At 39.9% G+C, this 71664-nt stretch overlaps 2 protein-coding genes across 6 annotated transcripts; both read left to right on the top strand.

Annotated features, from left to right (window-relative positions):
- The first annotated feature begins 44480 nt into the window (after positions 1-44480).
- Positions 44481-55736, top strand: GHITM (growth hormone inducible transmembrane protein). 5 transcript variants are annotated; one of them, XM_027649446.1, is made up of 9 exons: positions 44481-44595; positions 45983-46142; positions 47626-47725; positions 48953-49064; positions 50372-50513; positions 51642-51750; positions 52794-52982; positions 53546-53717; positions 54517-55736. In XM_027649446.1, exons 2-9 carry the CDS (start codon positions 46014-46016, stop codon positions 54602-54604), a joined length of 1041 nt encoding a protein of 346 aa, XP_027505247.1. In that variant the 5' UTR covers positions 44481-44595; positions 45983-46013; the 3' UTR covers positions 54605-55736. The 5 variants fall into 5 exon arrangements, with proteins under 5 accessions (XP_027505247.1, XP_027505249.1, XP_027505251.1 ...); XM_027649448.1 differs by lacking the exon at positions 44481-44595 and adding an exon at positions 44778-44907; XM_027649450.1 differs by lacking the exon at positions 44481-44595 and adding an exon at positions 45161-45180.
- Positions 55737-65042: 9306 nt separating this feature from the next.
- Positions 65043-70231, top strand: LOC113950057 (protein GPR15L-like). Its single transcript, XM_027649348.1, has 3 exons — positions 65043-65239; positions 67429-67491; positions 69945-70231. Exons 1-3 carry the CDS (start codon positions 65170-65172, stop codon positions 70040-70042), a joined length of 231 nt encoding a protein of 76 aa, XP_027505149.1. The 5' UTR covers positions 65043-65169; the 3' UTR covers positions 70043-70231.
- Positions 70232-71664: the final 1433 nt, after the last annotated feature.

The following is a 71664-nucleotide window of genomic DNA, read 5'->3' as shown; positions in this document are numbered from 1 at the left end:
TAATTAACCTCCAAAGGCAGCTGCCAGAGAGCTGCCATTATAACACGAGCTGCACTCTTTTTCAGTTTAGACTTTCGCTGGCCTCCTCCAGCCCTCAGCGGTGTGTTGTTTATCAGCACAGTTCAGTGAAAGCAGGAAGATATATTCCTTCAGCACAACGCCTGCAAGAAGCAGGGTGACAAATTTTGGGCTTTCACGTCAGGATGCACGGCAGGGCTGTGACCTTGGTAGTCCACCTGAGCAGGTGTTGGCAACATCTAGTGATGCTGATTAATTGTGCTTGCTCAGTGCAGGGGGGTGACTCATTAATTCAAGACTGTGTAAAGGAAATGGGAGACCCTTAGGATAGGGCCCTTAGATGAGACCTGCTAATCTGTCTCAGGGAAGGACAGTTTTACAGAAGGCATGTTGACTCTGTGGGAGAGAGAGAAGAGAGAAAGAGCATCTCTCTCCCTGGCAGCTCAGGTTTGAATCCTGGTGTGAGTGTACTGTAGCACTGAGTGAGAAATATTTAGCCTGTCTACAGGCAGTTGTGCGCTAGTAAACAAGAAACATTGTTCCAAACAGAGATGATTAACAGCGACAAAAAAATTTAGGAACTGGGCAGAAAGCTTTATTCTGCCTTGATCACAGCTACCCATTATGTCAGTAGGTTCTGATTTTTTTCAGACTAATGGTAGGTGTACACTCATATGAACATGCGACTGTGCACTGATCTCACCCTCAGGGGACTGTGGATTTATCTCTAATGCTGTCAGATTTATTTACAAAAGATAGAGTACCCTTACAAATGCACCATTGTGCTCTGTTATTTGGAGCAGAGTGAAATCTTGTCCCAATGGACAATGCAAAATGGAAGGAGTTTTTTAAGGCTTTGCCCTCCCAAATCAAATGTCTTTTAATTGAAGTCATTGAAGAGTTTCTATCAGCATACATGGAAAAAGGAAAACACAGCGTTTTCAGATTTCAAACAGAATGCCCTGTAAAGGATGTACATTTTGTTGCAATGCTGGAGAAGTGCTCAACTTTGTGTGACAACGATAGCAATAGCAATTAATTTTTGGGGTCTTTTGTTGCTGCTGTTGCAATGCATGTTTTCCTATTATGACAGTTTGGGTCTCTGTCATCCTTCAGTGACCAAACTGTAGTTTAGCTTTTCCATTAAAAAAGCCAGAAAGATGATGGAGATGATCAAGAGACAAATAGGAAAGACTTTGTCATGCTTCCTGGGTGTCTAACTGACAATTAGTAAATGCCCCTGATTTTTTTTCCTAGATAATTCTGTATCCTTGACACTTTTTTGTGTTATTATATACCTAGGTTTGTACATGCAACCCCACTCTGGAGAGAATGCTCTTGCTAGTTTAGGGCAGATTTCTTAAAACTTTGAGGAGTTTTCTCCTCCTCTTACATGTCTGTTGCAGCATGTGTATCCAGATGTGGTGCCACAACTGTACATTCCTTTGCCTTCTCCATCCATAATGTCACTGGATTTTTGTACAGATGGGCATGTGAATATCTATTTGTAGAAAGAGCAAGATTTCTTTGCTTACATAAGAAGCAGGTTTTTCTCAGCAGATAGTGAGTTCTCTTTAAAGCTAGGCTCTTCAGTAAGTTATCCAAATGCCACAGTGACAGAATTAAACTCCAGTTAGTGTACAGACACTAGGAATGCATCTAAGCGTGCTTTCAGGTATGGGCAATTGCTGCTGCTTGAACGCAATTGTTTTCAAACTCTGTTAGTGATTTTTATTTTACTGTTTATATTGCATTTCAAGCATGAAATTATGCATCTCCTGAAGTGCAATGCTCATTTGGATCCATGGGTTCCAGCCTCTCACAGTTAGTGGGAGTCTCTGCACTGATCTTGGCAGGCTCTGGACAAGTGTAGGCAGAGAAGACTGGTTTTGTCCCCAAATACCGAGCAAGCTGCACCCCCTCTTCTGTTATTGAGAGCTCAACTCACACAGGCATTCTCCTCAGGTTCTTGTTCCATTCCGGGTAGCAAGCATATTTCATATGTACATCCTTACATCGCTATGCAATCCTTGAGTGGTAGTAACGCTGGACAAACAACCGTCCCGTGCCAGAGCAGTGCTTTCCTAAAGCTTTGAGAGTTTTTGCAGAGGAAGCATTTCCTCCTAACAAACACTACTGTATCTCCTGACAAATGAGTCCAGTAAAAGAATTCTGAATTTGTGTGGATTTGTTTCTCTTTGCTGCCTTTGCTGCTTGAAGTATTTTCAGGAAGGTCAACTGACCTTTATCAAGCCCTGGTCATTGGCAAGATGATATCCATAATGAATGTACTTCGAGCAGCCAGTGCTTCAGCATGAGTGTTTTAACATCTGACCCCAACAGTACAAATAGGGCAAGACACAGAAGATACTTGACCTCTTTTCCTGGAGGAGAGCAGCTTCTGACTGTTTTACCAGATAGGGTATAAAATATCATGTATGTATGATCTAGCTAGAAGAATAATGGATCCAATCCTTCATTCAGCTGAACACAAAACTTGTTGCACCTTTTTTATTTTTTTCACTATACATATGACCTGTATTGATGTCTGGGCAGATGCAAAGGTTACTAATCTCCTGGTATTGTCTAGATTTGTTACAATCTCACATTAACCTCTAAAGGAGAAGTACCTCAATTAAATCATAAATATATGGAATAGTAAAATGAAGGTAAATGGCAGGCTTGGAGCTGTAACACCTACTTTTCACTTCCTGTGAAACTGGACATACCATCATTTGCTCCACATTGACCAGTTTTTAATAACACTTACCTTGTGATTCCTCCATATCATGATAGAAATGTTTTCCCAGTTAAGTAGTGATGAAATATCTAAGGATGAGAATTGTAGCACTAAACCTGCATTATATGGGAAAACTGTTGTTTAAACATGTCTTAAAATGGCTTTTGGTGGTCCTCTTGCAAACACATGCTTCTTCTTCCCAGCACCCCCCATGTTATCTATGCAGGAATGTCCTAGGAAGGTGTCCTGAGCCCTTCCTGTGATTGGGTGTTCCCGTAAACCCCTTGAGACTTCTAATTGGTTACTCTGTGAATCCTCCTAAACCCTATAAATGTAACATCCCCCACAATAAACGCTCTCTTGCCTCCTCTCCACGCCCGGTGTCCTGTGTCCTGTCTCCCTGCCGGCCATGGGGCCACGTGCGGGGTGGGGGAGGGGGGAGCACCTCTCCCCTCCAGGCTCAGGGCCTGAAAAAACCCCTGAGAAACCCCTGGAGTCTCCCCTTCCTCATCCCTCAAAGTGTCGCAATGGTTCTTCAGATGGAAACAGAACTAGAACTGGGCCGCCCCACGCCATGGATGGGGAAAGGGATCCAGAGAGAATTGATTGAAAGATGGTAACATGCTAGTCTAGGCCTTGAGTAAATACAGTGAGGTATAGGCTAAATCAAGTGCTTCCTCACTACACTTACATATTTTAATCCACTACTTTTTTTCTTAAACTGAAGAAAATGACCCATATGAAGCCAAATATAACACAAACATGCTGCTGAAGTAACCCTTTGTCCACCTTAGGGTTGTTTTCACGTGCACTGTCAGGCCAGCCAAACACAGAGTGTGTCAAGGACAAATACTGATGGGAAATCACAGTTCTTCACTGTGTTTGAGAGAACAAAAATGGGAGATCCCCTCTGAAGGGAAAAGGCTCATGCATCAGCCTGCTGCCTTGTAATTTTTGTTTGCACATGTATTAAGCATGACACTTCACTTTCTTAGTAATAGCATGGCTTCCTGCTCATTGTGAGTGGTGTTTACTGCATGCTTCTTGAGGTTTTCATGTTTGATTGTCTCCTTGGGGAGAGAGAGCTGAAGTTTTGAGATTGAGTGGGTTTCTTGTTTAGTGCCATCTAGCATCTTTTAAAGGAATTATATCTTTGCCTTTGAACACTGAAACTGGGATTTTGTGATGTATCATTTATATATGGAGAGACCAGCCATACCCACTCAAGTATCTCTATTTTCCCATTTGTACAGTACATCCAAATGTACTTCTGTGTCATGCTATATTCATAACTGACCTAAAATTAACTTGAGCTTTTGCTGTTGCACATGGTTACTAAGTTTAATAGCAGAAAGAGTCATCTGCATTGATTGTTTGAGATTAAAACTCTCCAACTCCCCTTCCCCACTCCCCAGTTTAACCAGCTTTTTGCAGCTCTCCTTTGACACTGGGAGGCACTTGAGTTTGCTTCTCTCAGTGATCTTGAGGGCTGAATTCAAATCATTCTATATGGGATTCCACTTTCTTTGAAAACTGAAACAGTATTGCCTCCTCTGTGCAGAAGGTGTCATTAAGTGATATATTTGTTTTATAAGAAGATTAGTTCTGTAACTCCAGTCTGAGGTTTCACTTGTACCTTGTTATGCAGCTGTTACACAGCTAAATGCTGTGCCCAGAGGGTAAGGACCAAGTCAGCCCATGAGCAGATGAGGTCCCTGTGAGAAGGGAAAAGGGAAACGCACCTGAACTGGGAACTCTGAAGAAGCGAAATTCTTCTCATTTCTTCACCCAGATGGTACTTGGAGTTTACTGAAGCACTTGTCGTACAAGTAAACCAAGGCTAAATGCTGTAGGCAAGAGATAGAAATACGTAACTGAGGTTAAAACTTACTAGGACACCTACACTTCTTTGACTAAAGACTGACTTTTAAATAAAGATGTTACCAGCATCACAAATGCATGACTTTTTATACTCTTTCTGTAACGCAGTGATTTTGTCAAACACAGGAGGAAGGGTAAAGCCAGACAAATTGTGCAGTAACAGCTGTAACTAATCAAATAAATGGGAGAAAGTAGAATTTAATGAGGAAAAAGTCACAGTAAATATGTCGGGAAAGGATTTACAGTAAGTTGTCACCTACTAGGTGGTGTCCTTGCCCCAGTGATCACATGTGTATGTTATGTAACTTACCTAGTTGCTAAAGGAGGCTTCCATTTCAAAACTCTGATCAAAATCTGTGTCCTTCAGATTGGTTTGGATGCAAACCAAAAGTGCCAAGTGTTATTTCTGTTCTGATAGGCCAAGATAAGGTTTAAAATTCAAACACTGCAGATTTCAAAGGCGTGTTCATATCTGGGCCATTTGTTTCTTGTCTGCTTTAAGCTGTCCAGTCTCTGTTTCATGTGAGCACTGAGTCACTGGGCAGCCATGCTGTTGCATTAGCAGAACACCTAATTTAAAATGATACTTCCAACTGAGCCTCCACACAGTGTCTAGTGAGCTGCAAGAGCTTGCCTGTGTTCACCTGGAAAGGACTAGCTGAACATACTCTGATTTCCTTTTGAATGACAGTCATCTTTGCACTGTTGGAGACATCTCCATCTCTGTTAATGCACAAACCACAGCCTATTCTCCATCCCGGGGACAGATCTTCCGGGTCTATGGAACTTAATTCTCTACTAGATATTCTTTTCTAGATTTTCTTTGTTGTGGCTTTGGTGGGGGTGAATTTGCTCTGGAGGCCTATTAATTTTTCTTTTTTGTGCAGGAGTCAAGTGGCTCCTCATGTGAGGGCACAATAACCCTTTTGGTAGTGATTGTATACTAACATTTTATCATTACATACAAGTTAACTTATTGTTCTATACAATTTTAAGAACAGCTAGGCTTCCAGCTACTCCCTTCAATGATCAGAGAATACACAAGAAAAGTAACAGTTGAAATACTTGCTTATACTCAGAAAATTATGAGCACTTATTTCTTCTTCCTAATTCAGAGCTCAACCTGAATTAGAGATTTTTATTATACTTGTAATGTTATTACTAGTAGCTAAATTATAGAAGCCTACTTTTTCTTCTGTACCTCAGATCTAGATAAATGCAAAATCAGAAGTTACTTGAACTCATTTGAGATTAAAAAAAAGAAAAATGAGAGAGAAGCTTGAGGAGGTGGAAGTATTTCAGGGTGTTATCACATATTGCCTGAGCACTTAGATTCCAAGGTGATACATACCTAAAAATGCCAAAGACAGATGCATTTGACATTATCTCACCCTCTAAATGCTTGGTAAAATTACAAAAAAAAAAAAAAAAAATCCTGAACTGATAGAGAAAAGGAGTTTTTTCTTCTTTTTATACCTCCACCTATGACAGTTACCCTTAAGAAAGCCTGTCACATCTTTTGATAAAAGGTCCATCTTCAGTTTTAAATGGGAGCTATCTATGCTGAAGCATACATTCAGAAGCACTTTCTATAAACAGTCTCTCAGGAGCCTTTAGCTCCCTGCGAATATAGCAACAACAAAAGTCAGCTCCTGAGTCAAGCTGTCCTTGTTGGAGGTGGCAGGTAGGAAGCCTGGCAGAGGCTGCATTTGGCATGCATGGCTCTGAGCCCAGCTCTGTGCTCCTTTGGCCCCTGGCAAGTCACTTCTTTTTATCCCATGTGGGCACAAAGGGAGATTGTTTCATTTACACCCCCCGGGGGATTTCATAGCCCTTCTGCACAGGCAAAAATGATTCAAGCCTGTGAGGAGTCAGGCACCGATTCCTCTTCTCTCCTTGAAAATCTGAGGCAACACTGTGGAGGTAAATGAAGCTGCGTTCTGCTCTCACAAGCAATTTTAGTGATATGTCAGATAAATTTATGTGCCTCAGAAGAAAAAGAAGGAAGAAGTTAGGCCAGCTCCTCACCAGGCGTAGCATGGTTGAATGCCTTGCACTCTCAGGGAACTGTGTCCATTTACTCCATCTGAGGATTTGTCCCCAAGTCTGCTGTTCCCTGGCCTTTGCAGTGGTAGCTGCAGGAGTTTGGATGAAACTGAAGCCTGTAATGAGCCCAAGACTGTCATCCCCCAGCCCCTCCTTTTAGCATAGACTGTTGTCAAGTATACTTGCTTGCAGAAAATGCACTTTGTTCAGTGATGAAAACTCCCTGAAGGTGCCGAAGGACACCATTTTTCTCTACCACACATGCACTTTGTCCAGTAGAGATTGATTAACAATAAAAAAAAGAGCCATTCAGAGTGAATTTACTAAATCGTTCTGCAAGGAGGGAATGAAAAGGTCTGCATCACGCTGTTTGCTTTTCTGCGCTGAAGGATCTCACTGGGTCTGCAGCACAGGAGAAAGGCAGTGAGGGAGAGATAGAGGCGTGTATGTGAGCATGAGGGAACAAGGATCTCTGTGGGGCTGCAGCCTGCACGATATGAGGAGAAACAGTGAGTAGCAAGAACCTTTCCTTTGAGACAGAAATACTTTAAAAACATTTTTCTGACAGGGGATGTCTAGTATAGACTTGGCAGGGGAGGGGCTGGGGAACCCAAAAAAAGCCTGACAACAATAGAGCCTGCTGCAGTGGTGAACTCGAGAGTGCCACCCAGAGTACCTTTTGGCATAATATATGATGCTCTGCGTGGATCTGGAAACTGGGAAGATTAAAGCAGATGATCTTTCTGCATGTAAAGTAGCCAGAGACAGCATGATGGATCATTATTGAATACTTTTCTGGCCATGCATAATTGTGTTCTGATCTTCCTTGTTGAAGTACTACTACCATCTCTCTCCCAAACTGGGATTACTTGCATTGGAAGCATGCTACTGCCAGCTATAGCAAAATGTTAAAATGGCATCAAAGCATCCTACAGCAGAGTAGCAAGATGAATCAGATAACTGGCTATATGTAGGGTCTGGAAAACAAGTATCTGTTTGGATTTGATGGGCATGTGCTTTGTTTCTCTTTAACACTTTGTGGTTATTTCTGCATTGTCTGACGTCTGATTTGCATGCAAAGTACAAAACAACAGAGGGGGATTGTTTTGTCATTTAGTTTCCTGTCATTTCTATTTCACATTTGATCAGATAAATATTGTACTGTGTATTTACTGAATAAGGGTTAAATAATCCTTAACACATAGTGTATGGCTATGTAATACAAAGATTTTGTGAACAATACAGAAGCAGAAAAAAAATACCTCTTGCTTACAAATGAAAATCAAAATCAGAATCAAAGGGACTGTATGTGCTGGGAGTTTTAGCTGCTCTGAGATACAACTGCTGAGGGACAGACAGGTGGTCTTGGTCTGCACAGCTGAGCTGCAGGTCTCCTGGGGACAATATTTTTGGTGACATGGTTTGTACTGCTGCCCTCTGCATTGGTTAGAAGAGATTTATTGCTGACTTGTCAGTGTGGATCATTACCTGCCTTTACATCTGTGGGGTGTCAGCTACTTCAAATAGTCTATAATTTATTCCCTGCATTAAACAACTCTTAAATGTACATGAACCTATGAACACTTAGGTGCCTTTCACTTCTTAGTAAATACAAGTGAGGAATGTAGAAACTGTCAGAAAATGTATTCCTCTCTCTTCCCTTCCCCAGCTCAGTAAAGAAAAACTGGAAATTTGAGGAAAGGTTTAAATCAAACTTATGTTCAGATTTTTTTTTTTCTCAGAAATAAATAGTGAAAGACATTTTGAAGCAGGGTTTAAAATGGAGATATTACTCCTTCACTTAAATCTCAGAAGCATTTCAACAGTCTTTATTTCAACACTTATCATATTGGTAATTTCTCTTGATATATATATGTAAGTGTAGATACATCCACAAACAGTCTTCAGTTTACTGTTGGCCCTTAATATTGGGCTGTGCTAATTAAGTTGTAATGAACAAATACACATCATTTGCTTTCCGAGATTTTTCATCTAGAAATGTGAGATTTTAATCTACATTATGACATTATTTCTCTGTTTACATAGTGTTACTGAGCCCTTTGGGTATAACCTTCAAAATTATTGATGCTTTCTATTTTCAACATTTTAATTTCTGTCCTTAAAAAGAGATGTCAACAGGTGAAAATTGTACTTTAATGCCTTATTATGCTGCTCAGCTCCATCTCTAACACTATGAATATTTGTCATTTATTCAAAATTAAAGAATTCATGCCATAAGTATATGGCATGGTATTTTTTATGCAATAAATAAATGATACAAGTAATACATTTTTCACTTTCAAAGGTATAAATATGTTTTCATTTGGATCATCATATAGGTAGTATAGGTATATGATTTTTTTCAATGCTTCCATTTTTTTCTGTAGGATGTCTGGAATTGTCCAATTCCAATTTGCACAGGACTCAATAAAAAATGACATGCTAATGAAAAGCAACTGGTTGCCTCTAGACAGGAAAAGCTCATTTTTTTTCTGACCTCAAAATATTTGCTTGTCATATGAGTCACAGGGAAGAGAATCAATTGGCTCAATTCTTGTTTTGGCTCCTGTTTCTCCAAGCTGTCCAGCGAGGTACACAGAGTTCCTCTCTGTCCCACAGCTGCACTGCAATATGTTTGGAGTTGCTGGAAGTTTCACGGTATGAATTAATGCCATGCTGAGCAGTGGCCTGGTTGTGTGGCTTTGGCTTTGCTCAGCCTGAAAGCAGGGCCCTGGAGAATAACTGCAGGTAGTTTTCATGGGACAGGTTTTCCACAGTTGCTCTTCATATTTTGCCGGTGCCAGACCATGGCACGTCAGGAGAGGCCAACCTCTGGTCCTTCACTGTAGCTGCACCTTCCTAACAAGCACTAAGTTGGTACCTCCTTGCTGAGGAGAGTCAGCCTAGTAAGCCCAGCTTGTTAAAAGAAAACCTTCCAGCAGGATTAATTGTATCTGTGAAGTCAAGCACCTGTGATGGTTGTTCCTTTTGAAGCCAATTCTCATCCCTAAAAGGATTCTGAGATGCAACTATTGGCTGAGCAGTCCTGTGTTTCCATTTGCAGCCCGAACTCCAAGGCCTAACACCAGAAACAACTCCGTGTTCCATAGCCTAAAGGCTACCTGTATTGAGTCCTGTTCAAAATACATGGATGTATGCAACTTCTCTGTACTTGCAATTGTTGTCCTGCCTCTGGGTCACTAGTAGTGAAAAGAAGTTTCTCATTTAGGAGTTGTGCACTCTGCTCCTGCAGCTGAGTGAAGCTGGGAAGAGGTGGCCACGAAACATACTAGAGTTCCCATCAGGCCCCCAGAGTCATGGGGAGGCCCTGAAGTATACCAGGAGATCAGAAAGCTTGGAGAGGGATCAAGAGCCATGTCTGTGTTGAGAACCCAGGAGAGAAGCATAAGGAGAGTGTGTGTGTTTCCATTTGAGAGGACAGATGGGTGAACTTTGTGGTTCTCTTTCCATCCCCTGCTACGTGCACGTTCCCCATACATTGCTCTAGAGGAGCTGCAAGGAGGAACTTCAGACACAGAGGAAAAATGGAAATGTAAACCTGTTCCATTTAGAAATTACTGCATTTCCTTCAACCACACAGTCCTTTCTTCTGATGGCAGCATCCCACTGATGTCTCTCTGGGTCATTTAACTTTTTAAAAGCAGTCCTGGATATGTACCCTGGTGGACTGCATGTAGAGAGTATCCTAAAAAGCCACGACTTACTGATCTGTCAATGTGATGTTGTGCTTAGGCAAGTTTTTGTTCCATTTCTTAGCAATGTAGGAGGTATCTAGTGCTAGCAACTGCAAGTTGCTCTTTGATGCCCTTAAATTTTTAGGTTTAATACAATTGCTGAGGATTGCACAGGACATCTGTGAGAGCCTGCAGAGTACTGTTCTGAGCTCTTCACAGAGGAAAGTAGAAAAAATGTGCAGGACTCTAAAACAAACTCAAAGTAGTGATGAAACCCTCTGCACCCCTCAGTTTGAATTCAGAGGTTTGATCTCAGAGCATTCTCTGGGCTAGCTCATGTTCTCTGAAGTTTTCCATTAGCAACATGCATAGTTAAATTGAGATTTCTGTACACTTTGTACACTGAAGGGATTTCAGGAAGCTTACTGGTTTAATGCTGGAGAATGGTAATAGAGCTACATTAGAGTTTTCAACTATGGTGTCTGCAAGAGGACAGCATCTGCCACAGCTGTTAGAAGACTGACTGACTTCTGTGTTTAATGGAAGCCACCAATGAGACTCCTTTTGTTAAAGTGTTCACCTCTAATTATTATAGATAAGTCATAAGAAAGTATTTCTGGCAGCACATAAATCTCAGAGGGGAATAAATTGTAGTTACCTGAAAGCCAAACTCAATTTCCAGTTTTAGTGCAACTGGAAAATTCTCAGCTTCTCAACTGAGAGATTTTCATGCCCCTAAGATGTTTTCCTTTGCGACTTGTGGGGTTTTCATTGTTTTTCTTCTTTTCTGTGATCTACCTCTTAGGCATAGTCCATTTTTCCTCTAGAGAATTTTGTAAGACAATGCACTGAGGAATTAGTTCATGCAAGTCATCCCTGAGCACAACCAAAAAGCCTTGAAAGTGATGAAATGGTTTTGTGTCAACTGTGAATGCATTGATATTTGTCCCTATTATCCTTCACACTTTCAATTCAAGCAGCACATAATTTATCACCACTGTTGTCAAATGCTGCAGGTAATTGTATTTAGTAGAAAGCTTGGTGCGAGAGAGGGGAGAACAGAAGGGGGGACATAAACATTCACTTTTTCCCAGAAGTGCAGAGCAGCCCTGGCTTTGAATTTGGTGGCCATCTACTCCTTTCAAGTACTCCCATGGCATTATATTGTAAAAGTGGAGCAGCATATCAAATATAAGAATGTAGTTCAGCAAAGGCAACAGAGGTAAATGTCTTACTGGAACCATGCAGAGCATGAGACTGGAGACGTTTTGCGGGTTTGCCAAGGTGAACAGTTGCATAGCAGCCCCACTGCTCATTCCCATCACTCTGAAAATTAAGTTACTTTTATATAGGATGTCAGTGCACTTCAGTGGTCTCCTTTCAGTATCAATATTATTCTACTTTTTAAATGGTTTAGTCCTTTTAGCCTCCTTCAAGAGAACATGGATACAACACGGTTAACAGATGGCACCACGTAGATTGGGGATGTCAACTACAAAAGATGCTATTGTCACACTTTAATTTCTGTAGGAGAACATGGATTTGTCTGTGTTCCCTGGTTGTACTGTATTCAACAGCCATGGAGTCCCAGCAGATGACCTGACAATCAGATCCCTTAATGTGTACTTTGCATAGCTGCTAATAATCACATAGGGAACACACCTATAAAGGATGGCTATGAAGGTAAGAAAATGCAAAGGGGGCAACCTGCGGATAAGGGCCTCCATTTTATTCCTCAAGTTAAGGCTAGTGCAGTTGGTGTGATAGCAGGTTCTTCTGTGGCTTCTCCCTTTCTCCGTTTCTCATCATAACCTCCTGGTGTGTTGACTTCTGACAGAACAGTCCTTTGGAAAGTGTTCTTGCTTATGTCTTTGTCAAAGACACATGGGTGCATTTTCACCAAGCTGCTTTGCTTCTCTTAGGTCTAAAAAATGGATCTTCCTTCTAGCTGTTATCTCACACTCTGGGGGAGCTGCAGTGCAGGGAGCATGCTGTGAAGTGACAGACACCTAGATGGATTTCACTGCACCTGATAAACCTGGTTAGGAGACAGCCCTTCTGTAATTTTCATTTTCCTGCTCACTTAGAGCAGCACTGAAGTCCACTGCTGTTGGAAGGAACAGGCTCAGTGCCTGCAGTGTGGGGCAGCCTAAATGTAACAGAGAAAGAAACCTTTTTTTCTTTCTTTTGTCTGTCTATTCTTATGATCAGGAATGGAGATCTTCGAATTGCAGTAAAACACTGTGTCTCCCAAGGTGCTTAGCTCATGGGAAAAATGAATGTTGGGACCTGGAACCTCACAACCTTATGAACTTTCACATTAAGCCTAGTCTTTTGGTGTGACGTATTTAAAAAGAGGAGTTTTCTTTAGTCTGGTTTGTTTCCCCTTGGAATAATGCTGGTCCTTCTATATGGAGCAGTGCTGTGGTATTTTACTCCATTGTCAGAAACTTGGAGGGCTTTGCCTTTTCCCCTGTTGAATGCTGAGTCTGTACTGTGAACCTTAGCTGGCATTGCCTACTTAAATAGGATGAAAAAAGGCAAGGATCAAGCCAGTCATCAGTATAGGAAGGCTGGACCAGAGAGCCCCCTCGAGGTACATCCAGCAGTAAACACCACCTCCTACCAACTACATAACTCTCTCAACCAGCCTGGTAGGGAAAAGCTTTTCCTGCTGTGATGAAACCGTGCCCCATGCACCGACTGACTGTGAATGAGAAGTCTTGTGCTGTAGCTCCATACTTGAAAAAGAAAAAAAGGGAAACAGTACATGGTCTGCTCTGGTGTGTCTGCCCTTTGGGAACATTAACAGTGAGGAATGCCTGTCTTAAGCAGAAGAGGGAATGTGAGGGATTTGAGCAAAAATTGTCGCCAGACTGGTAGTTTGATGTGAGCCCTCACTGTGCCAGAAGAGCGGCTTGTCCCCTGCTAATAGATGAGCAGAAATGTCTGTGCCTCTCTAGGATATTAACAGCAGTTTGCCTCTGTTTTTTTTTACATAAATAGATTAAGCTTTAGCTGTGCTCCTATCAGACAAATTTTCTTTGCTTTTTTTTTTATTTTTTGACTAATCATCAGATATTCTCATCAGTCTTGTCCTACAAGCAAAGCTTTGAAAAAACCCTGAAGACCTGACTGAACAGTTGCTGTTCTTTCAGCATCTGTAGCTGTTTAATATTTTGCTTGCCTGTCTCTTCAGGTACACAGGGGAGACTGAGCTGCTCTCTCCAGTCTGTATGAAGACAAGCAGAACTTGAGCAACTGGGGAGAGAGGACAAACTGCCACAGCAATGCCAAAATTTCTGGCTCATGTTGTGGCTCTGCTGTTCGTGTGTCAAAAATTGGAAGTGTAACTGGGTGAATAATCCTCAGGCCGTAAAATTCATAAGTGCTTGGGTTTCAGCCAGCTCTTTCCTGGGGATTATGTGGGTCCAGTTTTAATTCTTCCTTCCATTTGACGTGGAAATCATGTAATTCATGCAGTCCTGGAGGCATGGAATCAGGCAGTGGGTTTTTTATTGCTATTTTATTTATTAATTCATTTAAGTGCTGTGGTAACCTGTTACTTCCCCTTATAAGAACAGAATTTTATAAATAATTGAAGCAAACTGACACTTGAAGGGGCTTCATACATAGTTCTGGAGACTTTATACCTACTGCCCTAAAGTTGAATGGACTTATATTTGTTAAAACAAAACAAAAAAAATCCCGATGCTGTCTATTGTAATATAAACACCTGCTATGGTGAGGTCAAACATCAATGACCTCAGTGACAGAGGTTTCTTTAAGCAATTTCGCAAATAGTGAATGTTTCTTTCATGGACCAATTGATTTTTGAGTCAAGTTTCTGTTTAAGAACCTCATCTAAAATCAGATTGCTACAGTGCCACTACAGATCTTGTCTCACAAGCTGAATCCTGTGTTGGACTTAGTATCTCCTATCACTTTTAGGCTAATGCTTACCTCTTGGCAAACTCTTCATGCATAGCTACCAATGGATTCAAGAGACATTTCATGCCTGAGCCAGGAACTTATTTATCTCACTTCTGTGGATTGAGCGTGGAAAGATGGAGAAGGCAGCTGTAGTACAGGGTACTGACAGCATGTCTTGCTGTTATGTGCTGAGAATTATGTTGAAACCATATACCTAACTATTTTTATACATCTGAATCCTGTGCAAGAACTTACTCTTTAGTTTGCTCAAAATATGGCTGTCCTTCTGTGGTGAAACTACATCAGGATGAAAATTAATCTCCCTTGGACAGTGGTGAGAGGAGTTAGCTGTGCTTGGAGTTTGTTTTTGGGGGTTTTTTTGACACAGACTTGCATACCTGAATTGAGATCATGGTGATTCTCTAGGCTTTTTTGTGATTTTGCAGAAATATCTTTATATTCATGATCTACCATAACATGTTATTAATGTATGTTTTGCTCTCCCTCATTCTGCTTACAGTGTGAACATGTAGAAAAGTGTCATTAGTTCTTCAGGGCCAGTAACCTGGATTAAGCCTTGCAGAAGTTGCTGCCATACATGGTCATAAAGCATCAGAATGATATCTGGTTGTGGACATCTTAAGTCTAAAAGCATTATCAGCTCTTGAAGTCTGTGCTACAAGCTATTTCCATGAGGTGGAAAATGCTGCCTACTTATATTTCTCCTTGTATAGAAAGGAGTAATAATAGGAACAAAGGTTTGAAGATAGCAGGTAAAGTTTCTTGAAAATATTTTTTACCTAAGTCAGGGACTTCTCTGCAGTAATCAGATGCTGCTTAGTTGCTTTTAGTTTGTGGTTTTGTTGTTATTATTATTATTATAAGTGTGGGTTTGGTGGGGTTTTTTTTAAATCACAGCTTTTCATCCCTAGCTCCACCAGCCTCCCCATTCCCTCAGTAGTGGGTCAGAATTTTCTACAGTGCTTGTCCTTTAAATAAGTTCTGTGGATAAACAGAGACTTTGAAAAGATGACAGAATCCAAAGAGGATGAAAAATCATCCCAGTTTTCTCTAGGGAAATAATATCCTTGATATAGAGTCTGAGGTACTTAGCTTTACTCCTGTATTATTTTTGTGCTCTTTTTTCCCCTTCTCAAAAAGATACAAGGATCTTGCCAGGCACAATATCAGCACACAAACCACAAAGGACCCTAAAATGTATCCCCCTACGTGCCAGGACAGCAGAGTAAAATACTGCAGCTTTCTGCGAGAGTCCATTTTGTGCCACTGGATTACAAGAGTGTCACATATAAAATTTACTCCTATTTTCTGACCTAGAAAGACAGATGAATAATGTAAGATTGTCATAAAAAAGAAAACCAGCTCAAGATTTATTCTTTAAAAGAACCAAATTCTATTAATTCCTTCCTCTCTAGTTCCTTCTTCTTGACCAGCTCCCTAGCAATCACTTCTAAATTTCAAGTTTGCCTTTCTGCCAACTTGGCATGCCATATAGAAACAAAGCTTTTCAATAATATATGTGCTGTGCCTGCTCTGAAAGCATATTTTGGCAAGGGCTTTTCTAACTTGAACTGGTATCCACTTTCAGAGGTTACTTTTCTATTACTATTTAATTTCAACACAGCCTGAGAGAAGCTGCCATCCAAGGTCCCGGAGAGCAGTGTTACGTGGGCAACTGCTTCCTGCAAGAATTTAGGGCCCATCAAGGAGCCAGAGAAGCAGCCCTAAAAAGCCAGATCCTGCATGCAAAGAGCAAAGCCTCTCACTGCGCTCTCAGTGAGGTTCAGTGCTGTGACTCCTCAGGGACTTCTGGGGATTCATGAAGTTGTTACATCCCAGAGCTAGCTCAGTGCTTATCATCTCTAGTGATGCTGATTACCACCGAGGGCAGGTTTTGGCACTGAGGGCTGTTAGGACCTAGACTAAAAATATTTCATTCCATGTGGAGCATATTTTTTTAAGAAACAACAGGTTCCTACTGATTTCTGCCACGTCAAAACCAGAGTGTGGGCCAAAATTATTGGTAGCTGAGACATCAGTAACTAGGGTAATCCTTGCTTCTTACAAGGATGTATTCACAGATATAAGTCCTGGTAGGGAGGTTCTTACAGTTTTCTCTAATCTGCTGAAACACAGAAGATGGACACGACACAATTTTCTTGGGTTTAAGTAATCTGAAATTATTACGCACTTACTAGTTCTAACTGGAATGAATATAAAGTGTCCCTGAATTTAGTGCACCCTTAAAAGTTTATCATACCTAACATTCTTAGGGTATTCAATAACTGTATCGCTTATGCTAACAACACAGAATCAAAGAATGGCCTGGTTTGGAAGGGACCTTAAAGCTCATCTAGTTCTAACCCCTCTGCTGTGGGTTGGGACACCTCCCACTAGGTCAGGTTGCTCAGGGCTCCATTCAACCTGGCCTTGAACACTTCCAGGGATGGGGCATCCACAGTTTCTCTGGGCAACCTGTTCCAGTGCCTCAGTATCCTCACAGTAAAAAAATTTCTTCCTAATATCTAATCTAAACCTACTCTCTTTCAGTTTGAATCCTTCTCCCCTTGTCTTGGAAATGTACATGCTTTTGTAAATAGTCTCTCTCCATCTTTCTTGTAGGCTCCCTTCAGGTACAGGAAGGCCACAATTGTTCAGGCTGAACAATCCCAATTCTCTCAGTCTTTCCTTGTAGGAGAGGTGCTCCTCTAACCATTGTGGTGGCCTCCTCCGGACTTGCTCCAACAGGTCAGTGTCCTTCCTGTGTTAAGAACCTCAGCTACAATGACCTGCAACATTGTCTGTCATGCAGGAGCAGGACTTTTAGTATTGGTCATGGGTATAAAGCTGTAATAATATATTTTAGAAAGTTATTTTAGATAATGTTTGTGACACAATCATAAAATGAAGCTCCTTGGTATATTGATATTTGTGCCCATGTAGTTCTGTGAGTAATTTTATTGAAAGCCATGTAATAGGGTGAATACTTTCTAGAAATTTGAAACTTAAGAGATGTAATAGACTACATTTTTTAAAATTAAAGCAAAAATTAAAGTCTGTTCTTCCTTCAATTCTTATGGCTTTGTTTTAGAAAGCCAGATAAAGTTAAGAATTGCTGATGCTTGAAATGCCGGCAGTTTAAATGTATATTTTTCTTCTGTTAGGGAGAAACACAAGTGAAAGAGAAACTTCAAAAGGATGAGGGGTTTTTTGGTAAAACTTACTTTAGAATGTACATCCTTTCTTATTTTGAGATTTGGCTGGGGATTTTTTCCAATTAGATTGCTTTTTCTGGTTCATGACACTAACTGTGTACTAACACAAACTGATCATGTGTCAAGTGACACGTTTCTATTTACAAAGCATTATGGATAGATGTTAGGAAAATAGTTCCCATTTTCATGATAATTTTTTTTCTTTGTACATTGGAAAAACAGCTTGATATTTCATAAGATGGAATTGTAACAATTTTTCAGTCTTTTTACATAAAATAATACAAGCTGCATTACCAAATAACTTCCCATAGAAAATTTAGAGAAAGTGGCGGAAAACAGTGCCATGTTTCAATTTCAGATTGAAACCCAGCATTTTTTTCACTAGGAAAATAAAAGTAAAAATGTACGACCACTATCAATTCTCAGTGGTAGTAATCACTGTGGGTAGTTTTTTGATGGTATGTTTCCTTACTCCATCAAATTGTTGCATCTAAATAGTTAGCTCTGATCCTTTGATCTCCTTCCTTTATTCAGCTCACGTATCTGTCTGTACTTCCTAACATTGGCACATAATGAGGAATTCTTTATTGATAATCAAATCTCTTTCAGTTTTGTAGCCACTGTAAGCCTGCTATATTGCATACATTTGTCGATAAACTACAAGAACGTGATTTATTTCAATGGACCTAAAGCCATCTTCGCAAATGGAATTTACTTACAAAATGATGTTCATCTGCTTTGCAGAATTGTTCCTCTCAGATACTGTTCTCATTTTGACAAATCTGAAGCACAAAACCAAAGCTAACAGAGTAGCTTTAGCAGCCCCTCCATGTGTGACTATCCTTGGAAAATATCAGTGGTTCATGTTTTCACAGTTGTGTTTTAGCTCTTCCACAGATGTGTTCTCTTGCTGCATACCTGCCTCAAAACTCCTCTGTTTCTCCATTTTATCACCAAATTTTTGGATGGTATTCATTATACACTTAGTGCATCTTCAGTTGCAAGAATGTGTCTATGATCTGTGGGTAATAAAATGGAATATAAGCTCATTGCACATTTGTGGAGCAACTCACTATGGCTGGAACACATACAAAGCACACATGGAAGAATGGGATGGGAAATCAAATGCAGCAAAAATTAATTTTGATCTCTTGCTTATTTTCCTAAGCACACCAACATCTCTCTTTACAATAACGTTAGCCCCACTTAGAGAGGATTCTGTTGTTAACTATAGTGTCATACAGTGAGTCTCCTGCTTATCACAGCTGCCACATTACTGAAGTTTCTTGGCATATGAAGCCGTCAGCTTGCTGTGTGGAGCCAGTCCCATGTCAAGCAGCTGCCGCCTCATTCATAACCTATCTTGAATCACTCTGAAGGCTGCTTGCCTAAAGGGACATTCAGAAAGTCCTTAAATACCCAGCTTTTCTTATCTAAAAAGGAGTTCTTGTAACTTATAGGTAGCACCTTGGTTATGTGCATTTAAGGGCTTTTTTTTTAAGGCCTTTTTTTTTCTTCTTTCCTCTTCTAACATATCTCAAGTTTGCAGCAAAATCTGTATTTCACCAGGCATGCATATACCCAGTGCACATCCAATCTTTGACCGTCTGTGTGGATGCTGTTAACATTATTTATACATTACCAGACACGGTCTGGAAGCAGCAAGATAAAAGCTGTATTTTATGAGTGCTCCCAGAAGCACTACCCTCAGTTGCATAATTACCTGTGGCATCTGCTGGGAGATGTGTGTTATGAAATGGTGTGAGCTATTAATTTGCATACAACTATTACTCTGTTTTTCCCCCTTTTGTCAACTGACCATGGCATGCTCAACAGTCTCTTCCTCACCTAGAGGAGGAGGTTAACCCTGTTTTTTTCTGAAACAGGGCACCTGATAAGTAGTACCTGTGAAAGGAAAGGAAGCAGATGGAGGTGTCCCACACTGCATGTGTGTGTGCATGAGGATACATGTGTGCAAGAGAGAGGCTGCACAGCAACACTTGGATGTGCCTGTGTGTGCAAGAGAGCAGGAGAAACAGGTTGGTCGTGTGCTGCAGGCTTCCTGTTGGCCTCATGCAGTATTAGGAAGAATTGTAGCTATTCAATCAAGCATATAACTCTAATAATGAGGAGGGCCATCCTGCCTAATTAGGGTTTCCCTGCTGACCCTGCAGGATGTTACTTCTGCACCTCATCAAATCTACATCCATTTACTCTACAAAATATCACCCGTGATTGACTTTTCTTTATGTCTGATGCTTCAGCTACCTGCCTTTCTTTTCCCTATACTGTCTTTTCTGGCCCCTCTTCATAAATGCAATGCTAGACAACACCTATTGCTTCCAGACTTCTAAAGAAAGCATTAGTTCAAACTGGATGCACTTAGTACATGCTTCCTCATTTTTGCAGTGGACAGGAGAACAAGATTTGGATTTGAGAATTGGAAATGCTTTCTGACAGTGAAGATGCTGAGATAGATTTCTCTGGGTAGGTGGTCTCACCAGGACTGAAAGACTTTAAGAACGGTTTAGATTATTTTTCACCAAAAATACTATAAAGTGTAGTTGAGTCTGTTTGGGGGCAGGAACTTAAACACGGTGATCTTTAAAGATCCTTTGCATCATCATTATTCTTCAATTCTGGCATAATAAATACTGCAGGTTCAACTCACTGCCTGCCACTGTTGCCAGTTAGGAGGTTTTTGGGGGTGGAGGGAGTAAATATAAAAGGAATTAATGTAGCTGGTGAATTTTGTTAGTGACACCTTTAGGTACCTCCAGACATCAGATGAGATACTAAGCTGTACACTACCTTGAGAACACAGTTCTGCTTCTCTGAGAGCCCTTCAGCAATCAGGGTTCTCCATGTCTGAGCTTCCATGACTCCTGTTAAGGAGCTGTTTCACTCATGGCTTTGCAGTGGTAGTGTCAGGAAGCAGACAGAGGGTACACAAGTCTTGTACCATCTCATCTATCCTTCAGGTAAAGGATTGAGGCCCCTAGTGTTCCTTCCATGCCCCTTAGATAATTAAGGATTTCAAGCATGCTAAGTTGTGTTAATTACAAACCAGTCTTCCTGCTGCAGGAATCGTTTCAGGACAGGTAGTGATTTCAGGCTGATGCACTTCAGACTGCTTGCTGTATATGCTGCATGCAGAATGCCACTCAGAGCAGATGAATGTCATCATACCATAAGAAAGTGTGATGTATTCCCCGTGTCAAATTTCAACTCTGATAATTAAATTCTTTCTACCTACATTTCCCTTACCATTTCAATGGACAGAGGTATATTTCAGTTCCTTTTCTAAAGATTTATGTAGGATTAAAGGGGAACTGCTAAATGTTTCTTGCTATCCATTCCTCAGCTGGTTACAGCTGAGCAGTAAGACTGTGAGCCATCTGTATCACTACATTTGAATGGTAAAATGCTTTGAGATCTTTGGGAGATGAAAAGCATTTCATACCAAATAACCCCTTCAAAAGTGCATCATTAACTTCTTATAAAATAATGTCTGCTCTTAATCTTAGTGAAATAACTTGGAGGTCTCTAACACACACTACAGGTCTGAAGCAAGACAAGATGCAGGTGAGCCTGAGTCATCAAACTCAGCACCTGATCAAAACATGTACAATGTCTGTGCCTCTCCAGGTTCACATTTCTGTTTTTTCTTTGTTTCTGGATAATTTCCAATTGAACTGGAGGTTTTTCCTGAGTTTCTTCCAACCTATTTCTAAAACCACTGCTGTCATGAATGAGCAGAACACACTTTCAGTGCTTACTTTTACATTTATATATTTTAAATATATATTTTTTATTTTTTTAATTTACTTTTTTTTTTTAATGAGCCCAAGTATCTACAAAGGGAAAAACAGTCAAAATTAACCTCACATCCAAAGGAATTACAAGAGAGGAAATCCACAGTATTCTAGTATAGAATAATGCCCAGTATAAGCCTATTCTAGTACAGAATGATGGTGTCTCATTTTTAAAGCTCTTTTTTATAAAGAACTAAAGCATGCAGTTAAGGGAAGTACATAAGCAAATTTGGTTTGCTGGAGAGCAGTTAGTTGGGATGACAGCAGCTTTGCCCCTGCAGACTTCATGAGCTGGCACTACAAGGGACACTGTGGTGACTGCAGGGACAGGATGTTGATCTGCCTGTGCCTGAAGCCCCTCTGTGCCACTGGTTGTGGCTCTGTACTTTGGCGTCTGCTTAAAACTCTGCTCAATGATTCAGTGTTTCCGCAACTGGTGAGTCTCATGGTCAGAGCTGAAGAGTTTCTAGATTTGAATCAACAGTTGCTATTGCTGTTTTGTGCCAAGACTTTAACCTTTTTTTAAGCAGTTGTGCACAATGTTAATGAGTCTCTGCAAATAGAAGTCTGTATTAACTTGGCACTGGAGTTTGTGCCCTGGAGTTTGTTCAGACACTAAATGCAGCTGAAGGGAACCTCTGAGTTTTATTCTAAAATGTTAAGTACTCAGAATTTCCTCTCCTCTTCAGCGGGTGCACAGCAAGTCATCCCTCCTAAATGACCCTGTTAGTTTGAGTTAGAGGCTTTAGTGTTATGACTCAGCCATTACAAGCTGTGTCTTGCTAATTCCTTCCCCAACTTCCCTTCCATTGAGGCCAGCTGATGGATGCAGAGATGGGGCTGAGTGAAATGCCGAAACCAGCTCTCAGCTTGTTGTGAGCTCTACAGGAAGTAGAGTTTTATCCGCTGGGATTGTGAGCTAAACTAACAGGCCATGTATAAATTCACTGTAGTGTACACACACTTCACACATATAAACTTACGTTTAGTATCCCAGCCTCTATGGTATTTCTGAGCATTGCTTAGGTTACTGAGCAAGATGCCTAAAATGATGCTTTCCTTTGAGCATTCTTCATGCTTCAGAAAGTTTTGTTGTTTAATAAGCACTTACACCTTAAATCTTGAATAGCATTCCAAACCTTTCCTGCCATGTCATCTGATTGTAGCTCTGTTTGCTTCACAGACAAAACATGCAAATACCCACAATATGTCTTTACAGTGAAATGAGAAATTACCAGAATTTTATTGCTGGTTTTATTCTCTGCTACCTCCTAGACAAAAGCCACCCTCAAATTGTTTCTCTCATCTGGTTGGTATCAGCTGGGCTGACAAAGTAAAACCATCCAGATCAGAAATAATTATGAAAGCTTAAGGGAAATCTGAAATGTGCATGTTCATTCGAAGAAAGACAAAGCAAATTTTCCGGATCACTGACAAAAGTAAGCATATCCCTGTAGGTTTTGTTAAAAGACATTTAAGAAAAAGAACCTTCGTCTTGTCAATTGGATGGAAGGAATCAGGATTCAAGTCTGAAAGTGGGGCATCAGACGGGGCGTGGATTATTAAATGCAAAACAATTTAAAAGACTTTGCAGGATGGAAAAACAGAATATGACAGGCCTGATCCTCTGTTACCCATCTGGCTTCTGAAGGCACTCATGGTTGTTTGGGAAGTGCCACAACAGAACACTGAGAGCACAGGCTCTGCTGGGCAAAGTGAACTGCAGTAAATGTTTCCAAGGGTAGAGCAGAGGGAGGCATGGACCTTCCCAGCCTCGAGGAAGGAGGTGGAAGGTGGATGGATCTGCTTCTGCTTCCATGGACCTATAAAACCTGTTCAGTACTGCCTCCATGAACACTGGGGTCTTTCTGGTGGGATGCTGCCAGCTTTTGACTTCTCCCACCTTCCCTAGGAAGATGAAGGGGAAGCAACACGATAATCCTGACTAGAGGTGCTGGGAGAATAGAGATTTCATTGCTCTGTGCTAGCAGAGACTAGAGCTGTAGAAGATGGAGCCAGCATGTTGGCCATCAACCTTGGGACTTCTGGGCTACATGTTTGGGACCCATCTAGCAAATGGCTTTCCTCAGTAATTGGAACATACAGCACATGTTATAGGGAAGTTATCAGGCTGGGAGGGAGAAGTCGAGAGCCAGCATGGCCTTCAGATGCCAGATTCTTGACTTCTGAGGGGACTCCCCAAATAAGCCAGATGTGTGGGATCAGCTCTGGCATCACCTGTTTGCCAGACTGGGACTGAGCTGAGTCACAGGTCTGTCCTATGTGTTTTTTCCATGTGTACCTGCATGGAGAGGGCAGCAGTGTGGCAGTGCTGCACAAACAGGTTTGAGTGTTCACTGATTGTGTCCACATCACTGGCTGGGTGAAGAGCAAGTCTTCATCTCTCCCAAGGACACAGGAGACTTTCGAGTTTGTGGAAACACAGCATTATAAAACCATCAGTGTAAAAGAGGACAATATATTATTTTTAAATACAACTAGACAGGTGGAGAGATTAAATTATCATCCATTTATTCTTTTGCCACCTAAATCCCAGTATTTTAAAAATATCTCTAGGTGACTTAAAAGTGGGTCTAGACTTTCAGTAAAATATTGAAACAATTTTTCATGTCATGATGTTTCAAGATTTCCACACCAACAAGTTGGGTTGTTCTTTGTATTGTATGCAGACTGAAGTAGATATGTTACCTAAGACTTATTCCAAGTGAAGAGAATTTGGCAGTGGTATGTGTTTGAACTTACTTGTTTTGTGAAGATTTCTTTACTTTGCACTTCCTCTGATGTTAAGCTGCCAAATAGCATCTCCTGGGCTCTTTTACAGGTTCAGAAAGGACAGTAAAAAGTTTCCTCAGAACACCATTAGAGGTTAGATTCCTTCCCTTAGATTTGATTTGCTGAATTCCACTTGTACAGAAGGTAGAAGCTTTAGTACACTTGGCAGACAACGGTATTATCATTAACAGCTCAATATAAGCAGTTATCTGATAACACTCATAAACTGCCTTCTGGGGAGAGAGTGTGTATTTGAGAGGCATTACCTGAACTGAATTGCAAGGTGGGTAAGAACACCCTTGTTTTCGTGTGAGTGGAACAGAAGGGCACACTGCATCTCAAGTTCACTGTATGGGATTTATGCTACTTCACTGTAGTGTGTTACAATAATCATAAGAATATTTTTATGCTGCTTGAAAACTGTTGAAGGGGTACACGTGGGAAGGGGAAAAAAATGGACATTAGTAATCTCTCTATCATGTATTTATCATTTTGTATACTTAGAAGTATGATTTTTTTAGAAGCTCAATAAAGGTGGCTGTTGTAAGAGAAATTGCAAACACCTGCATGTTGGTAATTTCTCAAAGCAATCAACATACCAATCCCAGGTTATGTTTTGCTTTAGTGTGATGTTGGCATAGGGTCATATCTGAGCCCAAATATAGGTTTGGAAGTTCCCTAAACTTCAGAGACAATTAGATCTGAAATTTGCTTTTCATCATTCTGCACTATTTACATTGGAGTAATACTGCTGAGAGACCATGATTAGGAGAGAGTAGGATGGACCGTTGGTCTGACTCCATGTGGCAGTTACAAGGTCTGAGTATAAAGAGCATCAACATTTAAAATCAACTCTCAGAATTTCTCCTCTTCTGCTGATAGAAGATGTTGACCAAAACTAAAATTCTAGATTGGTAAAATTCAGCTCTACATCTCAACTGTGTGATGAGACAGGCTATGCCTTCAGGTTTAGACTGCTCTCACATTTCTGGCATGTTTTAGATACATGTTTTTGATGGGATCATGACTTGGTAACCAGAGCTATCTGACAATCTATATAAGAATAAGATTGAAAGCTCTTTCATTTTTTATGTGTTTACAAAAGTAGTTGTTCTTCTTTAATAAAATAAAAGGATTCCTTTTGCTTCTGGATTCACCTGCACAGATATTGAAACCCAGCAGGTTAGTAAAATAGTCTGAGGAAAGGAGGAGTTACCTAATTTTATTTTGGTATGTTACATAGTTTTCTCTCTCTCTGAGGTGCTGAGTATGGTGTATAAAAATGGGGCCTCTTCAGGTATTTCTCCCACTCTAATGCTTCATTTGTATTGTGGGATTTTTTTCTGGCTTTGCTAAAGAGTTAGTCACCCACCTGAGAAAGTTCATTTAAAAGCTCAGACCTTCCCAGAAGAATATTCAGCTTCTCAGATGCAGAAAATCCTGTGTATATTTTGTCATTAAATACTTGGAGTATTTTCAGGCAGAGCAGGGTGATGGCATAGACAAAACACGGGTCTGACATCCAAAATTCTTCAAGGAATTCAAGCAGTTAACAGGGTTTCTTTTTGTATTTTGCTCTACAGAGAGTTTTGTTATCAGCAGAGACAAATATAATTCTTGTGCAGTGCCATTCCTTGATTCTGAGGGGGCTTACGCATATGATTAGATTTCAGTGGAGCAGCTTGTATATAAATTTAAGCAAGAATTTGTTACAGGACTGGAACTATTGTGAATAAGACGCATAGTACCTCTGGGATCTTTTGATGAAAGGTGTTGTTATCTGTATCACTCATATCAGATACATTGCTTTTACATGAGTGCTGTGGTTGTAGTCAATTCATTTTCTAATGTTTGGACTAAAAGATACAAACCCTGGGTTGCTTGAAAAGAGAATCAACATATCACAGGCACTGCATGTAGATTCTTCCCTAGCACAACTGGCTGACAGGTATTTCATGGAGTTAAAGGTCATATATTCTTTTTGTGTCAGGCTACATTTTGCAAACAGATCAGGTATCTTTGACATTTGTATTCACATACAGTGCTTAAAAATTCTTCCCTCTGACTGTTGTGGAGGTCAGAATTAGCTAACTGGCTAAAATCAAATGACCTGACTTTTCTTTTGTGCTGCTCACCCCTTCTGGCTATTGTTAGATTCAACAAAATCGTCCAAATATTTATAAGCAGCCACTGATTTGTGGCCAGAGCAGTAACACTGTGGACAGGCTTGAACAACATAATCTGAATAAAAAAGCATCTACTGCTTTCCTTGGGAGGTAGTGAAAAATAATTATTTGTTTTCTCTCCATATGTTAGAGATGGAAAGGAGAGCTGCTTGCAGCTCTTTTCTCGCTTGAGGATTCAAACTCATCATCCTTCTGAGAGCCCAAGACTCAATCTGTGATTCCTGTTATATTCTGTAGGCTGGACATCACAATCAGTAAGATCATCACGGTGGGCTTAAGCTTCTTAACACTCCTTAAAAGCACACCCCAGAGTCAGAGAGTTCTTTCCTGTGTGGTAGTTATACTGGAAATGTGCCGTTTCTTCAGAAAGAGGCTGAAGTCTGGATCCTGCTCAGGATGCATGTTTGCATTTGATTTCAGTGGAATCAGGATTTCACTCAAATCAGTCTATGCACATGGTCTCTTTGTACTCACTGATGTGCCCACCACCTGAATGATATGTGGTGTATCTCTTTTCTGGAGCATGTGTCACATTTTCTATAGATTTGTCTGGTTTCCTTCTCACTCATACTGAGATACCACCTTATTTGCCCTCATACCCATTAGTTTTATAGAACGCTAAAGAGAAGCTGTATTTAGCATGACCTACAAAGAGCAGTGGCTGGGTGCCACCGTTTTCTAAGTGATGCAGAACTCAGCCAGAGACTGAGGGTTGGATGTGTCTCTCAGAGCTAGTGGTGTACAGTCTGGCATAGTCAAGGGATGAAAGTAGCTGTTGATACAGCATAACCCATCTGTGCTCGTTCAATTTCTACCTTAGGAGGAGATAAATCTAGAAATGGTTATTTCTCTCTTTAGCTGAAACAGGAATGTAGCCAGAGAGTTCAGATACGGATACTTGTTTTGTAGACCTGTAATTTGGACAGACAAATCCCTGCTCACATGTGCCAAGCAGGATTAAAGCCCCTGTGGTGAGTAGGATATGCAGTGCAAAGCCTCATAACCCTACAAACTTGAAAAATTTTATGGAGAGAATATCTGTGTAGCTGTATTAAAAAGATACTATGATACATGTTAACGACCTGTTTTTCCTTAATTTACCCACTAGTATAACTGCATATATAAAACTGAAACAGTAAACTCTAGGACCTTTATCTGTGGTTTTTATATGGGATGTATCAGAGTTTGATGTTATGAACTTGGAGCACTTTCCATACGTCTCAATGAAAGCCAATAAAATATTTTTTGTATCTAAGGTAGAAAAAATATCTACCTTTGTAGTGCAGTGACCTCTGCCTGTAAAAGTGTGTTGGGATAGTTTTGACTGCAACAATGAGATTTTAAAAAACACTCTGAAGTAAAAGCTTCCTGCCCCCACACACTGTTTTTTAAGGGTCAGAACTGTGAGAGCAGCAGAAATCTGCCTTTGTACTGCACTGAATTGGTACATATCCCTGTTAGAAGGAAAGTGATCCACGTGAAGGAGGATGTCAACAACTTTGCTCCTTCCCACATACTCTTCTTAGAACTGAGAAAGGTTTTTTTATTGTCCAAGTCCTCAGGATCATAGTTTATGAGAAAATTCATGCTAGTTTAAAACATATTTGAGTCTTTTCTTGGTGCTGATACTTACATAAGGCTGGTTTCTTCAATTATTTAATCTCTACTTTCTACCAGCAGTGACTGGCTTAATTTTTTCTTTAGCTGTTTGGTTTTGTTGCAGGATTTTGGTTTCGGTTTGGCTTTTTTTAAATTTTTTTTTCCCTGAGGTCACACCAAGGATAGCTCAGCAATTTGAAAAGCAACATACTTATCAGCTTACCTTCCCCCTCAGACACTGAATGAATAAAAACAAATCTATAAAGTCATTTAATTCTGGCACCTAATGGCATGCCAGGACCAGACTCACACTATGTAGCCAGTAAAGCAATGGCTACAATCGGGTGAAGGGGATGGGTCTCAAGAAATGAAGGTTCTTTTAATATTCTTGTTTCAGAACATCACAAAATAATTATAGGGACCAATAAAGAGATAGTCCCACTTTTATCAGGAAGATGAAAACTGAGTTCACTGCACAGTCACGTGACTCCCATTAAGGGCTTAATAAAGACTCCCTTTATTGTTGGATCATGCTATAAATAAGCAGATGGTGGTGATTTTGGGTCCAAATTGTTGTTTTTACATACAAAATGTCTTTGAATAGCAGGAGGAAAGGTTGAATAGCTTTAAATTAAACAATAAAAGCATGCAGTATTTAAAAAAGAAAAAAAGATGGAAGCAAGAGCAACAATACTATCGGTAGGAAAAGCCTCAAAGCCTGCAGTTCTGGCAATGTTTTAAAGCCAAGTGAGATAATACATAGTTAAGGTTACTCAAATACAGTAAATTGGAAAATCAGTGGAGTCTTGCTGATTTATAGCAACACAGTTTTGCTCCTATGATTTCATTTTCAAGACTTCAAATACATTAATTTAAAAAATATTTAATAAGCTGTAACCATAAGCCTATTTTGGATGGCTCTGGCTACACAGCTTGCATCTGAAGTTTTATATTTTTAATATTTGCTTTTAGTATACTTTTCAACTGAGCTGATGAAAACCTGCTTACCTTGCTTTACACCCTCAGAAGGATTTGTGCTATAAGATCACTACTGCTTCATGTTTTAACATGATCCTCCCCCAGCCCTTCCAGCTCCTGAAAGCATGTACAACTAAAAAAATTCAGGACAGTGATGCCCACCTGACTGACTTCAGTCCTGAGCAGCAGTGTCTACCCAGGAAGGGCTTTGTGCCAAAGAAAAGACATGTTAGATTTATGCCTTTTCCTTCTCTGGATCAACTGTGTCCAGTGTAGATGACTCCTGGACGCTTTCACATCTAAATATGTTTTCAAAAAGCATTCAATATGTAATATTTGAGAGCAACATAGGTAATAACACATGGAGCATTTGCCATGGAGCTCTAGCTGGTCTCCTTGCCATGAAGGTAAACCCAAACAGCTGCACCATGACCACTGTCAGTGCCTCTCTCAAACCATTACTAGGATGACTTGGACTTCCCCCTCTCTCTGTGATGCCAAAAGCAGACCGGTTCTCCTGGCTCCTGGAAGCTCCAATCCAGAGCCTTGCCCAGGCAACTTGCCAGGCTTTCCTACAGACTCTTCAGTCGACAAAACTATTGCATATAAATGTTCTTGGTGGGAGCTGCCCAGAGCAATGCACAGCAGTGTCTGGCCCCTGGTGCTCTGGGGTCACTCAGGCAAAGGACTGCAGCTCCTGTGCTGTAGGCAAGGTCTCATGTCCATGTTCATGGGAGCTGCAGGGCCAGCTCTCTGTGTTCATGGCAGAGGTTGCTATGCACTCCTTGTTATGAGGAGCTCTTTCAGCTCCTTCCTCACTCAGGATTCCCATGGTACCAGCCCAACCTATGTGTTATGTCTGGTAGTAGCCATTCCTCTCCACCCTGCCCTTGTATCTGCGCAGAAGTCATAGGACTAAACTGCAGCATGCTGAATCTAGGTACAAATAAGACCATCAGGAAGGTCACTTTGTAAACCAAATCCAGAAATTTGCTGGCATTAGCTTCAGTTCTAGCCTCATGTACAGCCTGTTTGAATTTGTCTATTGGGAGGGTAGCCCCATGTGCATTAGCCAAACACTGAGACTGAGCAGGAGGGAGCTCATGGCCCCATTCAGTTTCCCTGGAAGGACAAACTGACCCTGTGAGAAGGATAAGGGAGAAGGCAGCCACACAGCTGAGACAGGGTAATCCTGCTCAACATTCCTGTGCAGCTCATGGCTAAATAGGACATGTTGTAGGGGAAGGTTGCTTGTAGAAGCTTATGTTCTCGAACAGAGGATAAAACTACTTTGCCTGCTGAAAAAGTCCTCCCAAGCATGAGCCTTGTGACCTCTTGAGAAGGAACAGTGTTCCCTACAGCTGCTGTTTTCATTTGGGTAGTTAAATTCCTAATGAAAGTAAACTACTGGAGGAGAGCAGAAAAGCTGGAGTTTGTCCAGGTAAATATTGGCATGTAATAATTGCAAGTGAGCTTGTGTTTGCTTCTCTGGGAACGGTTCACTAAATTCATGTGTAGGCTTTGCCTTACCTACAGCGTAAATGCAGCTGTCTCAGGGGAAATATGGAGGTTATTTAATAGTGCCCAGCAACGACATAAAACAACTTAGGGCAGGAAGAAAAGAAGAGCACCATATTGAATTAAAACTGCACAATGCAAAATTTAGGAAGACAGAATGTAATTATCCACCTTGGACTGTGACCAAAGCACTGATGCTAACACCTTTATTATTATTTTTAAAAAAAAGAAGAAAAGAAAAAAGTGCCATGAGAGCCAGGGAAATCCCAAAGCAGTGAGACCTCGCTTTCAGCATCTCTTCTGAAAGATGGCACCTCAAGCAGTACAGTGCCCATTAGCACTATGCCAGGTTATTGATTCAGTACCTACTAGGAAGCAAGAAGGCCACCCACTGAAAAACATGCATAATTAAAGCTAAAAAATGAGTTGTTTTCATTGTGAAATACCGAGTTCTCATAGCAGTGAATACAGGAATACACCATCAGAAAAAAATTAGTTTGTACTTCACCTCCAAGGAATTTTGCAAAGGTCAAGCACTAGAGCCAGTTGGATGCATTATTTAGTGACTTGACCACTTTATTACTGAATATTTCATTGGGTTTGTTTTTACAATCAAACATTGCTCTTCATGGTAAAAGAAGCTATCACTAAATCCCCATTTTTTCTGTGGTAGACAGTGAGAGAGAGGCAGCCAAAGGAAGCAAACATAACCAGTTGTCCTTGATGTTTAGCATTTAGTTCCTTTGGGTTCCTTCAGTCACTCCTACCCTCCAATAAGTTTCTCAGTGTTATTCTAGAAGGCTGCAACAGAAATCAGGATCCTTGTTGCTGCCCAAATAAAATTCAGTAGTCTTCTGCAGAATTACTCCATATTATACTATGAGGTCCTGAAGATGCATCATCAAGTACTTACAAGGTTCCTTGGGCATAGGGGAATAGGGAAAGAGAGGAAACGAGTTGAAGGCAGAGGCGCTCTGGTGGTAGCAGAGTTTTTGCATTCTCTGTGCAGACTAGAGACATGCAGACTGGAAATGACCCATATGTTTCTCACAGTTATGATTTCAGCCACAGACTCAGATTCAACCTGGATGTAGTTATCTACCTTTTACAGAATGAGTGTCTTCCTAAAGGAAAATCCAGAGATTTCACCTTGATCAGAAATTTCATAGTTGAAGAAAAAATCATTTGAGGTCTGTGTTATGCACAAGTTACAATGTGTAAGATGGTTACTCAAATATGCTTTTGACTTTCACCAATCTACTGTGCTGTTTTGCTGAAAGAGTAGATCAAGAGTTTTAGGAAAACAGAGACAGAAGCTATGGATAGCCTATGCAAAAGTTGCATGTTAGCATATACTTCATCCTTAAAAATATGGACACTGTTTATCTCAATTCTTTGTATGTTTGCTTTTTTTTTTCCTTAACTAGGATATCTCAACTTTCCTGGGTGCTTGCTAAATTATTTGTAAGATCCGAATTGAAGAGCAGAGCCTGACTTTTATGAATAAATACTATTAAGCACTTGGAAATTATCTAGTTATGTTAAGTCTTCACGGGCAGCAGCTTCTACTGCTTTTGTATATAATATGGCCTTCAGTGCCTGTGCATTTACCAATATGATTTTACGGGTATTTGTAGTAAGTTGGAATATTTTAGATTAATAAATTACATAGTACCATTATTATGTGGAGGTTGTATTTGCTGCACATTTACAGCTGAGACTTACTTTCCACTGTAAACCTAATAAACATAGATCCCTTTATATCATCATAAAAGCTCTATCCAATTCAAGTAATACGTTAAGTAAAAAGTCGTAGGACTCAGGACAGGAGAATAAGGAGCTCTGTCTTCACTGGGCCTCATCTTATATGCAGAAGTCCATATTGAGAGAATTTCAGAATATAACAAATACAGCCAGAATACACCTACAATGCTTCAGGAGAAAATTCTGCAATTAAAGGCATTTTGCACACACAGATTCCAACGGATCCTGCATAAGCAGACACCATTAAGAACTCTTGTTTTACAAAAACCTGCATGTTTTCAATAGTTATGATTTCTCATGGATGACAGGTTTTTCTCTCTGCAAGACAACGATTTTTCCACTTTTGGTTCCTCTCATTTTGATCAGTGCTGAGTCCTTACCTATGGTGTCCGCATGAAAACAAATATAAACTTTTAATCAGTCTTGCTCTACATACAGAGAGTCTTCCTTTATTAATGAGTAGAAAAGACTAGAATGCCTTTTTCTTAGTCACCTAGTAATTTCACTAATTCCAGCCTTCTTAGTGACCACACTACAAACCACAAAAAGATGTACTTTAGTTTCTTATGAGACAAAGAGCATTCTGTATGTGGTCTTCATTAAGATCCCATGTACTACCAATTACTCAAGCACCATTAAAAAATGAGCTAAGACATTTGTAACCTTCTTGGCCAATACCACATAATTACAGCATGTGTGTAAAAAGAAAAACAATGATCTGACACTGAGCATCACCATCAGTACCAGAGATATGGATGTGCACAGTGAGTCAAGATCCCTTTCAAGTGTTGTCATTGCTCCATTTTCTAGCTTGGATGTGCAGGGGTTTCCAACACCTAGTTACAAAAAGGAAGCATCATTTCCAAGCTCTAAGTCAGGATAACTTAGCTGGTTTGTCACCCACAGTGGAGACCCACCCCAGTTCTCCGTGATGCCTCTGCTATGGAGCTATTCTGCCATGCCTGAAGAGGATGCAGTAAGCTCCCCAGATATTAGCATTTTTCATCCTGTGTTAGCACATGAAGACTTGTTAGTCCTAAATGATCCTTTTCTTTGTCTTAGCAGGAAGCTGTCATACAGTAGGTTCTAGTAAAGCCATCCAGAGGGGACTGAGCTTTGAACCACTGCCATCCACTCCTGCTGATATGTGGCATGGCCTCAATATGGCCCCCGAGCTACAGAAGCAATATTTTTATAAAGTCCCTATATAGTGACAAAAAAATTATCTAAAATTCATATATTGGGATTGCTGTAGAGGCTTCTTCATATTTAAGTTTTTTGGGTTTTGTTTTGGTTTTTTTGTGGGGTTTTTTTGGGGTTTTTTGGGGTTTTTTTACAAATCAAGTTATTTCACAAAAGTATTCAATGCAAAATGCCATATTTTGTTGAAGAGGTACCATCATGGAAAATGAGATAAATGAGAGTACAGCCACATTCATACTTATGAAGAAGAAGGAGGAAGGGGGGGACATTTGGAGTGACAGTTGTTTGTCTTTCCGAGTAGCCATTGTGCATGACGTAGCCCTTCTTCCCTGGGGGTGGCTGAATATCTGCTTGCCTGTGGGAATTGTTGAATTAATTCCTTGGGTTTGCTTTGCTTGTATGTGTGGCTTTTGCTTTCCCTATTAAATTGTCTTTATTTCAACCCACAAATTTTCCAGCTTTTACCCTTCTGTCTGTGTCCCCAAACCCGCTGGTGGGGAAGTGAGCGAGCGGCTGTGTGGGCCTTGGGTCCTGGCTGGGGTTAAACCACAACACAAGGTTACTCCCTACCCAAAAAAATAACCCTGATTCAACTAAAATCCTCACTTCCATAAAGAGGAAAATACTAGCTTTTCTCTGAGTCTTGGGATTTTGTTATTACTATTGATTTAACAATCACATGTTCAGATACTGTGGTGACAGGCAAAAAATGATGAAGAGGCTCGATAATATCCAGATCAGTATTTTATCTGATTTTTTTTCAGTCTGTTGTAAGAGTGATACAGCAAGATAATAGTACTGATTTCAGCTCAACCTGCTGTAATAGGGGGGAGAATCAGAGCCAGTAACCACCTCATGATAGTTGCATCAGCTGTACTAAGTACTCCAATATTCACTAAAAGAGGAAATCCCTTCTGGTCTACTTTCTGGTATTTTGTATCTTTTTATCATCAGCAAAAATGCAAAGGGCTTTGGTTGTCTTATTTTTCTAAAATGAATGATGCTATAGAAAACATCCATTACTGCTTACTCTTTAGCTGGATGTTATTCCCAAGTGCCGTGTAATCATTAAGTGAGCTTTAATTTAACAAGTGTGCTGCTCTTAGCACATTTTTACTTATGTAGCAGTAAATTAACTATAACAGATTATAACTGTTCTCCATCATTTAGCAATAAGTAAGACTCCCCATAAATATCTTTAAAACTAAACCAAGGTGTTTTTATGGCACTTTTTCACCACTCGTTATGATCACAGTTGAAACAATATCCATTTCAAAGAAAAGACTGAGATTCAAAATTCCAGTTCATTTGCTTTCTGGTTGCTGGGGAGGAAACTGCACCACCTGAAGTATGCCTCACTTGGCCACCTCTGGTAGATGAGCAAAGCTTTGATAACAGGGATGGGAACACTTCAATGGCCTAAGTGAATTTGCTGGATCAATGAGGCATTGCTGCATTTCCAGAGTGATTTCTTTCATTGTCTCATAGTTTCACACATTTATATCACATATTTTGCTTTGCTAGCAATCAGCAGCTAGTTTCTAAAAAACTACGATGCTAAGGGCCAAATCTTAGAAATACAGTAACCAAACCCAGAGCCTTATATTTAGAGGGGCTCTGACCATTTTTACCTGCAGCCTGCTGAGTTTGTATGTTAGCTCAAGCCTCTGTGCTTGTGTCTAAAGGGAAAAAACTCCTGAAAGACTGTCCTTGTGTGACACTTCTTTTCTCTGTCTGCTGTCTAGATAGATAGGGAATGACCATGATTAATTAGAATAGCTACTAAAGTAATTTCTTGAGAACAATGAAGATATTTAACCTGAATATTGTTTTCTCCAGGGCTTTACCCTGATCCTTTAAGATTGTGCACTTCAAAGGGAAAAAGTGGATCTGGCACTTACATTTATGCTAGGCTGACATTGCTGGTTTGCTGCCAAAGAGGCTTATCACAGAGGCACCAGCTGAGGGATCTCAGCCACAGAACCTTGGTGCTAGCCTTATAAGAAATCACTTCAATGGTGACATGGAATATCTTTGTCCATTTGGTCCTTAAAGTTACAGAAATGTCATCCCATGTTAAGTTAAATTACAACTTTCTTATATAGGCACATGACCCTTCAAAATCAAATTGATGCCATCAGCTTGTTTCACATTTCACAGCCCGAAGCAAAGTCTTACAGGATGAAAAATTTGCTTATAAAAATCCCGCTCTGTCTCACCCTCTTATTGCCCCCAGCGTATCACAGATTTCTTCATCTGGAGTTTTCTATATTGTGGCTTTGTTGGCTTTTTTTTTTTTAAAGGGCAAAAATAAGCATGACATTAAAAATAGCTTTTATTCTTCTGAGCTCAGGAAGGAAAAAAATGAAACTTGTTCTTGCATTTTCAAATAGTTAAATTTGCATTTGAAAACTGTTTAACCATAATAGTCCCTTGTCAGTATTCTCAATCAGAAATGTTCTTCTGATTCCTCAAGAACTCTTTCTCTCCCAGTTAATAGGGATTTTGGTCTCTAGCAGAAACCAGTGGAGAACAAAATAACCAAAAGAGGCTAGTGGAATTTGAGTTGCCTAGGGATGTTAAATAATTATTTTTCCAGTAAGTCCATATGTTCTTCTAAATATACAGAATGATGGCATTAGATAGGTAATAATCCTTGATTCCTCTCAGTAGTCTTAGCTGAACTGTGAGATAGAATTGTTCCTCTGGAAGCAAACTGCCTATTTTAGCTTGCCAAAGGAAATATATTCATCCAGTCAGGCAACTGCAAAAGGACAGATCAGGGATTCAACCAGTATTTTCAACAGTACCATTTTTTAACATGTAAAAACTTATCTTTTCCTTTATATGCATCATCAAAACAAAGTCTCTCCTTTGGAATTTGGGAATGTTTTTGAGAGAGGGTGTTTTGGAAGTGGCCCACTGTCACTAGAAAATACAGTAAATATTGCTGTATTTAGAAGCTGGATTTTTGTCTGGTTTGTATATACAACAGTTCTGCTGTGTCCACTCTTCTTCTTGAGGATTTATTTTTTGTCAGTCCGTATTATTTAGATTTTTATTATTTCAGTTCTTATGCTATTCTGAAAACTGAGAGAAATATTTGTAGAACATCTTATTTTTTCAAGTTAATACTTTTTTCATTTGTAAATTCTACTCCTTACAGTCTGTAGCAAAAGGTATATGTGAGAGAGTCTAATACAAGTTATTATATTCCTACATTTCCGTAATTTAATCTTGTTCTCAGTTCATGTGATGCCCCTGTTTCTCTGCCTCAGTAGATTAAGGCATGGTCAGACTTTGTGTAGAGGCCTCAAGGAAAGGGGTATTGGCATATGTGGCTGTGCTTAAAATTATAAAAGGGCAAGTTCTTTAGGACAGAATGCCCATGTGTGAAGGGCAAACTTCTCTCAGTAGTGGTGCTTGTTTTACAATATTTTGAGAGCATGTGTTTCCCTCTCAGTCTTTTCATTGATAGCCGTGTGTCAGGGAGTGCTGGAAGCAGACAGCCAAGCGTCATTACAGGTATCCTGGTGATAGCCTGTGTCATGACTCTGATTGTAAAAAGACTGGAAGTTTTCATCAGATATGTAATATTAAAAGCACGCTGGATAAATGATGAAAAGAGAAATGGAAGGTAACTGAGTTGTTTAACACCTTAACTAAGAGGAGAAAAAACAGGTGGATCAAAGAAGCCTAAAAAGCAAATCTGTTTGCTCTTTTTTCATCAAATATTAACTAGATTCTGAGGGGTTTTCATTCCAGATGAAAAATATTTGGCTTATTTACCAGAGTGCAGAGGCTTACATTGAAATGATACTCTTGTATGCAATCATCATGGGATGGGATACATCAGAGACACGGACAGTGGTGAACTCATGGAAGCCTTAAGTTTGGCTGTGATCCTTAGAGGCCCTGGTATCGTGTGTTCAACTCTCACACTGCATTTCTGCAGCACTTCATTGAAGGGCCTTTAACTGCACACTTCCTTTGCCAGAGTCTTTGATTGCTTGTCTGCACCATGTGGCTGCTATCAGTTTACAAATAAAGAAAAATTAAAATTGGTTTATGAACTGTTATTATTATAACGAGTTCTGCTATTAGCTAGGTCTAAATGTTTTCATATATTCCACACCTCTGTTGCCCTTTGAGATTTTTAACTGTTGTTTTCTTGTACATTAATAATTTCCTTGTATAATTGTTCCCAAGAGAATGAGCTGAAAGAATTATGAATTAATTTGCATCTTTTAATGTACTAATAAACTATCCAAGAAGAAAATTTCACTCTATCCAGGTGGAAACCAATCACTTTAAATAAAAGCTTACTGAATTTCAAATAGGCTTTTTTTTCCAAGAAGTTGCAGAAGAACAGTGCTTTGCATGTTAAAAGTAATTAGAAAGCACAAACAGCAATTTCAGAAAAAGCCCTAGGTCATTTTTTTGCTGCAGCACAGAGTTCACAGGCATTTAGGAAAATGAGTATTTATTGTATTGAAACAAAATGAATAGCAATTTCTTGGAGGTTAAGAGGTCTTATGCTGTAAATGTAGGTTTCTCCCTTCCATTGAAAAATACTTTTAAACTGTTTTAGCTTTTTTTATCATCTGATGTAAATAAATAATTCATGCTATAGACTAAAACAGGGATCAAGAAAAAGAAATGTCCTTTTATGTACAATTTATTCAAATAGAATCTGGAGTGAACAAAATGTTCCATCTTCTGTATTCATTTATAACCACACAATGTCAGGTCCTTGTTCACCATAGCACTCATCTTCATTTATCTCTGAGCACTTGAGTAACCAAAGTACTTCTCCCAAGTAACTAAAGAAACAAGTTTTGAGCATATACTCTAGGTTAACTACATTAGAGTGCTATTCCACAGTTACTCACAAGCTTGAGCAATTTACTGAACTGAGGATTTGACATCTAAGTTTATATACTTTCATGTATTTTAACCTTGTTTAAATCTGGGAATAGAAATGAATGCTGTAGCTTCCATTTTCCAAATGAGATGCAAAATATCTAATTAATGGAAAAGGTAAGTCTTGATATCGAGCATCTGATTATGGAAGTTTATTTTAGTAGTTGATAAAGTTTAGCATTAACATTTGACAGGGCAAAAAACATTTGTTTAAATAGCCATAAACTGTCAAGGCCAGAATGAATCTCACAATTTGCTGCTGGTACAGGAGAGGGAACAGAAGAGGGAAGGGACTGATGAAGGTCAGGAAGAAAGCAAGGATAAAGCATAGCAGGTTTGGAAGCAGACAAAAGAGTGTTGGAATTGTGACCAAGTGGAAGCCTGGGGGAATGTTGCAAGTGGTGAGTAAAGTCTGGTGGGCACTTGGTGGGAAAAGGTCACGAAAAGACCCAGTGTAAGTAAGAGGAAATGGAAGTGCTAGGACAAACAAGGGGGTACTGCCAATAAGGTAAAGGTAGCCTCTTCCCTAAGGAAGCAGATCCAGATTAGAGACACAAATTCATTCATCAGGATTATTGATATGGCCACAGGGAATCAAACCTACAAAAAATGTTAATACAACCTGGATGATGTATCTTCTCAGAAAATAGAAAAACAAAGTGATTTCAAAAAATAGGGCCTAAATATGAATTATCAAAAAACTGGACGCAGGAATTTTTCAGTAGAACTGACTGTTCAGACTTTTTTCGCTTTTAGGGCTTTGAAGAGCATCAGCTTCTTTATCAACACAGTTTGATATGACGCTCCTTTCTCTACTATGCCAAAAAAGGAAAACATTGTACTGTCTGAAGAAAATCCCAACAGAATCTGTTTCTCTCATAAAGCTACTTTGTGACATGCATATTCCCATAAATTCTACCTGAAAGCCTTTTCCCATAGTAAGTTTAAAGTTTGCAAAATACTTGCAGAGTAAACTTGTATGTGTACTCAGAGCGCTGCTTGTCATGAAAAGTACTGACAACAGCAGAACACCTCCAGCAGTATGAAAACACACATTTAAAATAGTTTCTATTTTTGTTCTTTCAAGTGTATTGTTTTATTTTTCAGTCTGTTTCAGAGGTTGCAGACAGATATATTGTTTGTTTTCTATTCTTAAGTGATTTTTTTAAACAAATGTATACATAAATTAATTTTAAAAATACCTATGGTAACTATTGGCTATTTTTGCTGTGCTCAAAACACCATTTTTTACACAATTCCTTATAGCTGGTGCTTGTTATTACAGTGTATAGGGAATTTCTTCACAAACACACACAAAATTTTCCTCCAATTCCAGACTGAAGATACTTTTGCTTAATTAAATATATATGTAAGTCCTCAAAATATACAAGGTGCAGTACAAGTTTCAGTCCAATGCTTTTTAAAACTCACAAGGTGCGAAGGGGGGAAGACACTGACCTCAGAGTCAGCACAGTTCAGTACCACTGAAATGAAGCAGCTGTCTATTTGAAATGTTTTGAGATCTGGCTGAATAAACCAAGACCCTAAAAATTCCCAGACTTGTAGAAAATATGGACACTGCTTTGCTTTTGGCACATCCCAGCCTGCTCTTGTTGCACAAACTCCTGCATAGAAGGAGTTACAGCCAAATACTTTATTCTTCCACTGTAAAGTAATACTCTGTTTAATGGCATTTTTTTCTTGCCAGGGTTTGAGAAAGACATCAGCACTGCCTCCCCAAATTCCCTCTACACTGCAGTGTTTAATGATATCTAATCTAAAGTAAGAACATGATGCTTAATGAATATGCATTTGTCACATGAATAGCAGGAACAGATTAACTCCAGAAGTCCCCTGTAATCTGCTGGGAGAGATATGTGAAGTGCAAGAGTCAGCACAGCCAGAAAACCTTCAAAATATTTTTCTTCAGCTGTAACTTGAAAAGCTTCCATGGTAAAGCTTACCTAAGGAGAAATGGTACTAACCACAGATTTATTTATTTCCTGCTGATGAGCAAGGCCACGTGAACAACTGAGATTTTTTTTTAATTGCAGGAGGGTGTCAGAGCTGCCGAGTTAAAAGCTTAAGCTTCCAGATTGACACTGACCCTATTTATTAACACAATAATGGGCTTGTGGCTCCTGTGGCTTTCCAGGATTTCAGAGAGCTATATGTAAGAGTTTTTTTGCTCTCCCATTTCAGGTGGCTGGCCAGGCAGAGTGCATGGTTGAAAGTACATCATGTGGTGTCTCCTGAAAGATGACTTCATTGCTTGTGATCCTCACCTTCATGGCAAGGCAACAAAATCCCTTCAGAAACCGTTTATCCCTAAGAACAGGATGACTTTATTTTTTGAAAATACATGATGTTTCTCATACAAGACTTGAGGAGCAGAGCTTGGAGTAGTCTTTTGGGAGTCAGGCAGTCAGATCAGCTTTCCCCTTAGGCATGGTAGCTGGAGAACACCATCCCTTAAGCCCTGGCATCAGCCATTTATGGGAAGTTTCACTGCTGGGAACTAGCAGGGCTAGGAAGCAGGTGAAGGGCTGCTCCTCACCTGGCTCCTGCCTGACAGAGTGGCAGGGCTTGGAGCCTGCCCCATTGCCTGCCATGCCAACTTCACATATTCCTTCAGGATACTCAAGTTCCTTCACAATGGTATTTTCAGATCTTGCAGAATTTCTAGTTAGACATTAACCCTTTAACATCAAACTATAATTGATCCTGCCTTGAAACATGTAAGATTTCCAACAAACACAAAACATGTTGTTTAAAACATGGCCTACTGGGAAAAAAAAAAAAAAAAAAGAAATTTTTATGTTAGTACAAGTTTTCCTGTTTATATTTTTGATTACCGAAGAGGTGTTTACTGATTTTTAAAAAAACAGTATTCTTGTGGAGGGTTTTTTGTATTTTTGTTTCTTTAAAAATAACTTTTTTTTTACATATTACCTGGAGATAATGTTTGGTGTTTTCCAAACACCTCTAATTGGTGCATATCAGTCCTAAAAAAAATAAGTGCTTCAGTTCCTTCAGGAATCATCATTATAGTAATACTTCATAGACTCATAGAATAGCTGTGGTTGGCAGGGGCATCTGGAGATCATTTTGGCCAACCTTCCTGCACAAGCAGGCTGCTTAGGACTATGACTATATTCACCTTTTGAAAATCTCCACAGATGGAGACTCCACAATGCTCTGAGCAACCCATTCCACTGATCGATCACTCTTATAGTAAAAAAAAAATAAATCACTAAAAAATTCTTAAGTTTAAACAAAATGTCTTGTACTTCAGTTTATGTCCATTGTCTCTTATCCTGTCACTGGAAATCACTGAGAAGGGTCTGGCTCCTTCTCTTTTACTCCCTGCCATCAGGAATTTATACACATTGATAAGGTCCTCTAAGCTCTCTCTTCTTCAGACAAAGCAGTCCCACCTCTCTCAGCCTGTCCTTGCTACTTAATCACGTCTGTGGCCCTTTACTGGACTCTCTCCAGTATGTCCATACCTTTCTGCTTTCCAGCTGGACAGCCCCAACCTGTGCTGGTGGATGGGGCTGTTCCTCCCCAGGTGCAGGGCTTTGCACTTCCTTTTGCTGAATGGCATGACATTCCTGTTTGCCCAATTCTCATGCCAATCTACATCCCTCTGGATGGCAGCACAACCATCTGGTGTAGCACCCACCCCTCAGAGTGTTGTATCCCCTGTAAACTTGAGGGCACGCTCTGCCCCATCATCCAGGTCATTAACAGCAATGCTAAACAGCACTGGACCCAGAGCCAGGTGATGGATGCACAGTGCACTTGAAGACAATCCCATGAAGGAACAGCACATTGGAGCTAAAAAGCCAATTTTTATGTGTGTATTTGGCTGCTGTCTCACCAACGAGCCTCTGTCATGCTGTTATCCCTGCTTTTGTCAGCATGAGCTCCAACTACTGCAAAAGCCCAGCCAGCTGCTTTGCAGCTCTGCAGCAGACCCAGGTGGCACAGGGACTGAAGTTGCTGCCTTCCTGCCCCAGAGAAAGTCAGGTACAGTGGTACCAGCAGAGAGGATCCAACTTGCTGCTTTCAACTGAAAAACTCTTTAGGACATAAAAGGCCACTGTTTACCCGCTCACACATGGATTTTGCTAGCTGGAGCATTTCCAGTGTTGGCCATCTAGTAGAAAAGGAGTTATCTGCTAACAGGCAAGTTTTTGTGAGAAAGCTTCAACATCTGAGTTTGCTGCAGGGTGGGGTCTGTGTAGATTTGGGTTGCCTCTGACAAAACTATGTATTTAAGAAACAGTTGGGAAAAAGCTGGATTGAGTAGCTTACTTGAAAGTCCCAGGAGAGTTCTTTACATGATTATATGCTGTAGTAAAAGAGATGTTTGATTCCTTGCATAAATTATTACTATTAATAACTGAATTACAAATTTAAATATTAATTATTCTAATGAATCCTTTAGTACCTAACAATTAGAGAGTGTTACAAACTCTGAAATAAGCACTACAAGTCTCTAAATAAACAACATATTTGTGGCCTGAAACTAACATTTTTTCTTACATTGTAGGAGAAAGCTCTGGATTTTCATTTATTCCAACAGAAAGCAAACAAGCATCAGAGTAAGTAAGAATCAGACCTCAAATCCCATTAGACTAGGCCCCCTTTGATGGAATTTCCACCCTTCTATCATGCCTGCTTCTTCTTCATTCTTCTAATTCAAATTCTTCTTCAAAATCATATGTGCTGGTGCATTTTCAGACCTCTCCCACATGTGATCTCCCTTATCTGACTTCCATTCTGCAAACTAGCAGTTCACTGTATTTCCTTCCTTATAATTTAAACAAGGGGTCTCCAAATATAGAGGGGCTAATGTCACAATTCTCAAAAGCGTGTCTGTAACTCTATTTCTGGACTTAATTCTATATTCAACACTTTTTTTAATACATATATTTTGTCTTTGATTGTGCTCAAGACTCTCACAATGTGTTTTACTTGGCTGTGAAGAACCATGCCCATATGTAGTGTTAAGGTTGAAAGAAACTACAGAACTGTAACTGTAGTGGGGCTGGAAACGGGCTCCCAAAGGAAACACAGTTTGCCAAAAAGAGTTCTCTGAAGAATACTGAGTGTCTCAGTAGTGCCTGGCTCATAGCTCATACTAGAGTTAGGATTAGCTCTAGCTCTAGCACTGAGAGTACAAGAAATGCTGATATGCAGCTGGGATGGGGCTGGCAAAGGAGAAACAAGGCTGCCAAAAGAATTCTTCTGGTAATAGTAAGGGTCTGGACTGAGCCATGTCACAAGCCTTTGGTTTAGGGTTAGTGCTGGTGGAGAGTAAAAGCCAGAGGTCCAATTGGAGTTGAGCTGCCAAAGGACTGCAAGAACTTCAGAGAGAAAACTTCCCTGAGGAATTGACAGTCCAGGGAAGTGTTGTTCTGCTTTTCCTAGGGCTCAGTTTAGCATTAGGGTTACACTTGGAAAATATCTCAGAGCTCCAAGTAGAGTGATGCTGGAAGGAAGCTGCCAGAAGAGAAATAGTTTAGCCCAAAAGGGGAATGTTTAGCCCCTGCAAGGGCTCTGGACTGCCCTTGCAAGGCTGGGATTAGGGCTGGTAGCATCCATTTCTGTAATTTATGCACACAATATTGTATTTTATGCTTATCTGGCATGTGAGCACCTTAAAGCACGTAATATAATCAACATGCAAGAGAGGTGTAACTCCAAAGAGGTTAACAAAGGGGGAGATTTATCTCCTTATTCATGCTAGAGTGCTGAGCCCTAAGGGAAGGCAGTGCAAAGGTCCTTGTGACACCCCGAGAAGGGCAAGACTTAAATTCACGGGCAGCGAGCGGCAGAGGTGACACGGGGGCCGTGAGGTGGGCGGGCTGGCACTTAAAGGTCACACTGGTCTAACATCCATATATCCACACATCCGTATCCCGTTAATATCTCCGTACAACATTCACACGGCCCTGCACTCCCGTCACACCCGGACGGGGCGGCCGCGCGCCCCCTGCTGGCTCGGCCGCCCCTCGGCAGCGCCGGCTCCGCCCGCGCGCTTCCAGAACTTTCCCCGCCAGCCTCAAAGATGGCCGCCGCGCGGCACCTCCCCCGCCCCCTCCAGCCAATGGCGCCTGCGGGTTCCGGGGTTACGTGGGTCGGACGAGCCAATCGGAGCAGGGAGCGCTAGGGGCGAGCTGGCGTCAGTTCCGCTGCTGAGGGGCCGGGGTCGCGCTGGGCCGGAGCGGCGCGGGCGCGCAGGAGGCGGCGGGGCAGGTACGGACCGGGACGGGACGGGGGTGTGGGGGGGGAGAGGCAGGGCCGAAAACGAGCGAGGGTCCGCGGCCCACCCAGGCTGAGGCGGACGCGGGCGCCGCCCCGCCGGGCCCGGGAGGGGTTTGAGGTGCGGCGGTGACTGCACAGCGCTGCGTTACGTTAGTGCCGGTTATGGCCAGTTAATACGCGGGAATGTCCGTGGGGCTTTATTCTGATTTTAGCTCTCTTGCTCTTTGTAAAGCGCTTTGAGGTTGTCTTGCTCCAGGTATCAGTTTCCAGGGGAAAAAAGGCCAAGATCCCGGAGTTGGGGCTGTGAGTTTCTGCAGGCCTTGTCGTCCCGGCCTGGGTGCTGTGGGACAGGTCGGGATGTGCCTCATAAAGTGCTTCCCGTTGTGGAAGCAGGATTTCATAGCTCTGCTTCAGAGCAAAGTAGCTTCCTAGCAGCAGGATTAATTTCTCACTGTCGCGTCTCTGTGGTTAATGTGAGCTGTCCGGTGCTGTGCGTGCTTTTGTTCTCACTCGTGTTTATTAAGGTTTCCTTTATTTAGGATACTCTTAGACCATACTGGACGCTGCACACGTAAGGTGTGATCTTTGAAAAAAAGCTACTGGTAGTTGGGGTGTCCTGTGATATCAGAGGTTGTGTGTATTCATAATTAAGGGGGGGTATAACGTGCACCGTTTGTGGCAGTGAGGGGGTAGTTTTCATACTGCCTGCGGAACTCAAGGGCTGTGTCTGTCAGTCCGACCAGGAGCGGCGTCCCTGTTTTCTGGTCAGGACTGCTCAGTATGACCTGAGCCTGTGTTCTGGGCTGTGACCTTGACTGAGTGCTGTGCCCACAAAACCAACTAATTCTTTAAACGATAGCTTAAAGTTTCTCTTAAAACTTTTTTCCACTACGTATATTGTGCTGTTTACTCATTTGTCTTTAGACTTAGCTGAAGTTTAAGTAAGTTTGGGGCAGCTTTTTGAGCATTTACGTGGAGGGCAGAGTACTCATGCAGTGTTATGTCTCAAAGTGAAGATTAGTTGCCAGGGTAACTCAAATGTAAGTACATAAAAGGTCTTGATTTATTTTATGGCATGAAAAGTAGTATGTTCTCTGTTTTTTAGTAAGCTGTGAGAGAGAAGTCTTTGGCAGAAATGGGAGATAAATACAAGTGAAACAGAGTTAAACTGCATTTAAGAAGGTTCTATGTCTTATTACAGTACTTATAATAATAATACTGGTTTGAATGTAGGCGCTTTTTTTCATTTAGGGATTTTTTTTTGTTTTATTTTCTATTTTCTTTACTACTTTTATTGTGGTTGAGAGTAAGTAGTAAGTGTGCCTCTCTGAAAACCTTGTAAGAAAATAGTAAAATGTATTTTCTTGTGTATTTGCAGGAACACAGTGTGTCAAGTTATCTGAGCAACCATGCTGGCTGCAAGGCTGGTGTGCCTGAGGGCACTATCATGCCAGACTATCCGCCCTGCTATCACTCAGGCTTCCCCAACCTTGAGGAACTCCAATATAAAAGCATACAGGCTGTGGCAGCCTAACCAGGTAATGTAAATCCTCTTTCTTATGGTCCCAACAGCAGGTATTTTAAAGAGTTGAGTGTGTTGCCAAAAGAATCACTTTGCATGGAGTACCTGCTTTGAATGATCAAAAGTCTTCTGCTTGTTTGAGGTGCCTGCTCTAATTTACTGAAGGAAGAATATTGCTCAGTCGAACCACAGGGGTTTTAAAGCATTTGAACTGATATCCTCTGTTCCAATTACTTATTTTTCTCTTGGAATTAATGGGGAAAATAACTTAAAGGAGACAGAGATGGATAGGCCTTACTGTGTAAAATGGGAGGAATAGAAATTCTTGTCCTGTCTCCCTGTTTCCAAGTTACAGTCTTAAATATAACATTAAAGTAAAAACTTTCATTGTAATTATTTTAGTCCCATCATGTGTTTAGACCTGTAGCCCAGGTTATCTGAGCTATGGCAGGACAATCACAGATCTAACCAGCAACATTAGAAACTTGTCATTATACTGAGACACTGTCTGTTTATTCTTCATTGAGACATGGTTTCTAGCCAGGCAGAAAGCAACTGCAAGAGGATGTTGCTCTTCTGTCACCTCTGTGGTGAAAGAGCCAGTGGCAAATTCTTCATTTCCTTTGTGTTTTTCTCTTAAGCATTCCAGGTTTGTAGATGTGTTGGGTTTGTTTGTGTTTGTGCGAGTTTTTGAGTGTTGGGCAGGCTTTTGTTAGCTGCTAAACACCAAAACTGAAGGGCTATGGTAAAGGTCCTGACTTGTAGGGCTCTGATGGCAATGGTTTAGATCTTGAGTTTTAGTGTTAAACTCACAGCTTTGAGCGAGTCCTTGGCAGCTCAGGTGCAAGTTTAATTAAAAACTACCTGGAAAAAATGGTAAGAAAACTTCAAAAGTTGTTCTTGAACTTAAATGTAAGTTTATTCTGTGTTGCTTTTGCAACTAACTTAAACATCGAGTAGCATACTGTAGTTATTTGGAGCTTGTCAGCCTTTAAAATCTTGAGTTTATAGGCCTTGATTCAAGGTTTGTTCTCTAAATCAAGGTTAGAATTGAAAGCGAAGAATTCAGGTTGCTTTTCCAAATGTAATGTCTGTAAAGTATAAATATTGTGCTAAAGTGTTTACATGAATAGTATTTTAATGTAGGAAGCAAAATATTTTTTTACAAAATAATAAAGTAAAGATTATGTTTTTACATTTGAAAAAAAGGCATGTGGCAGTGTTTAGTATGGTGGGACAAAAGTAGATGAAATGCAGTCTGAGAACTTCAGCTTCTGAAATCCCCTGCCTTGGTTCTCTAATTGTAGAGTGTGTGGATGTTTTTCACAAAGGTTTCTAAACTTTAATGTTCAGTTGTTTTCCTTGAACACAGTTGCATCATATGTTTGGGAGGTAAGCACAGAGTCTGTAACAATTCCAAGTGTAGCAAGTAAGTTGATAAGAATGTCTTGTATTTTATTTCATAACACCTTTTTTTATGCTATTTCCTAATCTAACAGTGTTATGCCACCAGAGTAAGAACAGGTGTAAGGCGAGGAAAACTTGGCCAAGAAGTCAAAGAAGCAGCGTTTGAACCATCTGCAGAAACTGCACTTAAAGGTAGAGTAGTTCTGCTTTAAATACTCAGTATCTTTGTACCTCAGCTAAAAACTTCCTCAAAGGAATATGTTTTTCTCAAACCATTAAAGAGACTGAGAATATTGTTTCTTACATAAGTTTGCTTAGTGCTCTTCAAACAACTGGAGACAGTTTCTCTGCTTGTCTTTCCTTCTTGCAGTTTAAAGCTGCAAATGTGTCACAGTATAAATTCCTTGTCTTTAAGCTGCTTTTGACAACTAGTAAGTCAGAAATTATTGTCTCTTAATGGAGATTTGGTTTGCAGATATCAAAAAATAAACTAAAGTTGCTTTGCTACCTCTACTCTGTGTACTGTTTACAGGAAAAAAATTCTACAGTTTGCAAAAAAGTGTTTTTGGTGTTACAGTTGTCTAAGACCTTTGCTTACTATGCTTGCTGGTATATCTAAGTGTTCATAATTTCTGTGGCTTACAAAGGAGTTTTTACTTAGTGTGCAGCAGAACAGACTTGTAAATGTCTAATTTATTGCATTGAATTGGCAAATAGAATATGTATATTGGCTGGATAGTGTCTTGACTATAACACCTTAGGTAAAATTGTAGTCTTAGAGTTACACAACTGAAGGTATTTAGTCACAATTGTTCTTCAGTTATAACAATGTTTATGACTGAGGCTTACACTTGTAGTAGTAATTGATAGGTGGCACAAATCAGGCAGTAGAAAGCAATGGTAACAAGTGGTGGTGTTACCCGTGAGCTTTGGAAATCCCTTTTCAAACTGGTGTGGATGTAATTGCTACCAAAAAGCCCTTGAAGGAGCAAGCATTAAGGGCAGGTGAATAAGAGGAAAGGACCCAATATCTAGTTTTTTTACTGTTTTTTAGCAAATTGAATAGTGAAATCGTATACAAAGTCAGCTGACAGTTGAACTCTTCCATTAGAGACTCTGTTAACTGGTTTTGTGTTGAAAATCCTGTCACTGTAATGAAGGTCAGTAAACCTGGCACACTATGAGCTGGACTCTTCTTACTTTTTTGTGAAGCTGTATTGTGTTTGGGGTGAATCTCAAGTTCTTCCCATGTAGCTCATTGAGAACTGGTGATGCACTGCCCTGAAGTTAAGTGGGCTTTAAGAAGGAAGATTAGCACAGATCAGCTATTGCAGATACAGCAAAACTCATGTGAGGATGTTGTTAACTATCCAAGCAAAATCATTCATGAGAGTGTGGGGTTTCTATTTCTTTATACAGCTGATCGCCTGGGGAAAATTATTGTTGCTGGAGGGGCTGCTGTTGGCCTGGGGGCCCTCTGTTACTATGGGCTGGGCATGTCCAGTGAGATTGGAGCTATTGAAAGGGCTGCGTAAGTAAGATGGCTTACTTTTTTAATTAAAGAGTGCATTAAGCAAATCTCCCTCCCCTTCATATCTCGCTCACCCAGTGTGCACACAGCTTGCACTTTTTTTAAGCTCTGAACGGGAAACTCTCACCTCTGTCTCTGCAGGTTTTTAAAGCATGTAACTGAAAGCAAAACTAGAATTATTTAATTATCCAGTATGCTTAAATGGATATTGATCTGAATTCCTTTGTTTTGCTAAATCTGAAATTTATTTGTGAAGAGTATATAAACTTGTCTTATGAGGTTTGCCCCAGATAACTTTAGAAGGGTGGCCTTCTGAAAAACTTTGCCTGGTGTTCTTGTAAGACTGTTCATTAAACTTTAGTACAGCTGTTGGAAAGAGAGTCTCCACTAAACACAGGGTCTTAGCATAAGCCTTGCTCTAATAAATGCTTTGCTTAAAACTTTGGTGTATTGCTTTTTGATCAACCAAAACCTGACTGATGGCAAAACTGTGCAGTCAGACTTAAAAGATGGTTAGTGATAAGCATGGGCTTGGGAGAAGTGTGTGCTGGAGACATTTTGCTTTGCTTTGCATTTGTATTTGGAAGCAGCTATCTGCATTTATACTGAATGCTTGCTGGTTGTACCTGTGAGAGGCTTTTCATATGTAAGCTATGTCTGGGGTTTTTCTCCATGAGCCTTGAAGTAATGGGTCAAAAGAGTAAAATGGGAGAAAATGTGTGCACTAGGTTTAAGTTTAGTATTATCAGGGAAAGTTTTCTGTCCATGCTGTGTGCAGATGATAGTGCAGAAACTCATTCATGTCTAGGTCTGTTACTATTGTTAGAGCTCTCAAAATGACATTTGTCTTGTGCTGTCAGATAATCATGTGCACTGTGACTCAGCAATTTGTGAGCTGCTCAGGAGGCAATGTGCTCACTGGTGTGTACCCAGTACACATTCCATAGGCCTTTTTCCTGGAACCAGTTTGTTAGATATGCACCACTCCCTATTTTTCTGTAGTTAAAAGCATTCATTATTCAGTTTCCCCTGTATGCTTCCTCCTTAGAATTGAATTATAGTTAGCATTGTTTGTAACTTGTAATTATTTGTGTTTCTGCAGTGTTACATTAGACTGTACCATCAAGATTGAAAGGTTCAGCCCCCCCTTGCAAAGTAAACTCCTGGCAGAAGTTGCTAGACCACATCATTGTTATGAAACCTCCCTTACACCCATAGCTATGAATATATTCAACAGCTTGACTGTGTTTTCAGTTGTTCTCCATTTGGAAACTGGTAACTGCACTATATGACTGCTTATTTTTCAGTATTTGGCCAGACTATGTGAAGCAGAGAATCCAGTCCACGTACATGTACTTTGCGGGAAGCGTTGGCATGACAGCACTGTCTGCTGTGGCAGTGAGCAGAACTCCAGCACTCATGAGCCTTATGACACGGGGCTCCTGGCTGGTAAGTTCATGTTATAAAAATGAAAGTATTTACTGAGAAACGCCCCCAAATGTGATGGTTGATATAAAAAAAAAAAGAGAGATGTAAACTAATTGGTGAAAAGTAAGGCAAACTTCACCTACATTCATGTCTTTATCCATAAAGACCCTTCAGGTATCCTAATGATATTTTGTGATTTAAGATTTGGTGACTCTAATTACATGCTGATGTGGATTTTCTGTACTACTTTGATACTTTGTCAAAGACAAACTACATGAGCAAAAAAAATGCTGTGTCATCCTTACCAGCTGTAAGTAAGAACCTCTTATAAATAGCTACCTGAAGCTCATGAAACTGTTTCTGTTGCTGTCTGGAAATGGAAATGCAGGTCTCTGTGCATTCTTACACCTTCCTGTACTGTCCTGTGTAGCTCTTTGAAAGCTGTCTCCTGTTTGCCAGCGCTGAACCAATACTGGTAGGCAAATCATCCAGGCAAAACACTAAAAAAATATGTCTGCTTAGTGCATATTCAGTGTGTTAAGTGGAGTGAAATGATAATAGTTAAATGCCAACACCTACATAACTTAAGGAGATTATTTAAATAATGCATCCTTGGTGATAAACCAAAGTTGTACATTTCTGACCAGTCTAGGAGGTGCTGGATGATTCTGCATGGAATCATCAGTAAGAGGAGGTAGTGAGGTTAAAAAGTCATTTGTAGCAAAAGATGTGAACTGAGTATTGGCTTTGGTGGAGAAAGGTACAAGGAAAAAAGTAAGGCTAATACATTTCAGGTACCTTAATGAGAATGAGAGTAAGGAGCAGGACAGTGTGTTTTCTTTCTCTTACTTACACAGCTGAGATTGCTGCCAACTTAACCAATAAACATGTATTCTTAAAAGACTGAATAAAAATAAAATGAAAATGACTGTAAACTAAGATCTACAAAGATTTGACTGTAACCTTACAGGAGTAAAACTGACGAACACTTGTTATGAATTAGGTTGCTGGTTTCACTAGAATTACACTATTGACTTTTAAACCAGGAGGTTAGAACTAGAATTACACTACTGACTTTTAAACTAGGAGGTTAGAACAGAGACCATATGTCCTAATGCTAACTTGAGCTCTGTAATTCTGTTTCTACAGGCAATTGGTGCAACTTTTGCAGCTATGATTGGTGCTGGAATGTTGGTCAGGTCCATATCCTATCAGGACAATCCAATAGCTAAACATGCAGCTTGGATGTTGCATTCAGGTTTGTGATTTTAATGTTTGTTGTAGAGATGTCTGTGCTTCAGTGTGACCAGATTCTTACTTTAACAAAACTTTAACTTTAAAGTCAGTTTTTATATACTGCTGTAGGAGAGTTAAAGTTTTTCAGAGACCATTGAGAACTCCTGAGTGTCAGGGAAGAATTCCTAAGTGTCCTTAACAGAACTCTAGTGTTTTTCTTAATCTTCTAGAAGAAGTCAGGCTCAAGTTAAACTTGAGATATGTATATGACATATGGGATAGAAGTAACTGGTTTTGTAGCTCTTTGATTGTGTGACTGTTTTCTGACACTATAGCTTCTGTAAGCACTCTTGCCTATGCTAACCATTTCAGTATTAGTTTACTACTGAGTTATGTGTCCATCAGGTATTTAAGCTGTGAGTACAGATCAGTTTCTCACTAAGAATACCTACTTCAAGTAACAGTGGCTATCATTTTTCAAAACTGTTTTGACAGAAATATTTTATGGTTCAGCAAAGCCACATGGATGCTGGACATTAGAATCATATTTGCGTCTTCAGAGCTTCTCTGCCAAGAAGAAGTTATGTTTATTGTAGCGATTGTTATTAATTTAAACAACCTAATATGATAATAATTAACTAGATAAGTTTCATACAAGACTAGCAAAAAATCTGACTTATTTACCTAACTGATAATTGCACCAGACATCTGTGCTGCTTTTCAGTGTCACATGTTCCTAATGCTATTATGTAGTTGATTAGTCCATGCCAAGTATCTCTTACCAGCTCTGTTTTGAACCGATCAGTATGTTGACTTTTGTTAGTCTTTTTTCCAAAGACCAGCTCCCTGAAGTACTCTCCAGAGCTAGATAAAAGCAGGTCATGGAATTTAAGGTTGCTAATTTGTTGTGCTCCCTTCTAGATAAGTGCACAGTCAAGTACATTGATATTTTGTTGTGTGAGTGGATTAGGTTGAGCCTTGCCATCTGAATGGAAGGGGAAAAAATCAATTGTTTTGAGATGTGGTGTTCCAAACCTTACATGTGTTTTGTTTTGCTTTGGGTAGGTGTCATGGGGGCGGTGGTGGCTCCTCTAGCCTTCCTGGGTGGTCCCTTGCTGGTCAGAGCTGCCTGGTACACCACTGGAATCGTTGGAGGGCTCTCAACTGTGGCCATGTGTGCTCCAAGTGAAAAATTCCTGAACATGGGAGGACCACTTGGCCTAGGCTTAGGCTTTGTTCTTGCATCTTCCATTGGTAAAATGCTGTTTTAATACTGTCATATAAAGTAGGTTATAAACTTAAGCTACTAAGGGGCAGCTCACATTGAGTTGCAGGTTGGTCTGTCCAGTTAAGATTCACCTTATATAGCGCTGGCAACTCTAGCACAGCAGAAACTACTGTTATATTTGTTCTTGAAAACAAACATGAATGTGCAGTTCTGGGAAATGTTAGTCTGACAAACACCCACTAGGGGTGGCTTATATTTTTAGTTACTGCTGGTGAGTGGGGAAGACAGTAAATGTGATCTTAGTTCTCAATCCCCTTGTTCTTCTTTGTGTTTCTAGGCATTATTGTAGTCATAGGGAGAGAAGTACTTTATCATGAGAAAAATACACAGTTCCCTAGGGTGTTCAAAATTCCTGGTTGTATATGTGACATCTTCAGTGTGTGTATTAAAGCTCTTGGTATAAAAACTGCACCACAAATCGAGAATTGAATACTTGCTGAAAAAAGTGTGTTACAGTAACTGAAGTTTGACCTAACTGAAAGTAGTAGATAGACAGTTTTCTTTGACACTACTGTACATTCCTCTCCAGGATCCATGTTCTTGCCTCCTACTTCTGCTTTTGGTGCCGGCTTGTATTCCGTAGCCGTTTATGGTGGGTTGGTGCTCTTTGGCATGTTCCTGCTCTATGATACACAGCTTGTTGTCAAGCGTGCAGAAACTCTTCCCTATTACGGAGTAACCAAATACGACCCCATCAATGCGTAAGTGTTCTGTGTTAGCAAAGCTGATCTCAGTGTCTGTGTAAGAATTTGCCCCAAGCTATATTGAAGTATACTGTAAAAATAGCCTTTTGTTAATTGTTCAAGTGTGTTGCTGTTAAGCGTGAAAGATCACAGGTTTTAAAAATAACAACAAGAAGACAGATAGTGAAGTTAAAGCTGAAAGCATCTGTCTGAACTGTGAGAAACAGTATTGAATGTGTGATGTCACATGCCTCCAGCAGTACATTCTGAAAAGTATTTTTGTTTTCTAAAGCATTGCTGAGAGAATTTATAGCTGCTTTCTGAAAATATCTGTCAGTATTAGCTGATACAAAAATGTTAACCTTTCTATAGGCATTAAATACGTAATAGTCTTTGTCACTAAATAAAAAAGCTGCAACGGTGTGATAGGGAAGAAAGAATTAATTGACTCAGTAAAGAACGAATGTGACTAACAAGTAACTTCTTTGTAAATGTCTGTCTGATCTTAGGTGAATTCTTTACCTCCTTGGTTCTGTTTTCTTCTAATTAAAGTAGAAGATAAACAGATCAAAGTACAATATACTCCTGTAGGAGAACAGTATACTGTCTGTTAGGACTTCTGTAAATAGTTCTTGCTGGCAGAGGTGGTAGAGCAAAAGCAGGGGTGTTTTTTGACATATCAAGCATTGAGGACAATCATAGTTGGGTTTTGTTACAGGTGCTTCATGAAGGCTTTTTAAATGAAGTATAATGGTGTGAAATGCCAAATAACACTATTTCTGTTCAACAATATTAACTTTGATTTCTTGTTTTCTAGATGCATGGGTATCTACACCGATACACTGAACATCTTTATTCGGGTGGCCACCATGCTTGCAGGTGGTGGAGGTGTCAGGAAAAAGTAAACTGAGACTCTTCTTTACAACTGTCTTGGCAGCGTACCGAGTGCACATACTGAATAAATATTCATGGTTTAAAGCAGTATTGCTCCAAGTGAGAATTTTAAAGCATTTCAGCATATTGTTTCAGTGCAATGTGATTCAGACTTAATAGTTTTTCTTCAAACACTTTCCAGCTCTGTGTTTAAAATAGTGCAAACTGCTTCTAATTGTACATTATTTTGGGAAAGTAAATTATTTTTAATATATAAACAGTCTTACCTGCTTTTTAATGGGTTTGATGGCAGTTCAACTTACTTTCTTTTACTGTGACTGCATAGTAAAGGAAGTAATTCCTGAACTGGTGTCCCATATGCAGGTAGGGACACAACCTACTTCATGAAATGCTGCTTAGATGCATCAGCTTTCAGTTAAGATTACATAATTTTACTTCAGTGACATCTTAAGAAAACCTGAATAAATTATATATGGCACTAAATGCAGTAATGACTTTGACCTGGGGAGAAATTTCAGAAAGGTTGAAGCAGATGTCAGAAATGTGTTGGATTTGACAGGTGAGATGACCAAAAAGTGTAAAAGAGACAAGATGTGAAAACTATGCAATGTTTGTCCCAGATGAACTTCAGTCTCTTTCTGGAGTAAACATGAGAATTCCTTGCTTTAATGCTGACTGGATATAATAGCTAGGTTATTTTGTTACAGATTTATAAAATCATTGAATGGCAATATAGCTGTGTCTTTCTTGTGGTGACTGTATTTCTGTACTGCAGATGAAGGTTGTCCTTCATGCTCATCTCTTGGAACCTTGTACAATTGGCACAGAAAGAGGGAATTGGGGATGGCATGCTGGAAACCCCAGTATCTTAAATTTACCATACTGGTGCGTGCATTAGTCTGTTTACCTCTTTTCCAAATTGGGATGTATAACTTGGTCTAAAAGAAAAGTTCCCTAATAGTGAAATTGATTTAATAGTAAGAAATTTATACTTCACAAACTCTATATGTTGGAATAAAAGGTGAGTTCTTGGGCGAAGAAAGTTTCGACCTAATGTCAACAGCTTAGATTTTCAGTTTCTGGTAAATATGCTATGTTTATCTCTTGACCTGTGAACAATAAAATTCTAGCCTCACAAGTTGACTATTCTCACTTTCACTGTGTTAACAAATATTTTAGTACCCCTGTGCTAAGATTGGTTTGTTTTGTTATGGTTACAATTTCCTCTATATAAAAATGTGCAAAGATGGTTTTCAGTTTCACTGGTGAGCATCTTTTGGGGATGTTTCCCTGATGTCTTCTGAAGAGGGGTGGCTTGATTCTGTGATCATACCTTGGTCTAGAATCAGACGTGTGAATAAACAGTAAAATGTAACTAGTTCTGAGCGCTAAATAAGACCACTTGTTTCATCTCTCTTTTTGGACTAGATTGGGAATTATACTTAGCCCAGTCAAACTTTTGCTTACAGAAGATTAATTTGTTTTTCACAGTGTATTGTGTAGTATTTTTATTTTTTTCACAGGCTGATATGTAAGGGATTAGACCTAAGGGACCTAAACACTGCATTGTTTGGTATAAGACTTTGAGGCTCCAAATAAAATTTAATCCAGGGATTTTAGGACTCTTGGAACATTGGGATTAGATTTTATTTTGAAAACAAAGGCGGGAAGAGTTCTGAACAAGTGGGAGGTTGCTGCTTTGTCCCTTCTGAAATGCAGCCAGAGGAAGCATTGCTGCTGCAGTGTTTTTGTACAATAACTCTTTGTCTGAGCATTTCCCCAGGATGTGTGGAATATAATTACCACTTGTCTTTGAGAGGAATCACAGTCAGTTCTTCACCTGTAGCAGGACTTTTAACCTCCAGCTAATTCCAAGCTCTGGGAAAAGGAGCTGTGCTCACTGGGCATTCTGGTGTCCCAGGAGAAGTTCATGGAGAGCTTGTGGAAGTCCTTTAATTTATTGCCAATGATGTCCAAGCAAGAGAAAGTCCCAGGTTCTGCTCCCAACTCTCTGGGCAGTTCCATGTGTTTTGGATACACATAATCACAAGATAAAATACATAAACATCCCAGGTCATAGGAACCCATGGAGGGAGTTTCCAAATCTCTAATCTTCAGCTACCCTTTGGTAAGACTTGTTTCATTTAGGATATAGATACTGGTCTTTTAGAAGACAAATAAATTTTGACTTCCTTGTTGCTGGTTAATTTGTCCTTTAGCCAAAATCCTGAGGAGGTATGTACTGCTAATACACTTATATGGAACTCTCTCTACAAAACCAGCTCCTTTGACATCTTTGAGCTGTAGACAGAGTAGCAGTCTGGTATGACAGCAATAAATTTGTTCTTCACTGATCTACCCTTTGTAGAACACTTCTCTAGGGCTCTCTTAAAAGCCATCACAGATGTTTCTGCACCTCCATTACATTCTGAAACTGGTGCGAAGCAGCCACATTACTGTATCAATCTGAGATGGACGCGAGTGCCTGATGCACGCTGCTGTACTGCATTTACTCCTTGCATGCTTGTGTAGTTACAAGGGTTGCGGCTGATTTTTTGGAAGTAATTCATTGCATCGTGATCCTCCGTGTTTGTTACAATAAATAAAACACTGTTCTGGTGTCGCCTTGGGGGTTCACACCTTGCGGTGCCTCTGTCGGGGGTCCCGAGGCTGCTTTGGGGGGGTGGGGGAAAACCTGGACTGGAGTTTTCTGGAGTACGAAATGGGGGAAAACCCGGGCTGGATTTTGGCCAGAGTATGGAATGGGGGAAAACCGGGGCAGGATTTTTCTGGAGTACGAAATGGGGGAAAACTCGGACTGGATTTTGGCTGGAGTACAGAATGGGGGGAAACCTGGACTGGATTTTGGCTGGAGTACAGAATGAGGGGAAACCCAGACTGGATTTTGGGTGGAGAACAGAATGGGGGGAAACTCAGACTGGATTTCCAAAAAAAAGGGTTGGACTTGATGATCTTAGAGGGCCTTTCCAACCTGGCTGATTCTATGATTCTATGACTTCAGTGGATGGGATTACAGCACTAACAGTATTTTCCTACTGATGCCTAATGTGGGTCTTCAAAAAGGGAAAAACAAGATTAAGAGTTGTTCCTTTACATCTGAAGTCCTAAGTCGAAAATTAAGATTTACCTTAATTAGGACATCTCTGATTTGATGGGGGATGAAAATCTAAAACAATTGCTACAACCAGAGCTTTTTATTGTTACTTGTATGTATATGAAATAACAACTGGCACCACCTGCTTAGGATCATAAAATTCTGTGGGAGTTTTGGCAGGTCCAGTCATGACTCAGTATTGTGTAAGCAGAGTTTGGCTAAAAATTCCCCACCTTTTACAGGAATTCCTTATTATGTGTGCCAAAGAACATTAAAGGTGTAAGCATTATGTTTAGCCTGCAATTAAATTATAATCTGATCCTAATTATTGGCTATAGCCAGTTTCTGAGGATTTGTATGATGTTTCAAATAATTCTGCTTTAAATCATGATCTAAATAACCATCTGCATAATTTTAATCATTTACTTTGGCTTTAGCAAGCATATAAATCAGATGTTTTCCTAAGAAAGTGTTCTTCATTCAGCTAGTATAGGTAAGAAGGCCAGGTCTGACTGATTTACATGTTTTCAGTTTGCACAGCAGAATGCAAGATGAAATTTAGATCTCACCTTATGAAAATATTTAGTGTAATTAGCTTTGCAGTTTGTGCCACCTCTGCTACTGCTGGCAGCTGTGAGGTAATGTGCACTGATCTTCTTGAAACCTGTATAATAGTTCACCTATAACACAGTAACACAGCAGCCTGGTGTCTATACAGTTTGAATTGGACTCAAAAGACAAAGATGTTTCCTCCCTTTTCCTGGTCTCATTAAAGAGCAGAACAATTCTTTACATCTTCAATATTTGAAAATAACTAAGTAGTGTAGCATCTTTTTGATCTGAACTTCAGTTTATAGCAAACAGAGAATTTAGAAATGGTTACTGTAAGTTCATTTCAAAATTTGAAATGGACCATTTAGAAAACAAAAAAAAAAAAAGAGGAATGCATTTAAATGTATCTATATAGTATTTAGGTAAGAATTGGATTTCTATTTCAATATTCAGCCATCTCAGTGACCTTTGGTCATCATAATGAAGTAGAAACAGATTCTTACAACACAGGAAACAATACATCAATCTGTGGCAACCTGTCATGAGGATGCTGTTCAGACCTGTAATCTGGCACTGGAAGGGCAGCTGCTGCAAAGTCTTGTAACCTCCTGGCACAAGCTCTCAGATCAGGCACTAACCCAGCATTTACCCACCTCATTTTACCAAGCAAGAAAGCTTCTGAGCACATCACATGGAACTGACACACTCTAGAAACACAAATGTCTCATTCACACTGCCTAACATGTCTGACCGATGACTTTTAGATCTAACAACCTCTCCTTTGCCAATGATGAGTAGGAATAGGTCCAGATAGACATCCTGTCGTCGTTAATTCCTTCACTCAGTTTTGACACCATGTGGTCTGTTCTTGCAGACATCATTAAGCTTCTGAACAAATCTTTAGTACTGCTGTGAGGCATTTCTTTTATGAACTTGTACATAGGAGCTAAGCTTTGACTGAAAGGTAGTGGTGGTGTTCGGGGTTTTTTATGTGAATGAGTAATCTTGTAATAAATTATGTGTTACATAATTACATTCTCCCTTCTTGCTACTGATCATAACACCAAAAAGACTGTCTGAAAGTGGATTTTTAGTTATCACAGTTTCATTTAGAGAAAGCTGACACAAGTAGCTGACACTAAATCACGGATGGAACATTCTCCTCAAATGCCTCTCTCTGGGAGGTGGCAGGAAGAAGAGAAGTTGAAATTCATACCATTATAGAAATGCAAACATCTTTAGCCTCTAAATGCCTTAGTTCAAGTTCTGGACTTGATATTACCAACCAATTTTGGTTGTGTTAGATGATCAGCATATCCACAATGTATAGAAGAACCAGGAAAAGGTGACAGTGGCCAAGTAACACCATCTGTCCCCACTCAGGACAAAATTGCTCTGCTATCCCTGCAACCACTTCCTGTCAGATCAGCAGAGTTTGGGTTTAATCTATGTTTTTAAGAGATCAATATGCAGATCAGTCACAAAATCTTTCCAAAAGCCCTAGAGGCTGGCAGCTGCACAGTGTTTTCTGTTTTTGGAGGCTTGCAGCTGAATTAAACACATTATCTATTCAGGAAAAAGAAGACTGAGATGCCTGCCCAGACATTTGTCATTTTACCACCTTGTTTCCTCTTACTAAGTTTTCTGGAACTAAGCATTGGGCAACCAGACTAGTAACTTTGTACAAAAGACCTGACAGTCTTCATATTCTTCTATCATCTTTCTTAAAGAAAAAGCAACAAAGAAATCCTGAGTGAAATAAGGACAAGTCTTTTAGAGCCATGGTAAATTGCAAGAGGGATAACCCTCCCTGTTTAGGTGCCTGCTTTTCCCTCTTCTGGGGGAAGAAGTGACACACAGTGGGAACAGATCTGCCTCCATAACGAGAAGTTTACACAGCTCCTCTCATCACTCCATCAGAGAGGTGTGAGCTCTGGCGGATTAGCTGTCAAAAACAGTCTCTTAAATCACATCTTGCTTGAACTAGAGAGGACTACACTACCACAAGAAGAAAATGTTTCCATCATGTGTACATACTGAACAGTGCATCCAATGTAGATGTGGTACTGAACCCCTGGCTCGTTTCAGTGTGCTGTTTAGAAGCCTACAGCTACCAGGTAAACCAGTCACATCTAAGGCCTTGAAAACCTAGGGAAAAAACCTAGAGAGAACACGTTAAGAAAATGGGGAAAGGGGAAGCATCTGTTGTTCCATCTTCACCACGTTGCCTGCAGGAGGAAAGTTAAAAACAAGCAAAGTAAATAGAGCTACAAATTCCACTGTAATAGAGCTATCTAGGAGAGTGACCTGTGAAAAGACTGGAGTGAACACACAGAGCTCAGAGACCATGAACATCACACATGAGACTCACAGACACACCAGCTCTGCAGAGGCTTCACCTGGAGGGCACAAACTGAGGAGTGGCAGGACAGTGGTTGAAAAAGCTCTGTCAAAGATGCTTTAAACTCTACTCCAGGACAGTCTCTAAAGTGATAATCAGCTCAACACAAACTGCTAGGATAAATGATAACCTCAGTTTTGCTCTTCATTCTGACCTTTGTTAGCTACTGTATCCCAGACGCTGTCATTACTGCTTCTAGTAACTACTACTACAGCCTGTGTTTCCACTGTGTTCCCTTCTTCAAAAACAGAGGCCAGCACATACCGTGTTGCTTCACCATAACTTGTCTATGTTGAACTAAATTAATTAACTTTGTATTTTGAAAGTTCTTAATTGCTCCCTGCCTTCTCACAGCTCAAAACTTAGTTTCATTTATCTCTAACAAGACCATTTGCTCTGTTTTATTCTCCGTATGGCACAAACAGCTGCTTCAACCTTCTTAGAAGAAATTTTCATATACAAAATGCAGATTCTTCTTAGAATGGCATGACCTTTAAAAAATATTAATGAATCTTATATTAGCATACCACTTCTAGAAGTAATGACGCTATGAAGATTGCAGATTTAAGAGCTTATCTAGTTTCTTTTTAGTGAGCACAGAGGGACACTCTGGATCATGCCTGAGTTTAACATTAAGAACTTAAATTACCTGCTTCAAGATTTTGAGAGACATCCTTTGTGGCTTTTGAACATGAAGTATTAATATTAATAATGCAAATCTCAGAATGCATTCCTCATTTCCCTCGATGATTCAGAAATACCTCTGCACTCAATTTTCTTCCCACCTCACCTGGGACAGCAGCAACAACCTTTTTTCAACCACAAAGACAGCTGCTTCTCCTTTCATAAAATTAATGCCTTAAAGGAGACTATTGTACAAATGCCTCAAACTTCCAGCCGACAAACTTTAAAGTCAGAGGTTAGTGGGCTACATAGCAATCTGGGTTTTCATTCCATCTCCTGTCTCCAGCCACTCCCTTTACACAATTCTGTCCTACTATTTTGTATATTCTGTGACCTTACTTGCTAAAGACTCTTCTTTCTGGACAAGTCTGAAGATGATGCTGGTTTATTGCTTCTAGTCTTTCATTTTCAGTTTGCTTAACATTTCCTATAACATTAACATTTACAGAAGCACAAGAAACAGGGCATTAAGAATTAGAAAGTCTAACCACAGCATAAGATATAAAGCACCTAAATTCCTTCTGAAAATATTCAGTTTAGGACAAAAAAACCTCTCAAGTATATTTGCTCCTAAAACTGCTAAACAGCATGTACTGAATGCAGTCTAATACCTACTCAAAAAATGCTTACAATATCATCACCCCAATAAGTTCTGTTGATAAATCTATACAGTATTTTAGTTATAGAAAGTTTTGAAGTTTTCTGTTTGCATTCCAAGAGCAGCCTGATGGCAAGCCAGCACAAGCTCTCAAAGAGATGCTATCCTTGAAAAAAATGGGTACCTGTTCTTGTCCCTATCAAACCCCTCTGTGGGGATTTTGGCTGTGCAGTGGTGAGTGTACAGGATTGCCTCATTTCCCATCATAGTAGCTGGAAGGCTTGGATTGTTCTAACAGAGGAGACCAAGTAGCAGCCTGTCTCTTCCAACAAGTGGGGCATTTAGGTAGCACATGCTTCTCTCTTGTTTGGGATTATTGGTAAAGTTACAGTGCAGATGTGTACCTTTATAAAAACAAGTCTTTGTAAACACTTCTGTTGCCAATATTATGTTGTAAATACCTCAGAAGAAAGATGCTTTGTTTTTTGAGGTAGGCGTTGGCTGCACCTGTATTGCATTTAACATTCCAGCATTTTTGCTTAAATGAGCATGGCTGGAAATATCAGTAGCCATCATGTGATGAAATTCTGTTACGCAAATCATCTCCCATCTTACCTGGTTACCTTTCTCTTTTTATTTCGGGAAGAGAAGTTGATGGTTCTAGTCAATGCTAAAAAGACATAAAAAATTATTTAGCTATTGTTGTGGTTTAACCCCAGCTGGCAATTTAGCCCCCCACAGCTGTTCATTCATGAAAGCTTTAACCATTTATCAGTGGAGAGACTGTGAATTTGATTACAAATCAGGTTTTTAGTTCTGAGTTACTACTGAAACATTCCATTTACCTGGTTGCTACTTATATATGGTTATGTGAAGCCACAGAATAGACTTGTCAGTAAAGCAACACCCAAATCCCTCCATAATGAAGAATTTGGCTTAAAGTCAGCTTGGTAGAAAAAGGCTGACTTCACAACAATGTCCTGAATTTTGGTCTTGTTAATTTCTTAATTGCTAAAATATGTAGAACAATTAAAGACTTCAAGATTTAAGTGATATTTGTTTCAAGATTTAAATGTGCAGTGGGTTGAGTTCTATGGAATTAGGAATATATAATTTTTTACTATCTTAATTATCACAGCCATACTGAGAATCTCTATTAACTGCTTATATCTAGACACCCTTTTCAATGATAATTATTGTCATCAAAATCTCTCACTGGTTATTTGAAAAAATAAGATGTAACAAAACCAGCAGAAAACTGTCTTTATCTATCTTTTTTAGTCACCAGTAAAAAGAGAATTTCAAGGGCTGCATGCTGTACTAGTCATTCCGCACAACTTGCCTGCCTATACCTTTCCTTCTCGTGTTTTGCAGTAGCTTTGCTGACACTGAATTACCATTTAGCCTGTGCCATGTACCTGGTACAAATGCAGGTTTTAAATTCTTCAGTAAATTTTAGCCATGGTCTGCTAATATGAAAAGTGTTGGTGATGGAATGGAAAAGATTTTTTCAGGCAAGCCAGGCTGAACAGGTTTTGCTGTTACTGGCTTAGATTTCATCATGTGCTCAAAGCTCTTTGGGCCAAACGTTCTTCTCCATTTAGAGTTCATCCAAAGCAATGTAATGTTTCTGTTGGTACACCGAAGCTGTAAATTTTTATTCAGTTAACAGCAAGTCCCTTTAATTTTAATGTCAAATATTATGCTTCTAGTTTACTTAACTAGTTCTAGTTTATATATTTTATGTAAATAGTTCTTTTATCAAACAACTGGCAAAATCTAGTTGGGTAATACTAATGATTGTTTTCCTTTTAAAAGAAAATATAGAACTTCTCTACAAATTAAAGTATTGATTGGCTGTTAACCAGCAAAAATGTTGATTTTAAAAGTACAAAATGAGGGCTTACATCCATGTGTTTCAGTATTCAAAAGAAGCCTGAAATCATAAAAACAGACAACATCATTGCTCTGTTCCATTCATTTTTCTCTGCATCAACTGAACTGTAGAAGTCCTCCCTGAGACTCTTAGCAGTGATGTGAACTAAAAGCCTTACTACAGTCTGAACAATTGAGGTGTGCCAGTGGTGAGGCAGGGCTTTCACAGAGCACTTTGAAGATAATACTGTCTGTAGCAAGTGCTGTTAGTGATCTGATTCTTGAACCTTGCTAACGTCAGCCCTGGCAAACAAAAAAGACTGTCAGACGTTAGCAAGCTTCACAATATTTGGATATTGCTAGGTAGGAATGTAGAAATAAGCTTTCAGGGCTAAATTTGGTAGATAAAGGGTTGACCCAATTTGGAAGGCTGCTGATCCAGTGCAAGAAACAAGCCAAATCCCAAACCTGAAATATGAACCCTTTGAAAATGCAGGACAATATATGTGCACCAGAGTGAAGCCTTTCTGTAATTCCAGTCTAGGTGGCTTGTAGATACTGCTTCCACCTTATAAGGCTACTAGGTCATAGCACAGTCTGTTATCTGAGACCCAAATCTTATTAGATTAAGCTGTGAGAATCAGATGCTGCCAAACCTGAACTTTTGCCTTTTTTTAAGACTCAGCTCTGCAGTGGATCCCTGCTTGAAGGACTTTTTTTTTTAAAAAAAAGCACACTCTGTGAACCTTGATACCACATTGAATTTGTTGACTTCTTAATCTTGATTGTTATCTGGAGTCTCTGTAACTTAATTATCTAGATATAACAGATACTGAGAAGTTAATAATAAACTCAGAAATCTGCTGCTTAACCAGCTGTCTTGTTAATTATGTTAACAACACGCTGGCAATTGCTTTGATTAAAACACCCTGGGTTTGGCTTGCCTTTTCAGGCCCAGTTCACTGTCTGTGCAGATTCATTTCAGCTGTGCTCTCTGTCCTTCCAAGCATGTAGAGGAGCACACCGGGTCACCTGAAGAGGCTGCTGTGAAGCACAGGACAAGCACTGCATGGGAGCATCCCTGTATACTCCAATATTCCACAGCAGCTGCTTCTGTTTAACTGGTAGGACACTATGCAGCCAATTGCTGCCTGATTTTGAGTAAACTGCTTCTCGTAATAGGAAGGGCTGGTTTTTTTCATCTGTTGAAGTCCAATACAAAGGCCAAATCTCCACCCATTCTGAACAGAGCATTCCTTTTGCTCTACCTTATAAAAAGGTATGGTTGTGCCAAAGGAGACCAGAACACTCCTTCAGCCTCTTTGAAAACGTCTTGTGACCAGTCAGAAGGATGAAGCTCCTGGCACTTTGTGGCTTTTTGTTTGTATGTCTCTTGTGCCTCAGTGCCTTTGCTGCAGAAGGTACAGTATATATTCTCCTCACACAACTTTCTGTTTTCCTGTTTGTTTCTTTTTTGATATAAAATGCTTATTCTCTATATTGTTTTTAATTAAAGGAAACAGAGCTTGACAGAAAAGGAGGATTGAATTTAGGAAAGGGCTTAGATTGCAGAATGTGGTTGCATATCAGTGCTTTGGTTTGTACTGTAGAGTTTCCTCTGTTACTGCCTGTTGCCTGTAGTATAGTGTGATTAACCTTTACTTTAATCTGTGTTCTGAAACCCACTCCTCTGAAAAAAATTCCTGTTACATTTTTCCAGGAGATAACCATCTGCCAAGGTAAAAATAATGTATTTTTGAATAGTGGGAAATGTGTTAATGGGAAAAGTTTCTACCCTTATGAAACAAAGGAACATGAATTGGTCAGGTCACTAGAACTGGAGTAAATGAGAAGTTCTTTATAAAACAGTGAAATAGGTGAAAGTAGATCTTCTGACCTTCAGTCTATCTTGACTTTTTTCCCCTTTGTTTTTTTGTTGGTTGGGGTTTTTTTTACCACTGATATTCCACACTTTAGTTGTTGTATTACATCGTGGCACCTAGTTACCATTTTGCAGTATTCCAAATTCAGAGAGCAGCTGAAATCTTAAAAACAGAGGATTTTCCATCTTTCTGTAGCCACATTTCTGGAGATGTCATTCTGTGTTTTCAGGAGGACAGTTCAGTAGAAATTCTAAATTGAATGGTGTAACTTCTAGAGTTACCTCTGCAGATTTGATGTTTGACATTGTAAATCTCAGACCTACCATGATTATTCACAGTGTGTATTTTATACAAGATGTAGAGAATGAATATGAGATAAGGAAAAACAAATAAGCTAAATGTTCAAAGGTCAGGAGAGGCAGACTTGCTATGCCTGATATTTTCTAGAAACCTTGTAAGAATCATTTTATGTGGAAACATGAGCATGGAGAAACATATGGAAGTTGTCTTTCTAATTGGTTAAATCAGTTAACTGGTTAGCTGCCCAGTTTTCTCACTTACTGGATTCTGCTCTGAATGGTAGAGCCTATTTGCCAGAGTGGTGGTACCTGAAGTCCTTCTGCTCCCTTTGCCTTTTCTGCTTCTGTTTATTCAGGTTTTCCATGCCCCTTGAGGAAGACTTAAGGAACAGTGCAAAGGATGTTGAAGAATTTCTAGGTGTGTGTTCAGGACCATAAAGAAGCCTGTCCAGGAAGGACAGGAGAGAAAGTAATACCAATAAAATGCAAATGAATACATGCAAGATCCTGTGATAATGTTCCCCTTTTGTTGATGTGCACCCTAAGGGTTTGGTGCTTCATTAAGGCAGAAGGTGGGGAGGAAGAGTACAAAGGACACTGTTCCTTATCTGTAAGCCCTGATGCACAAATAGAAGTACCTGGCTGTGCAAGATGAATGTATTTTTCATGTAAAACCTGTTACATCAGAGTTTAATTATAGTGACAAGACACCTCAGTTTTGATGCTAGATCAGCCACCATCACTAGCCTTGGCTGTAGAACTTGCTACAGGGATTTCCAGAAACACTGAGCATATATTAGATTTTGTTGATGAGAAATCGTCTAGCTCTGTCCTTTCTGCTCCACCTCAGCTCCAGAGTCAACCCTTCTTTTCCCTTTACAGTGTCCAGCACCTATTGTGTCAAGTGCAATCAATAGCTCACTTATATAGGTCTAGTAGGGAGGGAATTATTAAATGGCTTTGCTCACCCAAAGCAATTTAAACTACACTCCTCTTCATCTGGACACAGAGATGCTCTTTTTTCATCTTGGTAGTCTTTTTTATTTTCATTAAGTGGTGTAACTAAAAAGAGTGCGGTCTTTTCCCTAGGTTAAAATGGCTGGAATTTGTTGCTTGTACTGCCTGCCAATGTGACATTCCAAAGGATAAAGAAATCTTGGCAATGTATCTTATATATAAATATATATATGTATATATGAGTAAGGATGGAAAAGAACAAATTAGTTCCTGTTCCACACTAGGGACAAAGCTATGTACAGATTTAAAGATCAGTCGTGATAATCCTTTGTTTTACAGATCACTTCATACAAGGGTTTTAGTGGTAAATAAAGTAATCAAAATGTCTGTGGACTCTAACACATTTAGTGTGTATGTACAGTTATTTGCATTATCTGTCTCCACTGGTAACGAATTATTTTTCATCCTTAGGTCGGGAGGTTAGAAAAGTCTGCTGCTCAGTAGTACCCAAACACAACAAAAAAGCACATAAAGGTAAAAAGGTTTACAGTTTCATTACATTAATTAGGTAATCATTATTATTAGGTAATCTTTTCTCAGGCAATTTACTGAGTGTTTGGATTGGGAAGAAATACAATTAGAATAGAATCTATTTAATGCTCACATGGTAAAACAATCAAGAGAAATATGATCTAGTCTGATTAAAGGAGAGGAGTATCATAACATAGTTCCTCTGATAAGAACAGAGGTTGCAAAAGTGAAGTATGATGGTGGCTTTGCCTTGCTGTGTTCCATCACCATCTATATATACCTGCATCCATCTTCATGTTTTTAGAGATCAACCAAACTGTGATTCTGTAAATTCCTAAAATCCAATTTTCGCACCCACAGCTCTACCAGAAACAAAAATTAACTGAGACTGAATTTTTCCTAAATACGTGTGTGTGAAGACTGCCCAAGTAAAAATCCACAGTATCCCTGGTTTCAGTGAGACCCCAGTTAAAAAAAAAAAAAGCTAAGCCATGAAAAGTTCAGGATAAAAGGATTAGGTATACTCTTTAGAATAATGGCATCTTAAACCTTAATGTTTCTAAATTCAGAAAAATATCTAGCTGATAACTTCTGTTAAACACTAAAGATACAGAATTTCGTTTAAAACCGTCTATTTCCTATTTCTCATCTTTTCATCTTAAAATTGCTAATCTGAAGTTCCGAACAAATTTATTCTAGCTGATAAATTACCTTAAATGCTTTATTCTTTTTGTATTTTTGATAACCTAGGTGGAAATCCTTGTTTTTCTCTACAGTTTTCCTTTAGCTGGTGCCTTTTCTTCCTTTCCAATCTCCCAATGATGACTCATGGGCTCTGTTTTATAGACAGAGTCTCATTGGTATCAGAAGCAGTGAACACATTGTGGAGTTATTGTGGGTCAGGGGTTTATTGCTGCCTGGGGCTCCTTCTTATTTAATTGGCAGGTGTAGTAGCAACTGAGGACTTCAGCTATAAAGATAAAGGATCCACAGCACTAGCAGGTTCCCAGCCCATCCACAGGGACTGTGGAGTGCAATGCTGGAGGCACAGAGGTGGCTCCTGTCACTCCTGGCCTGAGAAGGATCACATATGCTGCCTGGCTGAACCTATACCCTTTCCATGGTACTGACACCTCATGCAGTGAGCAGAGCTGTTACTTTTCAATCTGAGGTACCTTCTGCTATCTGACAAAGAAGTAGGTGTTTCAGGCTTCTTTACATGCAACAGGCATGAAATCTCCCTGAAAAAAGTACATCCAAACAGAATGTTCCTCTGAAAGCAGGCTGCTGTTTCCTGTGGATAGAGTACAGTGATGCTGGTCTCACGGAGCAATGGAAAGTACTCTGCTGAAGGGAAGAAAGGAGTACAAAGGAAGCACTCAGTTAAAACACGTGAATCCACCACAAAGATCTACAAAGGGAATCTGAAATACCTTCCTCTGTTGCAGACCCCCTGTTAGACTCTGCCGTGTTTCTCTGAGTGCTACAACATCTCACTGTAACTATCTCCTGTCCTTACCTGCAGCCAAGCCTTTTTTAGGTCAGGGATTTCTGTCTATTTGCTTCTGTATAGGGTGTACCTCTCTGCTGCAAATGACTTCCTCAGTTCTGCTTATATGACAGTGCTTGTTCTGAATCAGTTTCTACTCTTACTGAGAGGCAGATGTAAAACTTTGCTCCTAATGCAGCAACTGCCCAAAGCTAAACAGTGTTTTGTTTCATGTGCAGTTCTGGACCTGAACTGTACGATGTTGGCTTTGCTTTGTGTTGTTGCTCTGGGATTTCTGGGTGACTTGTGCTTCCATGTCACTGTCCTTTCTAGGGGGATGTCACTTGGTTTATTCTGTCTTCAGGCAAAGTGCATAGACTGTTTTTCAGCACTGCTCTGCACTGTTCTTTGTGCTGGGCATGTGCCATGGGGAAGCTGTAAAGCCACTTAGTGGATAACTCAGTGTGCCTTAAGGAGAGAGTTAATTTAACCATACTGGCTACTTCTTCTGAAGTAAAACCACCAATTTCCTAGAATGCTGTTCTTCCATCAGTAACAATTACTGTCCTAGAAAGCAAATGTTTCAAGCCAATGTCAGCCTGTGGCTTCTGTCCAGGAAAGATGGAGAATGTGATGATAGTAAGGGGAAGATGCTGTTTAATGTGTCAGTTGTGGAATTTGAGCTCAAGAGAGACAGTAGTACCATCCCTGTGTTTATGAAGACCTCTGTCTGACTGTGGAAATGTCCAGCAACAGCAGCCTAACTTTCAGTGATTGTGTATCCTCAGCAACCTAATGAAAGGAAAACAAATCTTTGTCACATCGCTTTTTATTTCAGATCACTGCTAATCTAAGTTTGCCCATACAAATATGGCTGAGCTTCATGTATTAAAGTTTTGTGCCATTTTCCACACCCCCAATTAAAAAAATCTCTCCATTTTCTCTCTTTTCTGTCTTTGTTTTATAGGTGTAAGTTCCAAAATGACTCCAAAGAAAATAAAGAAATACTGCAGGCCTTGTCCTCAGTTTCTGGTGGCTCCTGGACCCCTTCCACAGCTAAAATGAGAAGACTGAGAGGAGAGGGAAAGGCATCTGCCCATCAACAGATCTCACAGTCCTTCACTTGATTGAGGGCCCTCCTTTCACAGACAGCACATGCGTGTATATTGCTTTTTGTTTGGGAAAGGCTTCAGTACTGTTTATTCCTTCACTCAGGCACCTTTGTTTTATTAATACTAACCTGGCAGTTAAAAAGTCAGCAAAGTTGTCTGCCTGCCACCAGACTTTGTATCAGTTGCATATTCCTCCACACCAAACAGGGATTTAGCTCCTCAAGTACCAGGAGGAGAAGAGCTGGTTGAAGAGGTGGCTAAATCATGTTGTTTTGCATTTCTGGGTTACCTAAAAGGTGGTAAAGGGCTGATGCTATTGTTTCTAGTTATCAGTATACATGCATATTTAACCTTTTCTATGAATTATTTATTTTGTATTAACCAAGGGGTTTGCTTGTATGTAAGCATATGATGGTTTTTCATCCAGCCTTTGCACGTGGTGTTTGCAATCCACTTAGAAGTAGATTTCTACAAATGAGAAAGATCTCATCATTTAGAAAGGGCTGAGAAATTGGATAAGCAGGTTGCTAAAATAATGGTAACAGACCAGATTCAAGTACATCTTCTGAGGCTAAATCTGACTTGAAAATCAAAGTGGCTTGTTCTTTATCTTCCTATGGAGTGTCATCAGGTGGTTATTAAACAGCATCCTGAAAAGGTGTTAAAGCTAAACAGATTTCATCTCTTCTTCTGAAGCCAGAAGGCAGCTGTTCTTTTAAGACACCTGAGTTGTGTGATCAACTCAATAAACAAAACTTACTGGAGCATGAAATAAGTGCTAAGAATAATACCAAAGGGCTGAATAACAGAGAAACTGAAGCATCCTCTGACACTTCTCTCATGTATCTTCTGTCCTTTCCTAACTGTTCTCTGCATATGCTGCTATTTCTCTGCCTGGGGGAGAGTCCTTAAAACAGAATTACTTGGTTGTTCATAAATCTGGTTTTCCTTCTAGCGAATATGAGGAGGAGTAGAAAGCTTTTCTGCTGCTGGGCAAATTGCAAACAGTAATTTTTCCCTCAGTACTCGTAGTACTACTCTTTCTCTTAACATAATTGCCAGTATGATAGAAATGGCCTCAGTGCCCTTCACAATTTGGGGGAGTTGAATGGGAACAGTCAGAGCCGTGTCATAACGCACACAGACAAATGCAATTCCCATGGGTCAAGTTTATGGGCCCTTACTCATGGTCCTGCTCTCATTGGCAATGTTTCTATTGTACTGAGCAATTGAGCCTATTTCTGGGTCTTCTGTGTGCTTGTTATTACTTTATTTTTGTATTGGTTTTGAGATTAGATAGATCTGACATTCAGCTTCCTATTTTTGAAGAGCTGACCATGCATAGCGTTTTTATATCAAGGATAAAGGAGCTGCCAATCCTCCTCACAAGATCTCTGAATCAGGAGGTTGGTGAAGGAACTGTTTCATTTTCTATTGCTGGTTATGAGGCCAACATATTTTATTTCTATTGTCTTCTATAGCTTGCAGAAGGAATCTGTAGAATATAAATGACAAGTAAATGTAAAAGCTTTTTTGGTATTAAATGTGGTTGCAGCAGGGTTTTACTCTGTAAAA

Source organism: Corapipo altera, unplaced genomic scaffold (assembly GCF_003945725.1).
Source record: "Corapipo altera isolate COAL_440 unplaced genomic scaffold, ASM394572v1 53, whole genome shotgun sequence".
Lineage (NCBI taxonomy): Eukaryota > Metazoa > Chordata > Aves > Passeriformes > Pipridae > Corapipo > Corapipo altera.
Note: the sequence above shows the minus strand (reverse complement) of the source record. Positions and strands in the feature narration are given on the sequence as shown.

Excerpts from the sequence above, each read along its gene's own strand:
- LOC113950057 (XM_027649348.1), top strand. The coding sequence starts at position 65,170 with ATGAAGCTCCTGGCACTTTGTGGCTTTTTGTTTGTATGTCTCTTGTGC. Across the intron at positions 65,240-67,428 it reads CAGTGCCTTTGCTGCAGAAG|GTCGGGAGGTTAGAAAAGTC; the intron begins GTACAGTATATA and ends TTTCATCCTTAG. Across the intron at positions 67,492-69,944 it reads CAACAAAAAAGCACATAAAG|GTGTAAGTTCCAAAATGACT; the intron begins GTAAAAAGGTTT and ends TTTGTTTTATAG.
- GHITM (XM_027649446.1), top strand. The coding sequence starts at position 46,014 with ATGCTGGCTGCAAGGCTGGTGTGCCTGAGGGCACTATCATGCCAGACT. Across the intron at positions 51,751-52,793 it reads AGCTTGGATGTTGCATTCAG|GTGTCATGGGGGCGGTGGTG; the intron begins GTTTGTGATTTT and ends TGCTTTGGGTAG. Across the intron at positions 52,983-53,545 it reads TGTTCTTGCATCTTCCATTG|GATCCATGTTCTTGCCTCCT; the intron begins GTAAAATGCTGT and ends ATTCCTCTCCAG.